A 72,089-nucleotide genomic window follows, 5' to 3' on the forward strand; every position below is an offset into this window, starting at 1 on the left:
GGAGAGGGAGAGAGAATCTGAAGCAGACTCCACACCGAGTGCAGAGCCCAACATGGGGCTTGATCCCATGACTGTGAGAACATGACCTGAGCCAAAACCAAGGGCCAGATGCTTAACCAACTGAGCCACCCGGATGCCCCCCTTCTTAACAATTTCTAAGCATATAGTTCAGTAGCAATAAGTATATTCACATGGTCATGAAACAACAGATCCCCATAACTTTTTCATTTTACAAATTTACAATCTCCCCATTGGCCAATAACTCCCCACCTCTCCCCACCCCACCCTCACTCCTGTCACTGCCATTCCATTCACTTCTATGGATTTGACTACTCTAACCACCTCACATACATGGACTCATACTATAATTACCTTTTTGTGACTGGCTTATATCATTTAACATCCTGTACTCAGGATCCATACATGTGGTAGCATGTGTCAGAATTTCTTGGCTTTTTAAGGCTGAATAATATTCCCTTATTAATATATACACCACATATCCTTTATGCCTTTATCTCTTGATGGATCTGGGGCTGCTTTTACCTCTTGGCTGTTATGAACAGTGCTGCTAGGAACATGGGTGGACAAATAAATCTTCAAGACCTTGCTTTCACTCCTTCTGGATGGATACCCAGAAATGGGATTACTGGATCACATGGCAGTTCCATTTTTAGTTTTTTGAGGAGCACGCATACTGTTTTCCACGGCAGCTGCTCCATTTCACATTCTCAACAGTGCACAAGGCACTGTTGCTCCACAACCTCGCCCACACTTGAGAGTTTCTGTTTATCGTTGTTGCTATTGTTCACAGCAGCCCTCCTAAATGGGCGCAAGGTGTTAACTCAGGGTGGTTTTGATGTGCTTTTCCCTAATGCCTCCTTTAAACAGGGTCTCTGCTCCCCACCTGCCCCAGATCCTGCTGCTGTGGATCCGCATCCCTTACAATGCTGACAAGCATCAGCAGCATTTTGTCATCACACCTGTCTTGCTGTTGTCTCAGGGTAGTAAGAGGAGCATGAAATCATTTTTGCACCCAAGTTTCTATCAAAAATTAGGGAATGGAAGATCAGAGGACAAGGTTGTGTATTTCATAAGAAATACGAGGTCACATTTCTTTCTGGGAGTGAAGAATATTCCTTTATCTTTAATAAGTAAATAAAGTGTCTCTGTATTTTAAGACTTCATTATCAAAGAGATCACAGTAAGAACTATGATGAGCATCTATAAAAGATGAGTGCTGGAGAATTAATGAAAATAAAGAGGATTAAAATTTTAGGGAAGCCTGGGTGGCTCAGTCGGTTAAGCATCTGCCTTAGGCTCAGGTTGTGATCCCGGGGTCCTGGGATTGAGTCCCGCATGGGGCTCCCTACTCAGCGGGGAGCCTGCTTCTCCCTCTCCCTCTGCCTGTACCCTCCCTCCCACTCATGCTTTCTTTTTCTCTCTCTCTCTAATAAATAAATAAAATCTAAAAAAAAAAAGAATAAAATTTCAGAAAGGTTTGTCTTTGAAAGCCTGTAAGTGATATTGCCACAGAACTGTGATCTAGCACATGCTACCCCAGGATTTCTGTGGGGACAGATCACTGCTTTTCAGTGAGTGCAGTTGTTCTTATTGTTGAAGAGACCTTACTAGACAACAGTCACTCATCAAACCTGCGATGACAATTCTTGGGCATAAAAGTTAAGTCTGAGACCTCGGCCAATGGAGTGGTCAAGTTTTCCTGGGTCAGAAGCAACAGAAACTGTGCCTGACTCTTAGGCAGTAGAGAGCCTTGCAGGAGGCACATGAGCTAGTGGACAGAAGAGCCCGGTCTCAGGGAGGACAGCACAGGAAGGAAGGGCCAGCATGACCTGCTGTTGGCCTGGCTTGGCGGCTCCAGCTGTTTTGGTTTCTCAGTCCCTTGGCTCAAGACTCAGATTCCAGGGGCGGGAGGACCTACAGGGCCTGGCTGAGGTTACAGATCCACCCCTGGGCCGGCAGGAATAGCAGGCCTGTGCAGTGTTAATAGCTCCAATTCACAAAACGAGGGGATAGTGAGGAGGTTCCGTGAAGTAGAAAGATACTGGTTAAAAATAGGAGCATAAATGCTGTAACTCAGACAGAGAGAGGCTAGGACTCAAATACGATTGACTCATTCTGGGATAAATGATTCTGAGTGAATGATGAGTTCAAGTAAGTAACCAAACAACAGCAACAAAACAATCCAAAGGTGAAATAGGAAGTACAACAAATGACTACCTGGAAATTATATTTTCCTCTACTGGGAATCTATTTGTCCGATCTCTAATGTGTGGTTTGTTGTAAAGCTCAGTCCCTTTTGGCTTTGAGCTGCAGACTAGGTGGTCTGAAGAGCCTTCTTGCTGAGAGACAGGGCAGAGGACACACCCTTTGAGTTATCTTTGCTCGTAATAAACTACAGGAGAAGATTCCGGGAAGAGTGGGCTGAGGCCAGAGCGCTAAGGGCTGGGAAAGGAAGGATGGGCTTAGGGCAGGGGCTTCAGTAGCACAGCTGTTTAAATTCTGAACTAGTGGAGAGGTTGAGAGACCTCTGGAACAACATCAAGTGTACCAGCATTCGTGTTATAGGAATCCCAGAAAGAGAAAAGAGAGAAAGAAAGGAACATAGGAGAACTACGAAAATGAGTGGAGAACAAATAACAAAATGGCAATAAGTACACACCTATCAGTAATTATTTTAAATGTGAATAGACTAAACACTCCAATCAAAAGACACAGCGTGACTGAATGGATTAAAAAAAACAAGATCCATCTGTGTGCTGCCTACAAGAAACTCACTTCACCTAAAAAGACACATATAGACAAAGTGAAGGAATGAAAAAACATATCCCATGCAAATGGAAGCAGAAAGAAAGTTGGGGTAACAATACTTGCATCAGACAAAATAGACTTTAAAGCAAAGATTAACAAGAGGAATCAATTCAATAAGAGGAATCAGTTCAATAAGAGGCTATAACAATTATAAACATATATGTGACCCAACATAGGGGCATCTAAATATATAAAGTAAATATGAATGACATAAAGGGAGAAATTGACAGTAATACGTTAACAGGAGACTTTAACGCACAACTTAACATCAATAGATAGATCATCCAGAGAGAAAATCAGCGAGAAAATGGTGGCTTGGAATGATACATTAGACCAGATAGCCCTGACATACACAGAACATTTTATCCAAAACCAGCAAGATATATATTCTTTTCAAGTGCACATGGAACATCATCCAGGAGAAGTCACATGTTAGACCACAAAACAAGTCTCAGTAAATCTGAGAAGACTAGGATCATAATAAGCATCTTTTTTGACACCAACAATGTGAAATTAGAAATCATTTACAAGAAAAAAAAAAAAAGAACAGACACATGGAGACTAAACCACATGCTCCTCAACAATGAATGCGTCAATGAAGAAATCAAAGAAGAAATAGAAAAATACCTGGGAGGGGATGTTATATGCAACTAGTGAATCGTTGAACAGTACCTCAAAAACTAATGATGTACTATATGTTGGCTAATTGAACATAATAAAAAAAATACCTGGGACAAATGAAATTGGAAACACAATGGTTCAAAATCTTTGGGATGCAGAAAAAATTGTTCTAAGAAAAAGATTATAGCAATACAAGCCTACATCAAGAAATAAGAAAAACCTCAAACAAGCAATTAACCTTATACCTAAAGAAACTAGAAGAAGAACAAACAAAACCCAAGGTTAATAGAAGGAAGGAAATAATGAAGATTAGAGTGGAAATAGACGAAATAAAAACTAAAAAAGCAAAAGAAAAGATCTATGAAACTAAAAGTTGATTCTTTGAAAAGATAAAAAAAAAATTGATAAATCTTTAGCCAAACTCATCAAGAAAAAAAGAAAGAAGACTCAAATAAACAAAATCAGATATGAAACCGAAGTTACAACTGACATCACAGAAATACAAAAAATTATGAAGAACTACTATGAAAAATTATACACCAACAGACTGGTCAACCTGGAAGAAATGGATACATTCCTAGAAACATAAAATCTTCTAAGACTGAATCAGAAAGAAATAGAAAATGTGAACATATCAAATACAATGAAATTGACACAGTAATCAAAAATTCCCAACAAACAAAAGTCAAGGACCAGATGGCTTCACTGGTGAATTCTGCCAAACTTTTAAAGAAGAGTTAATACCTGGCGGGGCGCCTGGGTGGCTCAGTGGGTTAAAGTCTCTGCCTTCGGCTCAGGTCACAATCCCAGGGTCCTGGAATCGAGCCCCACATAGGGCTCTCTGCTCAGCAGGGAGCCTGCTTCCTCCTCTCTCTCTGCCTGCTTCTCTGCCTACTTGTAGTCTCTGTCTGTCAAATAAATAAATAAATAAATCTTAAAAAAAAAAAAAAAAGTTAATACCTGGGATGCCTGGCTGGCTCAGTTGGTTAGGCATTTAACTCTTGGTTTCAGATCAGGTCATGATCTCAGGGTCCTGAAATTAGGCCCCACATTAGGCTCTGTACTGGGCATGAAGACTGCTTGAGATTATCTCTCCCTCTCCCTCTGTCCCTCCTACTTGTGCTCTCTGTCTCTCAAATAAATAAATAAAATTAAAAATAAACCAAAATAAAGAAGAGTTAATACCTATCCTTCTCAAACTATTCCAAAAATTTGAAAAGGCAGGAATACTTCCAAATTCATTCTATGAGGCCAGCATTACTTTGATACCAAAAGCAAACAAAAATACTACAAAAAAAATTACAGGCAAATATCCCTAATGAACATAGATGCAAAAATCCTCAACAAAATATTATCAAACTGAATCCAACAATACATTAGAAGGATCACTAACCATGATGAACTGGGATTTATTCCAGGGATGCAAGAGTTCAAGATCAACACATCAATCAATGGGATATACCACAATAACAAAATGAAGGATAAAAATCGTATGATTATCTCAATAGATGCAGAGAAGCATTTGACAAAGTTCAAAATCCATTCATGATAAAAACTCTCAACAAAGTGAGTATAGAGATAACATGCCTCAACACGATAAAGGTCATATACGACAAACCCACAACTGACATCATACTCAACGGTGAAAAGTTGAGAACTTTCACTCTAAAATCAGGAACAAGACAAGGATGTCCAGTCTTGCCACTTTTATTCAACATCGAACTGAAATTCCTGGCCACAGCAATCAGACAAGAGAAAAAAAATAAAGACATCCAAATCAGTAAGGAAGAAGTAAAACCATCACTATTTGCTTATGACATGACACTACATGCAGAAAACCCTAAAGACTCCAGGGACCCCTGCGTGGCTCAGTCAGTAAAGCATCTGACTCTTGGTTTCAACTCAGGCCATGATCTCAGGGTCATGAGATTGAGCCCAGCATCAGGCTCCATGCTCAGTGCAGAATCTGCTTAAGATTTTCTTTCTCCCTCTCTCCCCCACTGTTCCTCCCCTTGCTCATGCTCTCTCTCTCTTTCTAAAACAAACAAACAAACAAAATCTTAAAAAAAAAAAAAGCAAGCAAGCAAGCAAGAAAGCAAGCCCTGGGATGCCTGCGTGGCTCAGTTGGTTAAGCATGTGCCTTCAGCTCAGGTTATGATCACAGGGTTCTGGGATCAAGTCCCATATTGGACTCCCTGCTCAGTGGGGAGCCTGCTTCTCTCTCTGCCTGCCACTCCCTATGCTTGTGCTCTCTCTCACTGACAAGTAAATAAATAAAATCTTAAAAAAAGAAAACCCTAAAGACTCCACAAAAAAATTATTAGAACTAATAAATGAATTAAGTAAAGTTGCAGGATACAAAATTAATACACAGAAATTAGTTGCATTTCTATACATGAATAACAAGCTACCAGAAAGAAATGAACAAAATAACCCCATTTAAAATTACATCTAAAAGAACAAAATACCTTGGAATAAGCTTAACCAAGGAGGTGAAGGATTTGTACTTTAAAAACTATAAGACATTGATGAAGGAAATTGAAGATTATACAGATAAGTGGAAAGATAGAATCATGGACTGGAAGAGTTAATATTGTAAAAAATGTCCATATTATCCAAAGCAAGCTACAGATTAAATGCAATCCCCATCAAAATACCCATAGTATTTTTCACAGAACAAGAACAAATAATACTAAAATTTGCATGGAACTACAAAAGGCTCCAAAAAGCCAAAGCAATCCTGAGAAATAAGAACAAAGGTGAAGGTATCACAATCCCAGATTTCAAACTATACTACAAAGCTATAGTAATCAAAACAGTATGGTATTTGCACAAAAATGGACACATGGATCAATGGAAGAGAATACAGAATCCAGAAATAAACCCATGCTTATATGGTCAATTAATCTACAACAAAAGAGGCAAAAGTATACAATGAGAAAAAGATAGTCTCTTCAATAAATTGTGGTAGGAAAACTGGAAAGCTACATGCAAAAGCATGAAACTGGACTACATTCTTATACCATATACAAAACTAAAATCAGAATGAACCAAAGACCTAAAATGTAAGACCTGAAATAATAAAACTCCTAGAAGAAAAGATAGGCAGCAAAATCTTGGGCATTGGTCTCAGCAATATTTTTTTGGCTCTGTCTCATCTGGCAAGTGCAACAGAAGGAAAAATGAACAACTGGGACTACTTCAAACTTTTCAAGATTTGCAAAACAAAGGAGATCATCGGGGTACCTGGGTGGTTCAGTGGGTTGAACCTCTGCCTTCAGCTCAGGTCATGGTCTCAGTCCTGGGATCGAGCCCCACATCGGGCTCTTTCTTGGCAAGGAGCCTACTTTCCCCTCTCTCTCTGCCTGCCTTTCTGCCTACTTGTGATCTCTCTCACTCTGTCAAATAAATAAAATCTTCAAAAAAAAAACCAAACAAACAAAGGAGATCATCAACCAAATGAAAAGACAAATGAATGGGAGATGTTTGCAAATTATATATCTGATACATGAAGAACTGATGCAACTCAACACCAAAAAACCTTCAACAATCCAATTTAAAAATGGGCAATGGACCTAGGCATCTTTTCAAAGAAAACATACAGGTGGCCAAAAGACACATGAAAACATGCTCAACATCACTAATAATCAGGGAAATGCAAATCAAAACCACTGAGATATCACCCCACACCAGTCAGAAGGGCGGGATTCAAAAAGACAGGTGTTGGTGAGGATGTGGAGAAAAGGGAACACTTGGGCATTGTTGGTACATGGTAAAGTGGTGCAGCCACTGTGGAAAACAGTACAGAGTATGCTCAACTAACTAAAAATAGAAATACCATACAATCCAGTAATTCCACTGGTATTTCCCTGAAGAAATTGAAAAACATTAATTTAAAAAGGTATATGCACTGCTATGTTCATTGTAGCATCATTTACAATAGTCAATATACGGAAGCAACCTAAACCACTGGTAGATGAGTGGATAAAGAAGATACAGTATATATATAGGAATATACTTATTTATTTATTTATAATGGAATATTACTTAGCCATAAAAAAGAATGAAATCTTACCATTTGTGACAAATGAGTGGACTTAAAGGGTATTATGCTAAGTGAAATAAGTCAGATAAGACAAATACTATATGGTTTCACTTATATGTAGAATCTTAAAAACAAAATATATGAACAACAACAAAAAATACCCCAAACAGACTTAGGTGAAACAGGTAAAGGGGATTAAGAGTACACTTAGAGTGATGAGCACTAGGTAATGCACAGAATTGTTGAATCACTATGTTGCACACTGAAACTAATATAATATTGTATGTCAAATGTAATTTAATTTATTTAAATAAATAAAGTCTATGTTCAAGTAATGAAAAAAATGGAAGTGATAAAAAATGGAAGTGATAATAAGATATGAAAGATAGAATGAGAAAGTCTAACACATCTGTTTGGAATCCCAAAGATAAAGAATAAAGAGCCTGAAGAAGCAGCAACATTAGAAAAGATAATGTCTGAGAGAGTTCCAGAATTTAAGAAACTATAAATACACATAACCAAGGAGCATAACCTATCTTAAACAGAATAAATAAAAATAAATTCATACTTCAGTTCACTTTCATGAAACCACAGTACGCCAGAAACAAGACGGTCTTAAAAAGGCCGACAGAGGAAGAATCTCTTTCATAAAAAAATACAATTAGACTGAGAGTAGAGTTTTCCAAAACAACGGAATCCAGAAGACAGGGAAAGAACATTTTCAGAGAACTGAGAGGAAATGATTCCCAACCTAGAACTGTGTACCACAAAGCAACTTTTCAAGAAAAATGGTACCAGAGAAAGACATTTACAGGCTAGCAAAGACTGAGAACATTCACCATCAAGAAATCTGTACTAAAGACTCTTCTAAAGGGTTTTCTTTAAGGAAGAGATATAAGCCACAGATACAAGCTCTAGAATACAACTGGAATAGAAAACAAATGGCATGTAAATACTATTTAAAACCAAACATTGAATAAAATAATAATAGTATAATGTATGGGGTTAAAAAAAAGAGCTAAAATATGGGATGAGAATAGCATGTAATAGCATGACAGGTAGACTGGAGTTAAAGCATACCAAGGTTGTAGTTTTATCAAGGAGGAGTTAAGACAGTGATTGATGTTAGGGGTGATTAAATTACGTGTACGTGGTAAAATTTCAATGGTACCCTCTACAAGAATAGGAATAGAGTGTATGAATTCCAAAAGTGTAGCAAGAAAATTTGGAATAAGCAAAACAAAACAAAAACAAGAAAGGCAAGAAAGAATGGAGGGGGTTACAGAAAAAGCAAGAACAAATAATTTTTTAAAGGAAGATAATAAAGCAATTCCAAATATATCAATAATTCCCCTAAAATATAATCATATATTTGCCAGTTAAAAAGGCATATTGTCAATTTAACTTCTTTTTAAAAAATCTAGCTGTGTATTGTTTATAAGAGATTTATCTGAAGCATAAGGATACAGAAAGTTTGAAAGTAAAAAGGTAAAAGCATTTAAAAAGAAATAGCAACAGGTGCGCCTGGGTGGCTCAGTGGGTTAAAGCCTCTGCCTTCAGCTCAGGTCATGATCTCGGGGTCCTGGGATCAAGCCCCGCATTGGGCTCTTTGCTCGGCGGGGAGCCTGCTTCCTCCTCTCTCTCTCTCTGCCTGCCTCTCTGCCTACCTGTGATCTCTATCTGTCAAATAAATAAATAAAATCTTAAAAAAAAAGAAATAGCAACAAATAAAAAGCAGGCATAGTTATTTTCATATCAGATAAACTTTAAGAAAAAAGGTATTATTAAGGATAGAAATCAGGGATGCCTGTGGCTCAGCTGGACCAGCATCTGCCTTCAGTTCAGGTCATGATCCCAGGGTCCTGAGATCAAGCCCTACATCAGGCTTCTTGCTCAGTGGGGACCCTGCTTCTCCCTCTGCCTGCTGCTTCCCTTACTTGTGCACTTTCTCTCTCTCTGACAAATAAATAAATAAAATCTTTAAAAATAAAGTAAATAAGTCTTTAAAAGGGATAGAAATAATAAATATAGTTGGTCCAGATTATTCATGAATTCCATAATGCAAATTTGCCTACTCATTAAAATTTATTTTAACTCCAAAATCAATACTTGCAGAGCTTTGCAGTCATCTGTAGACAGGCACAGAGTGCCAAAAAATTTGAGTCACTCAATGCACACATTCACAGTTGAGGTTGAACAAGGTGACATTTTGCGTTCTTGTGGCAGCACATCCTGCAAACAAGTTTCCTTTTTGCATCTATATGATGACACATTTTGGGCATTTTTGTGTTTTTCATTGGTGATTTTGCAGTTCACAATGTCCCCCAAGCATATTGCTGAAGAGGGGTGTAGTGATCCCATGCACAAGAAGGCTGTGAGGTGCTTTATGGAGAAAATACAGACATGAATTATATAAGCTTCATTCAGGCATGAGTTACCGTGCTGTTGGCCATGAGTTCAATGTTCATGAATCAACAACACACATTAAATGAGATGCCTTTAGGGGTGCCTGGGTGGCTCAGTTGGTTAAGAGGCTGCCTTCGGCTTGGGTCATGATCCCAGGGTCCAGGGATCGAGCCCCACGTAGGGCTCACTGCTCCACAGGGAGCCTGCTTCTCCCCTGTTTGCCGTGCCCCCCGCTTGTGCATGTTCTCTGTCTCTCTACCTTGTTCTCTCTGTGTCAAATAAATAAACAAAATCTTAAAAAAAAATGAGATGCCTTTAGACAGAAGCACACATAAAACAAGGTTATGTATTGACTGACTGATGAAAATGTTACGACCAGACTCATAGAAACCTAACTCTATATTTTCCCTAAGAGCAATGGTTCAGTATTCATTAACTTTCTTTTTGCCACACTCTACAGAGCATAGTTACAGAGAATAATGAGAATCAATTGTAGTTCAATTCACAAAGATATGGCAATTCTTAATTTGTATATATAAAAAAACTCAAAACATATAAAGCAAAAATTGCTATAACTATAGAAAGACATTGCTAAATTCACCATCATAACAGGAGACACCTTTCTTTTGCTATTGCTAGGTTAAGCAGACAAAAAAAATCAAGAAAGATACAGAAGATTTGAAAAGAACATTAACAAACCTAAGGCTAATTGATGAGTATGGACATTACACGTTTTCCAGAAGCAAACATGGAACAGTTAGAAAATTTCTCATCACATCCTCAGCCACAAAGCAATTATCAGAGAATTTGAAAAATCAGTATTACACAGATGTTCTCCAACTAGTTGCGTTAGAAGGGGATATTGAAAGTTAAATAAAGCTAGCCACACATTTAGAAATTTGAAAACATATTTCTAAATAGTTCAAGAGTAACACATATAATGATATGCAAAAATACTTAGAACTGAATGATAAGGAAGGAGCAATGTATCAACACTTAAGAGATGCCAAGAAAGTGGGACTTCATAGGAATTAGATAACTTTAAAGGTTTATTTCAGAAGAAGGGAAAAATAATGAGCTAAATGTCCAGCTTGAATTTTAGAAAAAGAACACAAGATAGACTCAAAGAAAGCTAGAAGAAAAAGATAATAAATACAAAGGCAGAGAATAACAAACTAGAAAACAATGACCAAAGTAATAAAGCAGTACTGGTACTGGCAATAAAAAAGATACTACTAATAAGCTACAAGATAAAGGTACGGGATACAAAAAACAAACAAAAAACAAAACAAAGAAATGATCAACAAAGACAAAAGTTTATCCTGAAAATACAAACTGGAACTCTGGAGAAAATGATAAAGAATAGATTAGAGGCGTGAATGAATAATATTAGGAATGAAAAAAAAATATTAAATTTAAAAACGGAGATTTTCAAAGATAGTACTATAATCTTGGTGCCAATACATTTGAAAACAAAATGGAAAAGTTCCTAGAAAAACAACTTACCAAATCTGTCTCAAGATAAACAGCGGATAGTCTTAGAAACACTAAAAATAAAAATCAATTAAGCAGCTGCTAGAAATTGCCCCACAAAGTAAACACCAGGCCCTGATAGTTTTCAGATGCGTTCTGCAAACATTCAGATAACAGACCATTTCCATCTCCCCAACTAATTCCACAAGGCCAGTAAAACCAATAAGGAACATATAAAAAAGGAAAATTACAAGACAATCTAATTCAAAAACACTGATGCCAAAAACCCTATATAAAACATTGGTGACTAGCAGTATATAAGATGATAAAACATTAATCCTTGAAATTCAAGAAGCTTAACTTGAGAAAATCTTTAAGTTCATTAATCATATTAATAAAGTAAAGAAGAAAAACCATATGATTATCTTAATTCATGCCAAAAAATTACTTGACATAATTCAACACCAGATTTTGATTTAAAAAAAACCCCTAGAAATAAAAGAGTAGTTCCTTAACCTAAGGAGATCTATTTAGCAATCTATACCATATATTATGGATGCCCACTTTTACTGATCTTATTCAACTTTATACTGGAGGTCTTAGCCAGGGCTGTAAGACAAGAAAAAGAAATGAAATGCATAACAATTGTAAAAGAAGAAACAAACTGTCATTATTGGCAGGTGATATGATTCTTTACATGGAAAACCCCAAAGAATCTAACAATAAATTACTACAAATAACAACAGTTTAGTAAAAAATGGTTAAAAAGCATAATAAAAGAAGATATCATTGAACTGCAACCAAAAAGTATAAATACCTAGGAATAAATCCTATCAAAAGATGTACAAGACCATTATGAGGCAAGTCATAAAATTTTACTAAAAAATCTTCATTTGAGCTAATTAGTGATCTAAATTGAGTTAATTAATGACCTAATTAAATTGAGAGAGACAGTGTGCTTATGGATAAAAGGATTCGATATTATAAAGATGTTAACATAGACACAAATTGAACTGTTGATGCAATGCAATTCTAATCCAAATCTTAGAGGGTTTTGTTGGTAGGTTGGTTGGTTGGTGGCAATTGCCAAGTTGATTCTAAAACACATGAAAGCACAAATCAAAAATAGTTAAGACATTCCTCAAGAAAAAAAATTACAGCACTTGCCTTGCTGAATAGTAAGACGTTGCAAAGCTGTAATTCTTACGATCCTGTGGACTTGGTGTAAGGCTATGGGTAAAATGACCAGTGTAGCAGGAGAGAGAGCTCAGAAACAGTCCCAGCACGTACATCTGAGGTCACACTGGAGACCTGTGGAGAAATGAACAGTGCCATCACTGGGTAATCCATGTGGAAAAAGTGGGTCTATACCATGCAGAAAAAATATTCCAGACAGATTGAGAACTCACATGTGAAGAACAAAACTAAATATTTGAGAAGATGATACAGTAGAATAGATTGCTAATGTGGATCTAGGGAAAGATTTCTTAAACAAGACACAAAGAGACTTAACCTATAACACTAATACATTTCATTTCATTAAAACTAAAATTAAGACTTCTCTTTATTTGAAAACATAAAGAAATTAAAACAGAAATCACAGTCCAGAAATTGGTAGAAGATACAATACATATAGTGAACAATATTCAGAATGTATTAAGAATTCCTACACTTCAATTTAAAAAAAAAAAAGGCAAGCAACCCAATAGGAAAGAAGGACCAAAGACATAAGCATTAACTCATACAGACAATAAACACATGGGAAAATATCCTCAACCTTACTAGTATTGGGGAAATGCAACTTAGCAATGAGATATCGTTTTATACCCATTGGACTGGCCAAAAATTAAGGCTGACAGTAGTTAAGTATTGGAGAGGACATACATGGGTCAGTAGGATCACCTTACATTGCTGTATGAATGTAAACTGGTTCAACTATCTTGGAAAACAATTTAGCATTATCTTCTAGAACGAGGCATATCCTAACACATTCTCTGACCTAGCAATCCTATTCTTAAGTATATACACCTTAGAAAACCTCAGCACATAGTTTAGGCATACATACCTATGGATAAACTTGTTAAAGAGCAAGAAAATGAGAGAGAGGGCGGAACATGTCGGTAGGTACAAGATAATGGTAATGGTCTAGCTCTAGTGTTGTAAGTTAGATGACATAAAGAAATGCATTTCCTAAATGTTCCTTTTAAATGGAATAACTTAAAATGGAAATTTTGGGGGGGAATTTACATTAATAAACGTATTAGTACACGTGGTAGGAATGCTCTTTGTCAGCCAATCTCAAAGATTACTGATTGGGTAATTTGACTTGCAGGGGACAGTGGCTAATGAAATGCATTTCATTTAGATAAAAACTGAAAAACTGGGGGCCTGGGTGGCTCAGTGGGTTAAAACCTCTGCCTTCGGCTCAGGTCATGATCTCAGCGTCCTGGGATCGAGCCCCGCATCAGGCTCTCTGCTTAGCAGGGAGCCTGCTTCCTCCTCTCTCTGCCTCTCTGCCTACTTGTGATCTCTGTCTGTCAAATAAATAAATAAATAAAATCTTTTTAAAAATAAAAATAAAAACTGAAAAACTCTTGCACACAAGCTCTTTCTTTACTGGTTAAGAATATGATAAACATGACATTCTGTTTCAAAAACTTTGGGGAAAATAAAAATGTTCTATGAATGATCTATTTAACAAAAAACTGCAAATCCAACACAGATTATCTGAAAATAAAAGTGCCAAATAAGGGACGCCTGGGTGGCTCAGTTGGTTAAGCGGCTGCCTTTGGCTCAGGTCATGATCCCAGCGTCCTGGGATCAAGTCCCACATCAGGCTCCTTGCTCAGCGGGAAGCCTGCTTCTCCCTCTGCCTCTGCTGCCCCTCTGCCTCTGCTGCCACTCTGCCTCCTGTGCTCCCTCCCTCTCTCTCTCTCTGGCAAATAAATAAATAAAAATCTTTAAAAAAAAGTGCCAAATAATGGCAGGAAACTATTAAATACTTTTTATCATTTTCATTCATGCACAATGAGCTCTTTGGTGTATAAATTATAGACATATTTTTCCAGAATGAGGACATTATTACGCTTTCCAAGAAACTCTTGTACTTTTTTGCTCAACTTAGAAGATATTCAAATGACAAAAACCTAATTCAAACTTATACTCTTCAGCATAGACATCATAACGCTGCTAGGAAGCTTTCAGTGAGCATCTATAGTAATGAAAAATAATTCAAAGAAAATGCAGCATGAACTATTGATAAAATTCCTGTTCAGAAGACTTTGTGGGATGTTGCATCTGTATGAAGTCATACTATACAGTACGCAGTAACTAAGACATATTTGGGCTAGCAGGCATCTTGCTTAACAGTCCAACAAACCAAGGATCAGTAGCAGGCCACACTTGGAAAATGTGTGATATGTAAATGAACAAGTACTTGATTATTTTTGTTGTTCTGTTAATTTCACAAGAGAAGAGGTTTTGAAATGCAGTCAAGCTTCTTGGCATGTTTCTCCCCAAACTGCAACAGAACATCAAGACATACTTTCCAGATGGAAATGTAACCAAGTGATTTAGAAATCCAACCATCATTGTCTCCTAGGATGAAACTTGCAAACTACTCAGAAGAAGTTTTCAACACCCCAGGTTTTGAGCATCATGGGCAGGCCCATGAATAATTGGGGGCAATCATCAGCAGAGTGAAAAAACCTCTCTCTACGATTTTGGAGACCACAGTCAACCAGAGTATCCAGAGCTATCTGCCAGAGTTTCCAGAACTTGCTGCAACTTCAGATGTCTTTTAATTGAGAGTTATGATTTTCTAACTTCATAAAAATAAAGAGCAAAAATAGAAAGTGACCTGTTGAGAAACTACATGTTTCATGCTGTCACGATCCTGGATATGCAGTCCACAGCATAAGATTGCAAATTAATTTCCTCTCCAAGATATAAAACTATTATTACCATTATGATTATTAATCTTAAAGAATTAAATAGTTATTTACAAAATGGTGATGGGTCCTTTAAAAGTTCACCTAAAGTTGATGTGTCTGCATTAAGTGACCCCTCGGAGGCTAAAGATTTGAGGTCCTCTGTTCATACAGTCCGCTGGGCCCCCTCAAGATTCTGAGTCTTTATCATTATCAAGTTATGCTAGATAGCTCCTGTTAAGAGTGAATGTTTTTGGTGGCCTCCACATGGCTTCCTTTCATGCAGGAATTAAAGAGGAATTGGAGAGAGCCAGGGTCTTGTACACTGCCCTCAGCATCCCCACTCAAAGAGCAGACCCTGGAGTCCATAGTCTCTCATGGTTTGTCTCCCACTCTGATTTCTCCCCCTTCATTATTCCTTTCCTTCTCCTAATGTCTTCCATGCTATTCCACAAATAAGTGAAACTGAGGGTTTTTAGAAGGGAGGGGGTTGGGGAAGGGGTGAGCCTGGTGATAGGTGTTAAGGAGGGCACAGATTGCATGGAGCACTGGGTGTTCTATGCAAACAATGAATCATGGGACACTACATCAAAAACTAATGATGTACTATATGGTGATTAACATAACATATTAAAAAAAGAGAGAGAGAGGGAGTAGCTCCTGGCTTTGTCCTAATCACCACTTCTGCCTCAGTCCCCTATCAGACAGCACAAGATCCAGGCTGAGAAATGCAGACCTGGACACAGCTCACCATCCTGGAGTTGGAGGGATCTGGGTTGGAGTCCTGCCCCAGCCACTCTCTGGATGTGTGGCTGTAGGGAAGTGACTTTTCCACTCTGAGCCACCATGTTCCCATGGGGAAAGCTCATGTAATTCCTTCATCCTGGCGGGGTGATTGTAAATCGTGAATGAGAAAATACATGTGAAAGCATTTTGACACCGTGATGAGGAACAGACTTGAAGGGTCAACTTCCGTATCTTCCACTGCCCCAAATCTTTCCCATTCTGCTCTTCTCCAGCAGAAGCCAACCACTGCTCGGTATTAAAGGTGACAGATTATCATGAGGCACGAAGAACGTCAGGGGGAGTCTTGAGGGGAAGGAGATAGTGACTACTTTCTGAGTCAGACTTCACTTCTGTCCAGCTGTCTTTCTTTCTATTAGCCATTCACCTACCTGTCTAACAAACATCTTTCATGCAGCTGAGCTGGCAGCCCGGGATTCCGCGGAGTTACATGTTACCACAATGTTGTCAACACTTCTCTCAGGTTCTGGAATTTGTGCTGAAACCAAAGCTGCCCGTGAGGGCGGGAGTGCAGATCCCATCTGGCCCCGTGGTTTGGCACAGCCAGTCTGGTGGCTTAACTCAGACCTGCAAGCTGAAACACTAAGGGAAACTGAGCCACACTGAGAGTGTCAGAACGCTCGTGGGGGTCGGAAAAACCCAACCCAGCCTAGTCATGGGCTTCTTCCATCCAGTCTGACAAAGTCATGTAGACACAGGGCGGGTGCCTGAGCACCCGCTGAGGACGTAGACAGACCACGGCCACATGGACAGGGCTTTGTGATCCAGCAAAAGGGATGTCTTCTTCTTCTCCAGAAGAGCCCTGCCAAGTTTAGGAAACAGGCAGGCTTTTCATCCTGGCTCCTCCTAGGTCTCCATGTCTAGACGTTTGCTTGGTGACACCATGGTAACAATGATGCCACAATGGAACATTCTTCCCAAGTGGCAGAAGGAATCCCTCTGTTGAGCTCTGCTGTGTAAGGTCAGTGAGTTCATTTCTCCTTAGGCAGTAGCAGTTCACAGAAGACTCTGAGAGCCATCCAGACAACAAGAAACATCAGTGTCATGAGTGGAACATGGTGACTGAGAACGGCCACTGTGCATTGTTTGAGGCAAGGGTGGGCCTGGTGGTATGGTGGATAGTGAGACACGCGTGGGCTTTGAACTCAGACCCTAGTTCAAATTCCAGCTCCACCACTTGGCAGTTGTATGACCTTGGGCAGACTTCTCCGTGTCCGAATGTCAGTTTCTGGATCTGTAAAATGGGGACAGTGATACTGTCTACCTCACAGCGTTATTATACACATTAGTTGAGCTAAATGTTGGGCAGTTGCTATGTAAAATTACAAGCTGTCAGTGGTTAGAAGAAATCCCAGCATTACTGGAGCCCTCCAAGTGTAGGAGGACGGGCAAACCGGGAGTGGGCTTGCCCTAAACCCTGCTTTTTCTTTCAGCAGCATTTTATGGCTACAGAGTTAAGAAAAGGGTCGAGTTCCATGAGTCAAGAAACAACTCTTTTCTGAGCCCCAACTCTCTGGGAAGCCTGGGGACCCTGGCTGGATCGAGGAGAAAACTGACAAGCAAGGGCTGCCTCCTCTCCGTGGGCCACCTTTCCAATCCCAAGACTATCAGCGCTGGGCAGCTGGGCCCGGAGCTCTTCACTGCACGGAACCAAGCAATTGGGACGTGACAGGTCTGGTTTCCCACATCTTGGAAGCTTTGTCAGTGGAAAGGAAAGAGGCAGGGCATCAGACACCAGGGGTCGGGGGTGGAGGGGAAATCGCCGCTGTGGGGAGGAGAGGAAAAGCCTGTGCCTTTGGATGTTGTGTTTTCACAGCTGCCCATGGTGTCCGCTGCAGTTCGCTTTGGGGATGGCAGAGATGCGAGGGATGCTCCTAGTTCTGCTGTACGCCTCGCAGTCTTCTGCCAGTGAGTACGCTCCTCACAGTGAGTACACTCCTCACTGTGGGGACTTGAGCTGCTCGTGTCACACGGCAGGGGGAATGGGCCAGGGAAAGCCCCGGGATGTCCAGAGAGGGACCCAGGGGGAAGCTGACTCACAGGGCTCTGCTTGGATATCAGGCGTGGGTGGTGGGAATCAGGCAAAGAAGGGGAACTGGGGTGTGGATATAGGCAACTGGCTTCCGCAGTCTGATGTCAGAGCTGATCCTCCGGCGAGACTGCCATTAGGAAAGTAAGCCTCAGGCTACCGAAAGGCCTGTTCAGAAAGCCCACCCTACTCTTTCTGGGGCTCATCCCCCAGGCACCACGAGGTAGGGATGTCCTTCCCCCTGCCTGGGTGGGGGGCCTATGGGCAGCTGGTACCCTTGGGAACCACATCCTCCCTGTGTTTCTACTTCAGTATTGTTGTTCCCAATGAAACCTTTTCTCTGTAATCCAAAAGAGTGTATTGCCGAACAGACCCTCAATTGTAGGGCTGGACCCAGGAGCAAGGATGTACCTGGGAGCCTGCTGGGGCCTCAGTCTCTCCTTTGACCTCCTGGTTGTCCAGGACTAAGATTCCAGCTAGAAAGAAGCAGGTGGAGAGAGGGGGCACCTGACTCAAGCAAGCTCTGTGGCTCTGGCTGCCACCAGCTGGCTCTGTCCTAACTTCCCAGAGTTCTATGGGAGACATGACAGAGCATCCACTCTCCTCCACCCTACCCCACACACACCCCAACATCAAGGGTGAACCCCTTACCTTCCTAGCTTACTCCACTTCCTTGCAGCCCCCAAAAGACCAAGGGATGCCCATGAAACAGAAAGGGCCTCTCCTCCCTCTTAAAAAGCCTTAGCAAGTGACCCAGGGCAAACATTTCATTTCTGGGTCAGATTTCCTCATTGTATCCAAGGGTTTTATAATGTGAAATAAACTAGCCAACTAGAGCTTTCAGAGAGCAATAGTCATCACCCATCCGTACATTCTTGTTGGGCTGGGTGAGAGTCATAACCTTGTTCACTAGAGACTACCAGTGTCCCATGAATTGAATAACTGGCTAAAAACATAGCCACCAATGATCTGACCCATAGCTGGCTAGTGGTGCCCACCATGTCACACCTGTCACCCAGGGCCACCAATTTAGAAACAAGTACTGAGTACTTGTGGTCTGGGATTCATAAATAGCAACCAGAGTAGTGGTTTACATTAAAAAAAAAAAAAGGGGGAAACATCCTTTTTTTGGATGCCTTGGGTTTAGCATTATCAGTCATGAGGATAGAATTTGCAAAGCACCTTCCCATATCGTCTCCTCGTGTGATCTTTACAACTCCAAGAGGTGTGTCACCACACATTTCAAAAGAGGAAACTGAGGCCCAGAGAAATGAAGTGGCTTGTCCCAGGTCTCACGGCTTAGGGGCCAACTGTACCTGGGACATTGCCTCCGGGGCCCTCCCAAAACACTCATGGCTCTCAACCCTGAATAGGCATTAGAAACTACCTGGGGAGGCTGTATGAAATACCAGTGAGCCAACCCATCCCCAGGGGCCTGGGATGTGCTGGGCAGCGCAGGACTGCAACATGCAGCTGAGCTGAGAACTCCTGCACTCCACTCGCTTACCGAGGATGAGACAGACACCTCTAGGTCCAGTAAGGAGGCTGGGATTGGGGACGCTTGGGACAGGAAGAGTGGCATGGGAGTTAGGACACAGGGCGGGGAGGGAGTCAGCAGTCCACAAGAGCAAAACACCCCACGTGTACGCCATCCCATAATGGTGCCTGAAAAGTAGGAGTCTTGGCTCACCCAGTCTGGAACTTTGTGCTTCAAGCGTCCTTCCTGCTCTGTCACAGTTACACTCTCCATGATTCTATGTATATGGACTTCTTTTTTAATAGAGAGCAATACAACATCTTGGGTGAAACCAGGGCTGGCAGGAGGAGAATATTATTTAAAACTTTAGGCAACATTTAACTCTCATTTGAAACAGAATCCAGACTCCCCAAGAGACTGCCCAGTGGGAGGCAACTCATTTGAGGGCTTGAGAAGGCAAAGGCCAAGCTTGCCTGAATGGGCCAGGTACAGTCTCCATCTGGTGGGACCCTTTAGCCCCTTGATGACAAGACTTCAGGAAGTGCTTGATACGGCAAAATGCTCTTATTCATTCACCAGATGATTTACTGAGCACTTACTGTGGGCCAGGTGTATCTCTCTAGGGATACACGGGCAAGCAAAACAGACATGGGGGAGCCACGCATGCCAACTGCTGAGGTAGGGAACAGCAAGGACAAACCTGAGGATATGAAATGTTGGCTGGAACAGGGAGGGTGAGGGGTTGAAGGTGTATGGAGTATGAATTCTGGCCCTGTAGCCTACCAGCTGTGTAACTTGGACAGTGCTTACCAGCTCTAGAACCTGATGCTCTCCCCCACAAATGGAGAATGAGAGAGTCCACCTTCATTCTGTTGGAGGAATTATATGAAGTAGTATATATCAGCAGTGTTCAAACATTTTGGTCTTGGGACCCCTTTATATTCTTAAAAATTACTGAGGACCTCCCCCACAAATTTTGGTTATGATGCTGTATATTCCCATCTTTACCATATTAGAAATTAAAAACTGGGAAAATTGTAAAACAGAAGAACACACAGGTTCACATATGCTATTAGCCATCAGAGTGATGACATCATGTAGCCTCTGGAAAATTCCCCTGTACACTAGTGAGAAAATGAGGGTGAGAAAAACAAATACTGTCTTAGTGTTCTTATGGAAACATTTAAATCTTAAAGACCCTGGAAAGGGTCTTGAGTCCCAGAGGTCCCAGACCATGTTGAGAACCACTGATGTATGTAAAAGCTTTCAGATACTGTCTCGAGTGTGCTGCTAAGTGCCCAATGGATGAGAGAGATCATCGGTAGCCTAAGGTTATTTCTAGACTCAAAGATGCTATCAAGCATCTTTTATGGAGAAGAAGACCCACTAGGAAAAGAAACGAGGGGGCAGTGGCAGAGTTAGTGGTGACCAAGATGGAGGGCCAGGAGTGGGGAACCAGCAGGAGAGGGGGTCCTGAGGTCAGGTGCAGTGATGGTGGCCACAGGCCACTGACTCCTTGCCCTAATGGTGAGGTCCCCACACACCTTCCCCGCAGGCTGTGGCATCCAGAAAGCCAGCGTTATAGAAACTTCCGAGGAGGGTTTGGTCAACGACAAGGAATTCCCGTGGGTGGTGTCGCTGCAGGACTCCCAGTACGCCCACCTGACTTTTGGCAGCATCCTTAGTGAGTTCTGGATCATCAGCATCGCATCCGTCTTGCAGAACAGGCCAGTACCCCTGCCTTTGGGACTTACACAGCCCCCTGGGGGTGGGGGTGGAGGGACCTTTTTCTGTTCAGCTTAGGGAGGCCTGGATTCCTGGTAACAGGACAACAGGGCTTCTTACTGGCTTGGCACTTGCTCGCCAGGACTCTTGGGTTCCTAAAATCACCAGCTGTCAAAGTCATGCTGTCCAATGTGTTGGCTGCCATGGGGACTGCAAGGTGAAATGAAATCCTTCCAGCCTCCAAAGGAAGGATATCCATCCCCATGTTACCACCATCCCAGGCACTGACTCCTGATACTAGAGGTCCTGACTCTAGTCTTGTTAAATGAATTGATAGGAGCCCGCACCTAAAAAACTTAACCTCAAGCCTTAACAACGTGTCTGCCTCAAATATATGTACACAGAGAAAAGACTTGAAGGAAATGAGTGAACGTTTTAGGAGCACTTATCTCCTAAATGTTGAGAATGCACATGATTTCCATTTTCATCTTTGAACTTCTCTATTCCTCAAATTCTGTACAGTAAATATGCATTCTTGTAAACCAGGAAAAAGAAACCTCAAACAGTATTAAAGGAATAATTTTCTTGTAAAACATCTTACTTTTTGACCCCATGATTTCACTTTTGGGAATCAACATTAAGGAAATAACTTCAGCCACTGGAAAAGTTTTATACACAAAGTTCATAGGATGGTTTGTTACACATAAAACACTGGAAATGTAATGTCCAATTATCATGGATAAATAAATTATAGTTACTCTTTCATAGGTATAGCATATAACAAACAGTATATAAATAATATATAATTACATATCTATCTCTCTTTATACTATTTATATGCCTTATAGGTGTATATAAATGTATATACACATACAAAGTATGGGGAGAGAGATTATAATTACTATAATTGGCTAAACAAGTAATAGTGTAAACTCTTAATGGAATATTGTACAGCTGCTGAATTTTTCACACCTATGATTTATATTATTTGAAAACACATGCATTTTTTTAAAATACATGCATTCAAATGAAAATACGTATACATAGTATAATGTTCAGGAGGAACCAAAGGGTATACAAGGAAAAGCAGCTCCTCCTTTCCCCTGGCCTTCAGAGACTAACTCCTTCCCTTAAGCCATAGCCTGTCATCAGTTTCTTGAATATTCTTCCTTAATTAATGTATTTATGGTTATCTATATATCTATAGGTCTATCTGTATTGATTCTTACATCCATTGACAGAGAAAGAATTTTCCTTACCCCTGTATTAATCTGCTAGAACTGCCATAAGAAAATGCCACAGACAGAGTGGCTTAGACAAGAGAAATTTATCTCTCACCATTTTGGAGGCCGAAGTCCAAGTTCAAGTCCAAGATCAGCAGAACTGGTTCCTCTTGAAGATTCTCTTAGGCTTGCAGACCACTGCCTTCTCGCTGTGTCCTCACATGGCCTTTCCTCAATGCGAGTACTCCTGGTGTCTCTGTTCCCTCTTACAAGGACACCAGTCCTATCAGATTAGGGCCCCATACTTAGGAGCCCATTTGATCTTAATTACCTCCTTAAAGGCCCTCTGTCCAAATACAGTCACCTTTGGGGCTAGGACTTCACCTACAAATTTGGCAGGACACAGTCCAGTCTGTAACAACCTCCATACAGTTGGTAGCACACCAAAACAGTGTTACACTCGTAGTCCTTTTCATTCTACCAGGAATGTGGAGCCAACTTATCTTACCATTACATAGAGAGCGCCCACATTTATCAGCTGCGCAATATCCCAAGATGGATCTACTATAATTGCACAGTCCTCTATGAATGGAAATTGGGGTTGCCTCCGATCTTTTACTGGTACAAAAATGCTGCAGTAGATATACTTGTACATATGTTATTCCACACACATGCAATGTCCTGTAGCATAAATAACCCAGGAGTGGAAAGACTCAGCCAAAGAGTAGTAGCCATTGCCAACTAGCCTTCCAGAAAGGTTCTGCTTTCCGTGTTGTGTTTTCATTATTGCTATTTTCTATCTGGTCTGTTTCAGTTTTGATTTTCTCTTTGCCTTAGAGTTTTATTAAAGACAGAGTTTTTAAATACCCAGTTAGTGGGGTGTTTTGTCTCTTTTGTTTTCTGACATTATTGAATTTTGAGTTATACTTCATGGTGAACTGATCTATTTAGGAATTTGTTGGAGTTGTCCTTGTGGTCTACTATATGTGATCCATGTGAACATTTCCCGCAGTTAAAATTCAAATTTCATTCTGTCTTTGGTGTACAATTTAATATATAAAACTGGGGGAGGTAATCTCCTTGATCGTCCTAGGCTGCCAAAGGTAAATGAAAATCTATCACAAACAAGCTTCAGGCTTTTTCTGTTTCCTGAGTGTTCCCTTTGTGAACGTTATGTCATGGGCTGCAGATGTTTATGACTATGTTATCTTCACTGTAGACTGTAGACTGAATTCATTCTCATCATTAAGAGCCTCTCTTTGTTTTACTTCGTGCTCTTCTGCTCTGAATTGACGGTCAGAATGAAACTCCTGCTTCTTGCTTTATTTTAGGTTATGTTTTCTGCTTTTGTTGCTTCTTTTCTTTTCCCACTATTGCCTTTGTTTTGTTTTGTATGTCTCTTCTGACAAATTTGGGAAGTTTGAGTTTTTGTCTTGGTGTTCATTTTAGAGTTATAATTTCATGGAAGATGACTATATCCTCAGTTTCTTTCTGGACTGTCCTCTTAGACTCTGCTATAGTTCCTTGGGTGATTCCCAAGAGGAGAAAGGGAAAACACCCAGAATGAATTCCATCATTATTAAAATTGGAATTTCTCTGAACAGTATTTACAGAGTATATAATATGAAAAGATAAGATATTTATGTTAAAATGTTAAGTGCTAAAATCGAGTCAAGATTACATCTTGGCCCTAACAATGACCATGTAGAAAAACAAAAAATAAAACCATTGAAAAAGCATGAAAAAAAGATAATCAGCCACAACTTAACGATTATTTTGGAGTGGTAGGACAAATGATGTTCAGATGGAGGATTCCCAAGATGCTATGGGCTCACAAAGGAGGACACAAGCCTAGGGATTCAGAAAAGATTTCCTAGGGACTGGATCCAAAGGGGTCAGTAAAAATTAGCCCAGGAAAAATGAGTTGAATGAGTATTCCAAGCAAAACAAAAATGAAAACAAAAACAAAAAACCCAGTAAATATGAAAACAGGGAAGGGTGACTCTTTCATCATGCCTTGGCTTCTCAAGTTTCCCTTGCTCTCTCTCTAGGAAGGACGTCATCGTTATAGTTGGTATAGCTAAGATGGATGCCAAAGTGATTTCTCATGAAGAGTATCCAGTCAACACCATCATCATCCATGAGGATTTTGATAATGAAACCATGACGAATAACATAGCCCTCCTGAAGACAGACACGGCAATAGAGTTCAGCAGCCTGGTCCAGCCCATCTGCTTCCTCGGCAGAAAGCTGCATGTGTCCTCAGTCTTGCGGAATTGCTGGGTGGCAGGATGGAATCCCACGTCCGCAGTTAATGCCTTCCTTCTCCTAGAGGAGGCTGTGTGTGTGCTAGTGGTGGGGGTGACTTGGATGAACCATTCTGGGGCTTATCTGAATAATTCAGGCTGCTCAAGATTCTGGAGTTGGGCTGGAACCCTCATGTAATCAGTCAAGATTTGCAATGCTTGCCTTATCTGTGACCGTTCTTGCATTTGGTCCTTTTTCTTCTAGTCCTACACCAAAATTAGAAGTACATAGGCAGGGAACGACCTGAAGTGAGTGCCAAGTTAGGGAGGGGTCAGGGAATCTTACTGCCTGAACTGATTATCCTCTTGGGTAAGCCATCTTTGTTTCCTTGGACATGAACAAGGAAATGTATTCTCTGTAGATGTGGAAGAAGGGTGGAATATGTTCATTTTCAGATTCAAGTTCAAAGCAAAGGTAGTTTTCAGAAAAACTCAGACACATGTTCTGATTTCTATAAGGAAAAGGGGTTTATCAGAACATTTTCTACTCATTCCCATCTGGGTATGTGAGTTGTAGTTGAATTGACATAGGCAATGTCTTCTTGTTAATAATTCCTGGCTCTCTGTTGCATGGTCCAGACAGGAAATCACATGACGATGAGTATCCTGAGGAAAATCTCCGTGAAAGACATCGACCTGTGTCCTTTACACAGAATCAAGAAAACAGGATGTGGCAATCATGTAGAGCAGGAAACCGATGCTGTCTGCTTGGTAAGAACATGATGGAGCAAAAGCTAAAGTCTGAGATTAAGCAGTGGTCATTTCAAGGGAGCCTTGGGACTCTCCCTCGTTGCATGGTGGACTCCATGGGAACTGGCAGGGACTGGCACCTGGGATTCCTAGCTGTCTCCCAGTGGTTGGCAGACAGCAAATGCTCCATAAAAATCTACTGAATGGCCTAAACAGGCACCATTTTCAGTGTAACATGATTAAGCATGTCTAAGTCATAGACGTTTTCTCACTGGCTGGAAGTTTGGAAGTGTGAGCTCAAACCATGCACGCAGATATACTTGGAGCGTGTCCACAGGGTGGGGTCCTTGTCTGCAGCTTATATGGAGCCTAGACTCTGATGCTAGGGGCTCATCAGTTATCGAAGTTTTTTTCTGTAAGAAGCCCTGCCCTCCATCTTCATGCAGGCTGTATAGATGTGCTTCTACTGCCTCAGCAAAATGGCCAAAATTCACAAGCCCTTGGCCCAGGCTCCCTCATGTCCACACCCAGAGAAGGTGCAGTTTACAGAGGTCACACAGTTAATAAACGTTAGGGTAAGGACGAAAACATAAGTCCACCAGATTTCCAGGTACTTTTTCTCCTCTGTAAGTGCTGTTCATCCACTCAGGATTCCCTGGTGGGGAAATTTTTTTTCCAGATGATCTAGGGAAAGTATTTTAGAGAAAGAGGGGAAAATACCTATATCCAGACAATTCTTTCTAAAAGTAATTTTATTGCAAATGTTTGAAGGACTGCCTTTCACTGGGCAGTAAGTTTGACCTTCCAAAGTTGGTTCAACATTTATTGAGGGCCTACTTTTTTTAAAGATTTTATTTACTTATTTATTTGAGGAAGAGAGAGTGAGCAAGAGAAAGAGAATACAAGCCAGGGGTGGGGGAGGGGCAGAAGGAGAAGCAGACCCCCCACTGAGCAAGGAGCCTGACTCAGGGATGGATCCCAAGACTCTGTCTGGGATCTTAACACTTAACCCACTGAGCCACTGTGGTGCCCCGAGTGCCTACTTTGTATTGGACTCTCTACCAGGTGGAAGGCTAACAACTTTTTAAGGTAGATAATGTGTTACAATACAGTAGAAAATATAGCTATTTATCAAAATCCTGCTATTAGCCATTCCATCAATCCAGCACCTTATTTCATCAAATCTAAGATTCTAAGTTGTAGAATACACCATTTTTTCTATGGAATATCAAGTGAGAAAATGCTGCCAGTTGAACTCTGACATTAACCAATTAAGAGACACATTTCATTCCAAAGATGCTAATTTTTCAAGAGCATCTTAGATTCAATGGAATATGGTAAGCTGCGCATACTCTAAATGATTACCTCTTTAAATCTATCTGCAAAGTTCAAATTGGTTTTTACCTATTGGTTTTTAACTGGTGCACACCTGCAGTCAGTCCTTTGTTTTTGAACTGTGCTTGCAAATTGGCTCAAACAGTGACTTGTCTACCTAGGATCCTTTCCTCTCAGAAACATGTTCTAGCGTCCAGAGATCCTCAAAGTCATTCAAATATGTAGATGACGGTCCAATAAACCACCTAAATCCAGTATCTGCCTAATGGGTGCCCAGAAACCCAACCCAAAGTGGAATCACTCAGAATTCGCTGCCCCCCATTTCCCCACCGTTAGGGCTTTTGTTCACTGTCAAGGTTGAGGATCACGCAAGGAAAGAGCCCCTCTAAGCTGGGGCGGCTCCCCTGGGAGATGCGGTGGGACTGCTCCAGAGGATCCCCTGTCCTACTTCTCTCAGCTGCTTGGGCTTCAGAAGTCTGGTTCCACAGATTATGAGGAAGAGAAAAAGCGGTGTATTCTACCCTCACAAGACACAGCAACTTGCAAAACCATGCCACGGCCGGGAAGATCTACCCCACACTCATTCATCAAACCATTTGTCCTAAATTGTGTTGTATGAAACCACAGTTTAAGTAAACTGGGGGTGGGACTGGTGACAGGAGGGGAGACCACGCTATGCTTGGCCCGAGAGCCTCTGTGCCCCGGGTAGACATGAGCAGGTGCAGACAGGAGCCGACTCAACAGTACTACCACTGCCAGCCAGAACTCGGGATGAAACCTCTGTCCTCTGCTCCCTGGCAGCACGGGACAGCAAGAACAACGCGTGCTTGCCCTGTCCTCCTACAGAGGCAGCCACGCAGATCAAAGGGGCTGGCTAGCCTTTGAATGACAACCCCTCTTGGGCCAAGATGGACCACAGAGCAGGAATGGGGGTCAGGTATTCCCTGAAGGGGATACCTAGAAGTTGTCTTGTTGCTATTCCCATATTTCTCAGCTTTTCACAGAAAAGTGATGGCCTTTTCTAGACACCAGGATAATGGCAGCTGATTCTTTTTTGAGCGCAGTCTGTACACCAGGCATGGCGTTAGGAGTTCTGCCTGTGGTACAAACACTTTAACTCAGAGACCAGCAGGTGACTCACTGGGGACACGTATGTAGGGAAGCGTGCCGAGCGCCCACACGCTCCCTTGAAGGGAGATAAGGTCTGTGTGGCGGAGCACTTCCTGTGGGAGCATGGGCAGGGCTGAAGAGCAGGGGCGCGGACAGACAGACAGCTGCCCTGGGTGGACAGGCCGTGAACCTCCCTGGCCAGTGATCCTGGGGGTGTGTGACTCTGACCTCGGCAGGAGTGTGGGATGGAGGGAGCAGCTTAAATGAAGGACGGAAACAAAGCAGAGAGGAGAAGGAGAAATGTAAGCATTCTAGCCAGAAAGCAAGGCAGGGGGGTCAACATTTGAGGAATGAGAAACTAAAAGACAGAGAGGATTTAGTCAAAGGGCCATGAAAATGAAATGCGAACCAGAAAGCTAGAGCCAAACTGCAGAAGCCTACAAATAACTTGCATAATAAAAGAAAAAGTCATCGTGTTGGAATTTGTGGTAGTGGCCGCCTAGTTTGGAATTGGTAGCCTATAATTTACCCCATCTTCAGTGAGAACTAGCGTAAAGCATTTCTAGAACAAACAGTAAATTGCAGAAGGATATATATATATTTTTTTAAAATAAGTTTTTCTAAGACCTGAAGCCTTCTGTCTTTTGTCACAGGGGGACCCAGGAAACCCAATGATGTGCCAGCTCCAGAAACTGAACATGTGGGTGCTGACAGGAATCTTGTCCCATGGTGGTGAGAAATGCCCCGGCCTATTTCTGTACATCAAGGTGGAAGACTATAGCGACTGGATTATGTCCAAGACTAAGAAAACCAGCCGTCCCCTCTCTTCCTTCCACCACTGGGAGGAATCGTTTCCTTTCTCCAGCTACTCATCACATGTCATCATGACGCCGAAAAAACATTCCGGGCTGGGCCAGGGTGAATGGTCCCAAACATACATGCAAGGACATATAAAGGTCACCTCCCACACATTGCCAACATTGCCAACATTGCCAACATTGCCAACATTTCCAGCATTGCCAACAAACAGCTCTAGAAAGAGTCTAGACATGGGGGAGAAAGGGTTTGGGGAATTAGGCAAGTCTTCTGTTATGGCAGCACAACCCATGTACTATGACTATTACGGGGAGGCTGGGGACAGTGGTGGGTCTACTTCAGGTCAGAACAGGTTACATCAGCCCCAAGAAATTATCTTGTTTTTCTCTGTGCTGGTTTTCTTTTGCAACGGTATCTAGTCTAGGAGCTAACCCTCCCAACTGAAGAGTAAGCTCGGGATGCTGAGCGCCCGGCAGCCACCACGCCGTTTTGGTGTCTGTCTTTTTGAGTTGGCACACCCAGGCTGCCACGGACAGGCCCACGGCGCATTCTGGGCTGGCTGGCTCCTCTGCCCCGCTCCCGCATGCGAGATGGTCACTTTCCTTTGTGCTTGTGAACTAAATGTGGGCTAACAAGTGTAAAACCATTAGAGTGCCCTGTGGTTCTTTCAGTGTTAACGGCTCCAGAGTCGGGGACACCACACAGCACAGGGAACAGTGAGAGGACCCCTTGACTGGAAAGGAACTGATGATTTTAATGAATCCCGCTGGTCTGCAGCCGTGGCCTCCCTCAGGCTATTTCTCAGGGGGGCAAATTGCCTGCAACTGCTCATTGGTGGTTTTCATTTTATTCCACACCTTGCGGTAGCCTTTTAAGGACATCTGCAAAAAGGAAAAAGGGGGTGGGGTGGGGAGAAGGTCATTTGGGGAAAAGCAATTGTGATTTTTCCAGAACACAACCCGCATCTAGCCCTGCAAGGCTGCAGGGGGTGTGTGTGGGCAATTCGAGGCTGCAAGACTCTTCCAAGAGTTTGTTTCTGTTGGTGAAGGGAGAGGCTGCAGGTTCCTGTGGGGCTGCTTCTTGGCTCCAAATCTGATGGGCCCAAGTTTGGATCCTAATTCACTCCCTGCCACCAAGTGGCCATGGGAAGGGCAAGAGAAAGTCCTGGGAGAAAAGGAGCCTGGGTCTAGACAAGAAAAAGCCATGCTTCCAAAGTGACCTGCCTGGGTTTCTGAGCTACTCTGCTGATGTCTCCAGTGTCCTCTGTATGCAATCTGGCCTGTGGCCAGACCTGGTGCCTTCCCTTCCTTTTGTCTGACCCTTTGCACCTTTCTCATTTTTCTCTTCCACGCTCACAAGGGGCTAGGGTGCTCTGAGCACGCTGTACCATACAGAAAGGCTGTGGGGTTACTAAGGATGAAAGACCCATGGCAACTATGTAAATGCATGGAATCAGGTTCTGATATTAAAAATCCATTATTATCTCATTTTTTAAAAAACTGGCTTCTCCATGTATAAAGTAGCAATGACTAAATCACCAATGGTGGGGGAAGTGATACAGAAACTTCCAGAATTCATTAAGAAAACAAGCAACTAAAAACACGATTACTACCGAGTCTCCTCCTGATCACTTGAAAAGACCCTGTCCCTAACACGGAAAAGGCAACTTAAAAAAAAAAAGAAAAGAAAAAAAAGAAAGGGCATCCTTCATTTTCCTATAAGACTTGAAGGGACTGCTGAGATTTCTCATAGTCATTGTATGTCCAAACATTGGTATTCTTAGCTTAAAAGCAAAACCCTAGACAAGAATGTGAAGGACATGAAAGACTGCCTGCCTTGGAGGTTCTCTGGGACTTACCTCAGCAATCTCCACTTTCCTTTCCCACATCTTGATGGTCTTCTCCAGTTCCCCATTGAAGATCTTCTCCTGCACATACACCATCACCTGGGGCGAGCGGAACTCAGCCAGCTGTTTGCGGAGCTTTTTGTTCAAAGCCTCAGCCTTGGCCCGGTCCTGAGTTGGGAAGGACCGATTAAACCAGGGATCCTGGCGGTTCTGGCTTACTGGACTTACTGACCCTGACATCTCTCCCCACTTTCAGTGGAGTTCTCAAAATCATGTTGAAATTTTCAAGTAAGTGGAGAGAATCGTAAGATTCTGATGATGATTTTTTTTTTTTTTTACAAATGATGATTTCATTCAGTTCAGAAACACAAAGTACAGTCTAAAAGAGAATTTTTCCCTTCCATCTTTCCTTTATTGAGGAATTTGTTTTCCCTGTTGTGATTTCTTAGGTTTGATGGTTTCTGGGGGGAAAACTATGTACTTAAGCACACTTTGATTTGATCAATCTCAACTCACTTTTTATAAAATATATGTAACATAGAATTTCCCATTTTGACCACTTTTAAGTGTGTAGTTCTGTGGCATTCAGTACATTCATAGTATTGTATGAGCTTTACCACCATCCATCTCCACAATTTTCTTCATTTTGCAAAACTAAACCCCTGTACTCATGAAACACGGACTCCCCAGGACCCCTTCCCCTAAGCCCTGGCAACCACTCATCTACTTTCTGTCTCTTATCAATTTCATTCTTCAAGAATCTCATATAAGTGGAATCAGACAATACTTGTGCTTTTGTGACTGGCTTATTTCACTCAATATAATGTCATCAGTGTTTATCTGTGTTGTAGGATATGCAGAATTTCCTTCCTATTTAGGCTGAATTATATCCCCGTTGTACGTATATGCTACATTTTGCTTCTCCATTCAACTGCCAGTGAACACTTGGGTTCTACCCCTTGGCTATCATGAATAGTGCTGCTGGGAACATGGATGTATAAATATCTCTTCCAGTTCATGCTTTCAGTTCTCTTAGGTATGTACCTAGAAGTAGAATTGCCGGGTCAATAGTCAATTTTTTGAGGAATCTCTTTTTTAGTTTTTTTTTTAAAGATATTATTTATTTATTTGACAGAGATCACAAGTAGGCAGAGAGGTAGGCAGATAGAGAGGGGGAAGCAGGCTCCCTGCTGAGCAGAGAGCCCGATGCCAGGCTCAATCCCAGGACCCTCGGATCATGAACTGAGCCGAAGGCAGAAGCCTTAACTCACTGAGCCACCCAGATACCCTTTTAGTTTCTTTTTTTTAAAGATTTTATTTATTTATTTGACAGAGAGATACAGCAAGAGAGGGAACATAAACAGAAGGAGTGGAAGAGGGAGAAGCAGGCTTCCCACTGAGAAGAGAGCCCCACGCGGAGCTCAATTCCCGGACCCTGGGATCATGACCTGAGCTGAAGGCAGACACTTAATGACTGAGCCACCCAGACGTCCCTTAAGTTTTATTTTTAAAATTATCATACAGTAAATTAACTAGTCTTTTCCTTTGAGTAGATTTTTTTGAACTAGTAATGTCCTTCTCCCTTTCTTTTTGGTTTAAAAATTTATTTTTGGGAGAGAGAGAGAGTACTGGAACAGTAGGGGCAGAGGGAGAAAGAAAGACTCTTTAGCAGATTCCCCACTGAGCACAGAGCCTGTCACTGGGCACGCTCTCGAGACCCTGAGATCACAACCTGAGCTAAAACCAAGAGTGGGATGCTTAACTGACTCAGCCACCCAGGCACCCCTTATTTTTTTATTTTAACAATTGTTTTGAATAGGCAATACATGCAATTTAAATGGTATAAAAGTATACAGTGACAATCTTCCATCCCAACCTGTCTCTGGCCGCACAGTTCTTCCCAGAGGCATGCACTATTTGTAGGTTTTGCATATTCTTCTAGAAATCTACACTCATATAAACCTATTTATTTTACCTTTTTTGTCCAAAGCGTAGCCAATGCTTTCAGTTTTACCCCCTCCAACTTTTTTTTTCACTCCATAAATACCAGCAGAGCTGTATCCACACATTAAAAAACCCATTCTTTTTAACAGCTGCATCATTTTCCATTGTGTAGATGTACCCTGATTTAACACGTCCTCACAACAGTCACTCAGCTCCTCAATCCCCTGCTAGTACAATAAACAATGCTGTGATTACTAATCTTCTGGGTGGAGGTCACACTGTAAATGTGCAAGTACATCAGGAGGATGAACTACTGCAAGTGAAATTGCCTGCTTGAAGACACTGGTTCTCAACTGCGGGGTGAGGGAGGAGGCAGTTTTGCTCCCAGGAGACATGGCAATGTCTGGAGACATTCTCGGCTGTCACAACTAGGGGGGTGCCACTGACACCTAGTAGGTAGAGGCCATGGCTGCCACTAAACTTCCTAGAGGGCACAGGACAGTTCCCCACAACACAGAATTAGCTGACCCAAAATGCCAGTGGTGCCTAGGCCCTGCCACGAGCATATAGGTATGTTTGGTACAGAATACTAAAGTGCCTTCTCTGACCATAAGCCAATTCCACCTCTGCAGTGATGCCTGAGGCTGCCTGTGTTTTTGCCCATTCTCTCAACAGTCTTACCAAATTTTTTTACCATTCCTAATCTAGGAGAGGGGGAAGTGGTCTCTCGTTACAGTTTTATTCTCTATTACTTATCAGTGAGGTAAAATATTTTTCATAAGTTTGAGACTTTCTGGCTTTTCTGTAAACTGTATAAATCATTTACCCATTTTGTCTATTTTTTGGTTAGATTTTTCATTTATTGAATAATCCAGTTGTGCCCCACTGCAACTGGGTTGCATAAACTAAATGCACCCATATCAAAATTTTATCAGATACTTGATCATATACATGACATATACGCGATCTGTACTGGGGCTTATCATAGGACTTCTATTTTTTCTCTGAACTTCCAGTCTGTTCATGAGCTTGTTTTAAATACTGTAACTTTGTATCATGTTACAGTATCTGGTAGGGCTAGTCCACTCATCTACTTAAGAATTTGGGGGATATTTTTATTTTTCCAAAATAACTTTTGAGACAATTTAAGTCCTTAAAAAAACAACCTTGTTATTTTAATTGGAATACCATGATTTTGCACCTCAGCTTAAACAGACCTAACATTTTTATGCTGTTGAATCTTCCTGGCCTGGCACCGTCTTTTCATTCCTTGCTTCACAAGGTACAGTCTACGGTACTGGCATCACTTGGGAACTGGAGAAAATGACTCTTGTGCCCATCCAATCAGAAGCTGCATATTAACAAAATCCCCAGATGTCTGGTTTGCACCTTCTAGTCTGAGAAGCACTGCTTTAATTCACTCTGGAGAAAACCAATAAAATTATTTTTAATTAACTTATCAGAATGCAATAAAAACTTGTCAAGAAGGATTCAGTGAATATCTGCCATGTCTAGCAGAGATATATTCCTGTAGGGAGATCTAAACACGAACCTGGAACCTCACATCTTGTGAGGAAAAAGATGAAAGAATACTTAAGATAAAGATAATGAAGGAACAAGAAACCAAAGCATTAAAGAAAGGTTCCGCAGGGACACCTGGATGGCTCAGCCGGCTAAGCCATCTGCCTTCAGCTCAGATCGTGATCCCAGGGTCCCAGGATTGAGCCCCGCATAGGGCCCCTTGCTCAGTGGAGAATCTGCTTCTCTCTCTCTCTCTCTCTCTCTCTCCCTCACCCCCCCACCTCACTTGTGGTTTCTCTCTCTCAAATAAATAAATAAAATCTTTAAAAAAATAAGTTCTACAGCTTTGAGGGATGTGCTAATACCAGGAGCTGTGATCCCTACCCAGCACCCCACTTGTAGAATAGGCTGTTACAGCAAGACAGGCGGACCACTGTTCCCATCCTGAGATCCACTGCAACAGTACAGAAATTTTGCTCAAGGGGAGAGGCTATAAAACAGCTCTAGAATGCTGCCTGGAAGGACTGACTTTTTTTGGAACAAAGTGTGGGGAGTTCATGCCCAAGTAGTTTGTGGAAAACAATGGAGATCTTTGGGGTGAGCAATTAAGAGGCAGCTGGAAGCTCCATGATATTAGTAGCAACAAGCCAAACAGTAGACCAGCTAGATGTTTAACAGAACCAGAAAAGGAGACCATTAAGAGACCAAAACAACAGACCAGCTAGATGTTTAACAGACCAGAGAAAGAATCATTAAGAGATCATAATTCTACAATATCAGTAGCAACAAGCAAAACAGAGGACCAGCAAGATATTTAACAGAACTGGAGAAAGAGACCACTGGGGTTGGAGCAAACCCCGAAGACTGCCAAAAAGGTCCCTGAAAAGGGGCATGACTTTGATTAGATCAGAATGTGCCGCAGTTAATGTCCCAGGGTGTTGCTGAAAGCAACAGAGCAAACAGCTAGTAATTAATGAAGGCTAACAGCTGGGTATGATACCAATAGAACTAGACCAGCTAGAAGCTTCACAGGAAGATGAAGGAGAGTCGAAGAGAACTCAGCAGAAACGCCAATCATTCCGGGTTGTCAGGGACACTGTATCTATGACCAAGGCCACCCCCTCTAAGGAGCAACACCAGAGGCTACCAACAGCAGGAGAAAGAGACTTGACTAAATTAATCCAGCCAAATCACTAAATAAGCAAGTGGTGGGTGGAATTAGTATCCAGTATTGCTATATTTATCTAAAATGTCCAGTATTCAACAAAAATTATAAGATAGACAAAGCAACAGGAAAGTGTGACCCACACAGGAAAAAAAGGAAGCAACATAAACTACCTCTGAGGAGGTCCAGATGGTAGACTTAGCAAAGTTCAAAGCATTTATTATAAATATGTTCAAAGAACCAAGGTGACCATTTTTCAAGAATTAAAGGAGCATATGATGATAATGTTTCATCAAATAGAAAATATCTATAAAGAGAAATTATTTTAAAAAAACAAATGGAAAATGTGGAGTATTTTCAATACAATAACTGAAATGAAAATTTTGCAGAAGGAGATCAGAGATTTAAGTCAGCAGAACAATTAGTAAACTTGAAGGTAGACCGATAGAGATCATGCAATACGGAAAACACAAAGGAAAAAGAAGAAAAATTCAGTCTCAGAGAAATGTGTGGAACACTACTAAGTGTACCAACATTCATGTAATAAAAATAACAGGAGAGGAGAAAGACAAAGGAATTATATTCAAGGAAATAATGGTTGAAAACTTCCAAAATCTGATGAAAAATATTGTTTTGATGAAAAATATTAAACCTCATATTCAAGAAGCTCAAAAAACTCTGAGTAGGAAACTGGAAAGAAATCCACACCCAGACACATCAGACCCAAAATGCTGAATGACAGGCAAAGAGAAAACACTGAAAGCAGTGAGAAAACAATGCGTTACATTCAAGGGAAACCAAATAAGAGTAATAGCTGACTTCTCATCAGAAACAATGGAAGCCAGAAGCAGTGGGATGGCATATTCTAAGGGTTCAATGAAAAATAATAATAATAATAATAATAAAAATCTGTCAAACAAGAATCTTATATCCAGCAAAACTATCTTTCATAAATGAAAGCAAACAACGAGCACACTCAGATTTTGGCTTCCAATGCTATTCTCAAATAAAAGGAACCAGGACTCCTTGGAGAATGCTAATTCTAGGGCTGGAGCAGAAAATATAGGAAATGAGTTGCAAGTATTTTCTAGTGCCAGAAAAGAAAAAGTGTTCACACACACACACACATAAATGGCGATATGTCGAAGGAACACAGAAGCCAACTGAAAGAGCTTCCAATGCCCAAGGTAAAACAATGTCAGTAATAAAACAAATATTAGGTTATTATCCAACATATAAAATTAATATCCATGCTCACTTCAACAGCACATATACTAAAATTAATATCCATGAATTGATACTGATATAAATAAATGATTAAAAAATAAACAAACGGAGAATAGACAAATGTCCCAGACAGAAGAATTCCAAATAGTTTATAAGTTCCCAGTTCTTAAGTGTGGGCTGCACAGGGTAACATCCTTCCAAAGAGTTGAGCCAGAAAATTGAAGGAAAGAGTAACTGTACAGTGGAGAAACCCTTTTAATATTACATCAGGCAGGTGATCAAGGTTGACATCAGCAATGGTAAGTCATGTTGAGAGTATGCTCCCTTGATATAATATGAAAATGGCACTTCACCTCTACAGTCTTCCTCCTGAAAACCATTTAACCTCAGTCTAATCCCAAGAAAGACAGCAAATCCTGGACAAATACTTGACCACTTCACAAAACTGTCAAGGTCATCAACAACAAAAAGTAAAGCCTATTACAGCCAAGAAAAACCTAAGGAGATGTGAAACTGAATGTAGTGTGTTATCCTGGATGGGATCCTAGTACAGAAAAGGACATCAGGTAAAAACCAAGTCTATATGAATAATATTAATTATAAGTTATAAATATTTTTATATTTGTATGCTATAAACTATAAATATAACTATAAATTATAAATATTAATCATATATAAATATTAGTCATAAGACATCAATATTGGTTAGTCAATTTTAATAAATATTCCACTGTAAGGTGTTAATGATGGGGGAAAATGGGTGTGAGATTTGGAGGAACTCTGCACTCTCCACAATTTTCAAAAATGATTACAAAATAAACTTCATTTTTTAAAATGAAGAATAAAGACATTCCCAGATAAACACACACTGAGAGAATTCATTGCAAGCAGACCTGCCTTACAAGATGTACTAAAGGAAGACTTTCAGGCTGAAAACTAGTGAAAGTAGCTCAAGCTAAAGTAACTTAAAACCATGTGAAAACAAATAGCACAAGTAAAGATAATTAGGTAAGTAATTATAAAGGAAGTAAAATTTTATATTCTCCTCCTCAACTGATTTAAAAAGCAATTTATAAAGCAATATGTATATAATTCTATCGTGGACCTGTGACATATAAAAACAATATATTTGACAATTACAGCAAAAAGAAGGCAAGGTAAAACAAAGCTATATTTGAATGAGGAAATAACATCGGATGGTAACTCGAATCCAGAGGAAGAAATGGAGAACCACACAATGGTAAAGACAAAGGCTAATACAACAAACACTACGAACATACTTCATGTCTGACGCACCTGGGCAGCTCAGTCAGTTGAGCGTCCAACTCTTGATCTCTTGATCTCAGCTCAGGTCTTGATCTCAAGGTCATGAGTTCAAGCCCTGCGCTGGGCTCCACACTGAGTGTGGAGCCTACTTGAAAAGAAAAAAAAAAAAACCCACATACTTCACTTCCTTTCTTCTCTCAGCTTCTGGATCCCTTCCTCACATTCAAAAGATTAACTCAAAATGCATCATAAACCCTAACATAAAATCTGTAAAACTTGTAACCGAAGACATAGGACTGAATCTTCATGATATTAAGTAATGGTTACTTAGATACAACACCAAAAGCTCCAGTGCAAAAGAAAAAATAGATAAACTGGGGCTCACCAAAGTTAGAAACTAAAAATAGCATCTTAAAGTGAGAAGGAAACCCACAGAATGGGAGAAAATATTTGCAAATCATATATCCAAAAAGTATTTGAATCCAGAATACATAAAGAATTCTTACAACTCAATTATGAAAAGACAAACAACTCAATTAAAAACTTACTTGGGGGCTAAGGGTTTGAATAAACATAGTTTGAATAAACATTCAAACTAAGGGTTTGAATAAACATTTCTCAAAAAAAACCACACGTGGCCAATAAGCAAACGAAGGGATGTTCAATGTGATTAGTTATTTGGGAAATTCAGATCAAAACCACAGTGAGGTATGTCACTTCATACCCCCTAGGACAGCCATTAAAAAGCAAACAAAAAACCCCAAAATAACAAGTGTCAGTGAAGATGTGCAGAAATCAGAACCCTCACACGTTGGTGGGAATGTAGAATGCGCAGCCACTTTCAAACCTAATTCTGCAGTTTCTCTAAATGTTCACCACACCATCACCACATATGATCCACAGTTCCACTTTTAGCTGTATGTCCAAGAGAAAAGAAAACATACATTTACACAGAAACTTGTATGTGAATGTTCACAGCAGCTTTATTCATTAGATCCTGAAACAACCCATGGGAAACAACCCCCCTCAACTGATGAATGGCTAAAATGAGGTCTACCCGTACAAGGAAATACGATTCAGCCATGAAAAGAAACAAAGTCTTGACACATACTACAGCACAGATCTTGAAAATATTGTTAAAGAAGCCAGTGAAAGACCACATACTGTATGATCCCTTTTATTTATTTTTTTATTTTTTTAAGATTTATTTATTTGACAGACAGAGATCACAAGTAGGCAGAGGCAGGCAGAGAGAGAGGGGGAAGCAGGCTCCCTGCTGAGCAGAAAGCCCGATGCGGGGCTCAGTCCCAGGACCCTGAGATCATGATCTGAGCTGAAGGCAGAGACTTTAACCCACTGAGCCACCCAGGCGCCCTGTATGATCCCTTTTGAACAAAATGTCCAGAAAAGGCAAATTCACGGGGACAGAAAGTGAATTAGTGGTCATGGAGCTCAAGGGTGGGAGTAAGATGAGGTGGGGAACAGACAAGGATTTCTTGAAGGTACAGGGTTTCTTTCTAGGGTGACAAATATTTTCTAAAATACTGTTCTGATGGTTACATCATTCTGGGGATATACTAGAAATCATTAAAATGTGCACTTTAAATGGGAGAATAATATGGTATATGAGTTATAACCCAACAAAGCTGTTTAAAAAAAAAAGTTCACAAGAAAACTAAAATATACTAACAAGTGACTGCCAGGCTTTTAAAAACTGATGTTGTATTTTACTTGTAATCTACTAAGTGTCCACCCAAACAAATACCACAGAAAGCCTGCATGGGGAGAGCACACAGACATTTGCTTTACTTTTATTCCTGGCTACTCTGTACCAAGACCCACTTCTTTGCATCTGTCGGTTCTCCATCGAGGACAGGACTTGGATGCCATGACAAAACTGAGTCAGATGTAGTCATCCTGTGGCTTTTCAGTTATTGTGGACAGGTCTGGGGCCACGCACACTGCTGGGGACACTTACACTGATTCAAGACAAGGTCACTAACAGCTGTATTAATGGCTTGGCAGGCTGACAAAGCATCACCGTCCTGGTCCTCACAGGTCACCACAAGGCCTGTGACACCTCCTTCATACGTGCGGAAACCAAGGCCTATCTCATTAAAAGGCCTGTTCAAAGCCAGAACCTGGCAACACCAAAGCTTATGCTCTTGCCCTCATCTTTCTAAAAAAGTCCTCTTGAATCACATCTTTCATGTACTTAGCTTGGTGAAATTCCAAATGTATGTGCTCAGCAAAATACTGAGAGCACAAAATCACAATGGAGATGTAAGGAGCTCAGATAATGCCACCTGTCTGTCCACACAGTGACCGTAGGCCCTGGAGGGGGCTCAGGACAGAGGTCACAGGTCTGTCATCCCAGCATCCACTGTAATGAGTGAAAATTACATGTTTAAAGAAAACTCTCCCTCCTGTACATAGAACACTATATTTTGGCATGTGCACTTTTTCTCATACCAGTTAGATGATTATACTCATTACAGGCCTTTTTGTGATGCTGTATACATGACACTTTGAGTATGGTACTTTATGGGTCCCAAAGGGTTATAAGAAGGTTATTCTTGAGGGTTATTTGGGCTCTACATGATTTCTAAATGGTTTGGTCATTTCCACATGATTTCTGACTCTAGACCCTAACCCAGCAGTAAAATTCTACTGGACTATGAGTCTCCAGGTACCACTTCCTCTCCAGCGGCCCAGACATATTTTGCTTTTATGGTCTAGGCTTTTCTAGACAAAAACCAAGGTGGCTTGGGTCTTGGTGTACGTTGGCTCAAGTGTTTATAGACAGAAGGAGACAAACACCAGAAATAGCACATTTTACCCTCTCCTACCTGTTCTACTTGTAGGGTTTCTCTTTCAATTTTTTCAAGTAACTCATTTCTCAGCGAGATCTCCTTATCCAGACTGATGGACATTTCCATTGCCTGGTGTAACTTGCTCTGAAATATAACAACAAGCAAGTCTTGAGCAAAGATGATCACTCAGAACTACAGGAAAGATAGACAGTTCTTCATTAAGCAGGATGACAGCAAGGCCATCCAGGAACCCAAGCCTGCCCTTCTCAGAATCCTGGTGCCTACAGGGAAGTAAAGACCTGCAGAGTGGCTGGACACACCAGGACCCAAACTCTCCCCCACCATTTACTAAAAAAAACTTTGGGCCAGTCCAGAACCTCTCTAAACTTGGGCTGGTCACCTTACAGGGCTGTGGAGAGGCTCAAGGGAGAAAATCGTGGTAAAGTGCCGAGCACAGAGCCCCCCGCACATGGAGAACACTCATGCAAGTGACTGCCATTATGACATGAAGAAAGAGGAAACACTCCCCGTGAGCTAGGTGCTACTGGCATCCCACTTTACAGGCAAAAGAACTGACTCTTTGGTGAGTGAAAACAATTTGCCCAGGGTCATAGGGATAAGAGGTTAAGCAGGGCTTGAACCTGGGCAATCTGAGTCCAGGGCCCGCAGGCTCCACCACCACTGACCCTGGAGGGCTCCTGCCCGAACTGGCCCACACCTGCCCCCCACGTCACTTGCCACTGTCCTTCACCAGCTCCCCCCAGGCTCCTGTTTCTCAGATTTGCCCCCTTTGCTGCACCTTTGTCTCCCAGCAGGGAAGGGTGAGCCTGGGGGAGTTGGGACATGCTCTGCTGGGCTGAAGAGCCAGTGACAGAAGCCAGTGACTCCGGGGGGATCGCTCCACAGACTCTGAAACGCACTCACCCTACCCTAGGCACTGACCAGCACGACAGTCTGGGCCCTGCCAGCCAGAGGCCGGCTCACCGTCTAGACGGGGGTACCCTAGGCCATGTAAAGCCACCACTGTGCCTGGCACTGAGAATGTGAGGACAGCGGTGGGGATTTCCCTGGGGGAAAGGGTACTGGAAAGGTTGCTGAAAGGCTGTTGAACATGTCTAGTAAGAGGTGTGGAGGGGGGGAAGCCAAGCTAAGGAAAAGCCTGGGAAAGGGGGGTGCTGGCACAATATGTCCAGGATATCAAATCCTAGACCTAGCAGAAAAGCCTGGAGCCACCTTCCTAGGGACCTCAGGGCACTGAGGCCACCGCCCCCCCCCCATTCCTCTTCTCGCCAATCCTCCCTTCTTTAAGGCTCACTGCTGCTCCCCATTCTGTACGACATGGCTCTGCTTAGGAAAGTGCCCTGGGTTAAGAGACCAGAATGAGAGCGTGGGCTGCAGGGAAGGGGAGGCAGCATAGGACTCCACTACAAACCAGAAAGTCGGTGGGAGGAAAGGAGAGCAGAGGGACAATGCAGAGAGCAGGGACAGGAAAGAATGGATTTGCAAGGCCTACTGCAAGGCAGCTCCTGACTCTGAAGGTGTGAGGCGAGCTATTTGTGATTCTGAGCAGAATGTTGGCCACTTGAGGTGGCTACTTCCAAAAAGGCACTTTAGCTTTCTCTTGCTGTGTAACAAATTACCACAAATTTTGTGTCATAAAGCAACACCCATTGTTTTTCTCAGTTTCTACAGGTCAGAAGTCTGGCACAGTGTGGCTGGATTCTCTGCCCAGGTAGGGTCCCCTGGGGCTGCAATTAGGATGTTAGCCAGGCTGGCTTTCCTCTGGAGCTGGGGTCCTCTCCCAAGCTCACAGACTGTTGGCAGAAAGCATTTCCTCTAAGTTGTAAGCCTGATATCTCTGTTTCTTTCTAATTGTGAGCAGGAGGTGGCCCTCTGCTCTTTGATATCCCTTCAAACCAGTAGTGGAGAACTTCTCGCCTAGAGAATTCCCTCTGCGCTACAAATTCCTGACTTCCTCTTCCAGACAAAACTGTCTGTCTTCAAAGGGCTCATGTGATTAGGTCAGGCCCATCCAATAGTCTCCCTATTTTAACGTCAACTATGGCATATCATATTCATAATCACAGAATAGGACAGAACCTAATAGTAGAACCCATCATACCCATAGCCTTGCAGATTGTACTGGGTATATACAGTAGGTGGAGAGCCCTGGGAGACATCCTGGAATTCTACCTACAAGGCACTAGTTCACATGGGGATCACTAGTTTACAGTCAGTTAGGAATGACACATCATGGCTGTCATCACACGCTTACATTCTACCAGATTCCACCATGCAGGGCTCAACAGCATAAAGTTGGAGATAAAGGTGCTCCTTTGGCTGAAGCTCACGCACCAAATTCACAGAGGAGACCATGTTTGTCTCCTTCATACCTACACCCTCAGCACTTAGCCCGGTGTCTGGCACTCTACACCTCCTTGTATGTTTGGTAACAGGTATTCTATATGTGCATTGCTAAAGTGAACACATTGGTAATATTTATTCTGCAAGCTTTTCCAAGGTCTGAGATGTGGGTGCTGATATTTATATGAAATTGGTCTATCCTGCCACCCTCCCACACCCTAAATATACACCTCAAGTGCTAGCAGCTCATTTGACAATACTGGTTGAGGACTTGCTTTGGCTAGGCACTGTCCTCGGTACTAGGAACACAGCACAGACCAACCTGAGCTCTATCCTGGTGGCAAATCAGAAAAACCTGCCACTGACCCATGATCCCTACTGGAATTCCCTCTCAAGTCCAGGTGAGGCCTGACCCCAAACTCAACAGTGGTTCCACCTCCATTTCTCCCAGAAGACCTAAGAACTGACACATGGAAGAAATGAGTTTGCATCTCCCTCAAACCATCACTGCGTCCACCGTAGCACTCCCGTAGGCATCTCCTCCAAGCTCCACCATCCGATTATTATTATTTGAAACAGGCCTACAGGCATGATGACCCCTGGGATTCTGGCTGGAGAAGCTCCCATTCCACCCACTGTGGCCTGGGTTGCTGCTGCACGGGTATTGCAATCTGTCCTCTGCATTTAGATCTGCCCTAAAGAGCTGCCCTGGGCCTGGCAGTTTCATGTTATAAACCAGTAGCTCCACTCCAAAGCCCTGGCTTTTCTACACAAGACCAGACAGGCCCTGTGCTACTTAGGTTGATTCCACAGGATACGATCAAGATCCAGTGTGATGTCGCCATGTACTACCCAGCTCTCCAGCCTATGAAAGCTCAAGTCACGGGGATTGGCTTTATCTTGAATTAACAGCAATCAGATAAGCTAACTACTGATGAGTGGAGGATCTGTTGCAGAGAACTGACACATGAATTTCAAAACGCCAGCACAACATTGTCTATGTGCTTTATGCCAGAGAGAGGCAGTTGGCTTAGGTGGGACATGTACTGGACTAGGAGCCTGAGCCCTGTCACAAACTTGTTGCTGGAAGCTGGCAATTACTCTCTCCTTGGACTTCAGGTTTTTCATTTTTAAAAAGCAAAGTGCTGGACAAACATAATAATCTAACCTAAACACTTCCAAATTTACTTTTTTAAAATGATACTATGTGGGCCTAATGAAGACCACCTGTGAGTTACCTAAACCTGCAGCCACAACTGTCCTGCAGGCAGGAGGCCAGGGGTAAGCCACCTTGCTCGATAAAAGGCCAGAGTGCCAGTACTTGGGCTTTGCGGGCCAAGAGGCAAAATTGAGGATATTATGTAATTACTTACATTAACAAAAGAAAAAAACAAATTTCCACGTGTTTTATTGATGACATTCAAAATATAATCATTAAGTACATTTTGGAATACAGACCTACTAATGAGAAGAATGGATTTTTCTGGGGCAGAAAGCAATTTTGCTTAATTGGATTTCAAAGGTAGCATTCTCTATCAAATTGGTTACGAATACCCTTCTGGAAAAACCACAGCTCACAGGCCAGTGGCAGGATACACTGGCCCCAGTCAGCTGACTCCAACACTGCACAGTTTCTAGCAGGGTGGCTGGGGCATTCATGGCTATGGACCCTGCTTAGTTATTAACAATATCTCCCTCTCTCCCAAAAGGGTTCTGTGTAGATAAGGAATTATATACTAGTTTTCTGATTTTTAGCTAAGACAGTTTTCTTCTGGAGGGTTTTGAGCAGAGAAGTGCTTCTTACAGGCCTAAATTAAACAGGGCCCTAATGTGGTTAGTTCTCAAAATGTGCATAAAAATCATGAGGGCGTTAAAAAAAATAGATGCATGGCCCTCACCCCCTTATTCAACTGGCCAGGGCTAGACTAGGGTGTTTGTATATTAAAAAAAAAAAAAAAAAAGAAAAAGTTCTCTGGGCGGTTGCAGTGCACAGCTAGGGTTGTGGGAACATTCAGAGTATTTGAGAATGGCTTTGTCAAGAGAAATCGGGGAGCAACAGTAGACGGAAGGGCCCCAAGCCCTTGTGTAGCACCACAGTGGTGCATGGGAACTTCACTGTGGCTGGAAAGGTGGGTGTGGGAGGCCTCGGGGACCTGGGCATCAGGGCAGACCTTACTTTGTAAGTATTGAGGACTTGCAGGGTGTTTCCGGACGCCAGCTTTAGCTGGATCAGTTCTTGATTCTTTGCTTCAATTGTCTCTAAAAACTGAGCATTCTCGATCTTCAGCTGCTGAAAATCAACCTCATGGAGAGCCTCGCCCACCTCTTCCTTCTACAGCTCAGAAAGAAGAAAGAAATGATGTGAGGTTGTGACTTCAGAATCTGATTCACACCTTGCAGTTCTAGATGAGATTCTGAAAGTCAGTCATCATTCAGTCATTCAACAAACACGGGCTGGGGATCTGCTTGGTGCCAGGTGTGTTACAAGGCACTAGAGTGGAGATCTGAATAAATACAATGCTCCCTGGCCTCAAAGAGCACATATTCAACCAGGGTTCACAGACAGGTCGCAGTGTGGTGTAGTGGGAGGGGCAGAGGATACACAGAAGCTCCTCAGCCAGGCCAGAGAAGAATGGAAGACTGGGTCAGGGAAGGCTTCCCACAAGAGGCAGTGTCTAAACAGGGCTATGAAAGAAGAATAAGAAGGAGACCATATAAAAGTTATTTTGGGGGCGCCTGGGTGGCTCAGTGGGTTAAAGCCTCTGCCTTCGGCTCAGGTCATGATCTCAGGGTCCTGGGATCGAGCCCCATATCGGGCTCTCTGCTCAGCAGGGAGCCTGCTTCCTCCTCTCTCTGTCTCTGCCTGCCTCTCTGCCTACTTGTGATCTGTCTGTCAAATGAATAAATAAAATCTTTAAAAAAAAAAAAAAGTTATTTTTATCCTGGAAAACCCAGGACCAGCAGCCCATAATTCCCTTTCTGTGATCATGTGACATCTCTGTACTATGGCTGTGTCAGTGTATCGGGTCCCTTCCCTGGCCTGGCCCGCCTTACCTGCCCCACCAGGTCTAGGCCATCTCATATGGGTGGTAGGCCAAGAGCCAAACCTGGGAACTGTTCCTCAGCCCCATGCTCCACTCATGCAATACTGCCTCCAAGGAGGCTTCTTTCTTGTCCCCTAAACCAACACAACAATTTCCTTAAATCCCAGTAATGACCTATCCGGCAACTCAAACACTCCTAAACCATTTCCACACCAGGAGACTACCCCCCTGCGGCTCTGTGGTCCCTGCTGCCCATTGCCTTTGGCTAGCAGTTAGGGCATCCCGCTGTTTCCTACCATCCCCACTCACTGCTAGTCTGAGCTCCTGCGGGCAGGACCACCTCAGGGTCAGCTTTGTGCAGCAATGGCTTTTAGGTTAAAAGTCATTCATCTCCTCCCTCTCTCACACTCAAACCCCCGCCTCAGGAGGCCTTAGCATGCACAAAGCCTGGAGTACCAGGAACTCTCTATCTGGAGGCAGCTCCTATCTCCTTTCTTACACTAATCTCATAATCAAATCCTTCGATGACACAGCCCCTCCAGTTTTTGCTCTGCTGGGGACCTCCAGAGCAGCACGTTCTCTCCTCCCCACAGCCGCTGTGCACTTGGAGCCAGCAGCTGGTCCTCCTGAGTCCGCTTGGGCCCATCAATCCCAGATCGTCTGATAGGCTCTCCATTCCCCTTGGTCTTCAGCTCCCTCTCCTGTGTAAGCCCTACGTTCCCGATTCTTTCCAGAGAGCAGCTCTCCTGGAGACACGGTGCTCCAGGTAGGCCTACTCAGACCAAGAGGAGCAAGCCCACCCCTTTCTTGGTGGGGGGGGGGGGGCTGTGGTTCTCTGGGTGCACCCCAGGGCACAGCATCGCCTCCCACTGAGCTGACTTTATCAGGCACTCTACGGGTAAGCCACCTGGCACCTGTGCAGACATCCTGGGGCATCAAAGTGGGGGAGCTGACATCTGTCCTCAGTCACTTCGTGTTGTTGAAGCTGTCCCAGCCTGTCATCTTTCGGGACCCCAAGTCAATCAGGCAATAATTCCAAGTGTGTTCATTTGCACAACTCTGTGTCATTGGCAGTGGCCACCTCTAATGCACAAGCTGTCGGTGCCCATATTTGAGTTAATTCAAGGGATGGAGCCACGTAATCACATTCGAGAGGCCCTGTGCCCCATCTGCTTACTGCCTTCCATCAGGAAGCTTTAGTCTGATGCACAGGTGACCAAAGCACCCTCAAAGTGTGCCATCCAGGCCACACTCACCAAAAAGTGTCAACAAGTACGCCACGAGTGTCTTTTAAATTCAAGCCAACTCTGTCTGTGGCTGTGCCGGCACCGTAACAGTAGGAGCTTCCTATCACCGCTGTGGCAAATTACAACAAACTCGGTAGCTTACAACAAAAATCGATTATCTTACAGCTCACGAGGTCCGAAGTCCAAAATGGTTCTTGGGCCTAAAACTCAAGATGTTTTCGCAGAGATGCATTCCTTCTGGAGGCCCTGGAGGAGAATCTGTTTGCTTTCCTTTCCCAGCTTCTAGAGGCTGCCTGTTCTCTCTTGTTTATGATCCCTTCCTCTACCTTAAAGGTTCATCACTCTAATTTCTGTTTCCAGTATTCCACCTCTGTCTCCTGCCTCCTTTGGGATTATATTGGGCCCACGCAGATAATCCAAAATAATCTCCTTTTGAGTCAAGGGAGATTATTTTTAAGATAATCTCAAGATCCTTGACTTAATCACCTTTGCAAAATCCTTTTGCCATGTGAAGCCATAGATTCACAGACTCCAGAGATTAGGACATGGACATCTTTGGGAATGCATTGTTCTACCTTCCATGGTAACCTTAGGAAGGAAGAAAGAGAGAGAGAGAGAGAGAGAAAGGAAGAAAGAGCCACATACCTGCCTCAATTGTAAAAGCATCTTTTTCCTCTGCACTTTGAGAGAAACATTTTTCAAACGTAATTTATCCTTCATATTATCCTAAAAAATACAAGTAAATTTTAATCCACTCCTCTTCATCTTCCCTGTTGGTTTGAAAAGTTGGTAGGGCTGGGGCTATAAACCAGACCTTGCGTCCTAGCATTCAGTCACTTATTTTCAGGTCTTCTTGCATTTACTGGAACTGGTATACACTTCACTCATGGGTGAGCACCTGGGTGGCTCAGTCAGTTACAAATCTGCCTGGGCTCAGGTCATGATCCCGGGGTCCTGGGGCAGAGCACCCTGTTGGGCTCCCTGCTCAGCAGGGAGTCTGCTTCTCCCTCTCCCTCTGCCCTCTCCCCCAACTTGTGTGGGCTCTCTCTCGCAAATATATCTTAAAAAGAAAAAAAAAAAAAGAAAAAAAACCCAAAAAAACAAAAACACTTCACTCATGACCAAGAAGCAGAAGTAACTTGGTCGGCTTTGTGCAAATTTTCTACTATTTTTAAATTCGAGATTATTGGGGTGTATAATTTGGATATAGGGGTCATTCCTGACAAAACAAACTTATGACTCTCCAGTCTTTTATTCTCTTGGTAGTTTATATAATTTTTCATCACTTATACATTGTTAGGGCTAGTAACCCTTCCTATGTCCAGGATCCAAAGCTCGACATGCTACAAAATCTTTGAAAGTGAAGGAACATTTTATGTCTCATTGTTATAATAATGGAACTTAAAGAGCTTGAGATTTACCTGTCCCCCTCCCTGCAGTCACCTGATTAGATAGACTTGCCTCACTTTTCTCTAGGAAACATATCAGATCTTGAAATAAATAGCAATAATAAAAAAGAAAAAAAAATCAGTCTGAGATACTATTAATATTCACCCAGCCTGATTGGTTTCAGCCTTGATAAATGTGCCTTTTAAGACATACACCTCGGGGGATGCAATAAATCTGCATGTGGGGAGAGCATTTACGGCGGACCAAATGGAGTGGGGCTGCTTCACGTGGATCATTTTTATGTCTTCATCCTCTGAATCTGTTCTCCCTTTCTAAGCTCCGGCCTCCTGCCAACTCACCCTCCGGCGGTTCATGTCCTCAATGTACTTCATCACTTTCTGAGTGGCCAAAATACTCCCTTTCTTCTTGGATATGGTTTTTAGGATATCTTTTTTAAAATCATACGCTGCTCTCTGAACTTCAGCCCATCGAATTTCAGCTTCCTCAATGATAGCCTGCAGGAGTCAGCACAAAGAAAGAACAGTTTCCAAAAATCCTCAGGGACAGCTCCCTCTGAGGAAACCTAAATTCTCAGGCCTCTTTGTGTCTAATACATAATGTTTCTTCTTAGCCTTAGAAATATATTGATAAGATACAAATTTGACTACGGGAATGTTACCATTAAAAAGCAGGCCTCGGGTCGCCTGGGTGGCTCAGTCAGTTGAATGTCTGCTTTTGCCTCGGGTCATGATCTCCAGATGCTGGGACCGAGCCCCATGGCATCAGGCTCCCTGCTTGTCAGGCAGTCTGCTTCTCCCTCTCCCTCTGCCCCTCCCCCACTGCTGGTACACTCTCTCTCTTTCAAACAAATAAACCAAAATTTTTAAAAGAAGCAGGCCTCAAAAAAAGGGGGGCATCCATAAGAAGGTGGTAAACAAATAAAAACAGGGCCTCAGGTATCTCTATACATACACATTTCCATATCTGAAATAATACTTATCCACTAAAAATTGTAACATTAATATATTATATAACACTATATAATATTATATGTTATATATGTTATTATATGTTATATAATAATATTATATATTATATATTATATATTATATATAATAAAGACTATACATAATACGTTATATAATATGTTATATATATAACATTAATAATATTATAATATATAATATAATAGGATAGGATAGGATATAAAAAATATCTGGGGGGGCACCTGGTGGCTCGGTGGGTTAAGCCTCTGCCCTCGGCTCGGGTCATGATCCCGGGATCCTGGGATCGAGCCCCGCATTGGGCTCTCTGCTCACTGGGGAGCCTGCTTCCCCCTCTCTCTCTGCCTGCCTCTCTGCCTACTTGTGGTCTCTGTCTGTCGAGTAAATAGGTGAAATCTTAGAAAAAAAAATATCTGGGGGCGCCTGGGTGGCTCAGTGGGCTAAAGCCTCTGCTTTCGGCTCAGGTCATGATCCCCGGACCCTGGGATCAAGCCCTGCATCGGGCTCTCTGCTCAGCAGGGAGCCTGCTTTTCCCTCTCTCTCTGCCTGCTTTCCCTACCTACTTGTGATTTCTCTCTCTCCCTGTCAAATAAATAAATAAAATCTTAAAAAAAAAATCTGGAAACATTACAACAAAACATTAGCCACATCCGGAGAGACGGGATTACTAGGGAGACCAACAGACTTAATATATATATATACTTCAGCAATTTGAAAGTGGTATAAATGAATATATGTATTGACATGGAAAGACAGTAAGTGCAAAATACAATTTACAAAATAATAGAATACGGGCGCCTGGGTGGCTCAGTGGGTTGAGCCGCTGCCTTCGGCTCAGGTCGTGATCTCAGGGTCCTGGGATCGAGTCCTGCAGCGGGCTCTTTGCTCAGCAGGGAGCCTGCTTCCCTCTCTCTCTCTCTCTCTCTGCCTGCCTCTCCGTCTGCTTGTGATCTCTCTCTGTCAAATAAATAAATAAAATCTTTTAAAAAAAAATAAATAATAAAAAATAAAAAAATAATATAATACTTTTTATAAATAAATTCATATATGTCCAGAAAATAATCTAAACTCTAGGAGATAAACACAAGTGTCAACACTAATTATCTCTAGGCGGATTCTGGATGTTTACAAATGCTCCTTTAGCTTACTTCTACATTCAAATTTTGCTACAACATAGAGATTGTCTTTAAATAAGGAAACACACATGCACACACACACACACACACACACACACACACACATGCTATTTGAAAGAATAAAATGAAAAGCTAGCTGAGGCTGCAGAGCAAATCATCTCAGTCCCGACCTTGTCCCTGGGCACCAAGAAGCAAAAGCATCTTCCTTCACTGGCCAGCCTCTCCCCTCTCCCCGTGGCTTCCACCTGCAGGAACTTCAATCCACCCTAACTGCCACTTTCAGCATGTCACTGCTCTCCTGCTCAGCCGTCATTATCAGGGTCCTGCTTTCTAAGGCATCAAAGATAAACTCCCCTGCCTGGCTCTCAAGGTCTCACAGTCCCCAGTTTCCTCGTATAGGCCCTAAAGCACACATTCATTCCCACTTCTACTTCTTGCTCATGTCATTCACCCGACCTAGGGTGCCCTTCTTTTCTTAAGCCTCTACTTTATTCCTCATCATTCTTCAAGACCATGCCAAGCCCTATGTATAGCCCCACCTCTTCAAAAAAGACTTTTTGGCCACTCTAGCCCACATTAACATGTTATAATTCAACAATGCATGTCTGGCAAGAGAGAGAAGGAGGGGGTAGGGCAAAAAGAAAGGAGAGAGGGAGGAAAGGTTAGGTTTAAGTGGTACAGGTAATTACATCAATAAAGACATGAGTCTACTGATCTGTCCCTCTGGAGGCAATGAGTGTGAGTCTGTGTGCTCATGTTTAGAAACAGAAAAATTTAGAAACAGAACAGAAATATCTGTTCCTCATACAATAATGCTCCCTAATGCAAGCCAATAACTACATCCCATGGGAAACTGAACTAACACTGATGTTTCTTCTCTGCAGGAAAACTGACCTTTGTTGGTCTCCAAAAAGACACGGACCATGGTCATGCATGCTGCACACAGAAGGCAATTTAAAGGATTTCTCACCCAATTCACTGACTTACGCCCCAGATTCCTTATATTATTAGGAATTACCAAACATTTTTAAAGCACTTATGGTTATTATAGTTTTTTTCTTTTAAGAATCCATATCTTAGGGACACCTGGGTGGCTCAGTCGGTTAGGCATCTGCCTTTGGCTCAGGTCATGATCCCAGGGTCCCAGAATTGAGGCTCTCTGCTCAGTGGAGAGCCCGCTTCTCCCTCTGCCCCCTCACTCACACCCAGCTCGAGTACTCTCTCTCGAATAAATAAAATCTTAAAAAAAGAGAATCCATATCTTAGAGACATATACTAAAATATTTATAGATGGATGATATATTGAGGTGTCACTTCATAATAGCCCAGTGGCCTATCATGAGGGAGAAGTTGGGATATGGAGAAAACAAGGGTAGCCATATGCTCATGACTGTTGCATGTGGCTGTTTAGTACAAATGGGTCCATTGTGCTAGCCTCTCTACATGTGTGCATTTTTGAAATTTTCCATTTAAAAAAGTTTAGGGGTACCTATGTGGCACGGTCGGTTAAATGTCTGACTCTTGGTTTCAGCTTAGGTCATGATCTCAGGGTCGTGAGATCGAGCCCTGTATCAGACTCTGCACTTGGCACAGAGTCTGCTTGAGATTCTCTCTCTCCCTCTCCCTCTGACCTTCCTCACTGTTCTCCCTCCCTCTCTCAAATAAATAAATAAATAAAAGTTTAAAATTTGTTGTCTCCTCAAGCAGGTGGGAAGTTCCTTAAAAGCAGTCCTTGTATTTGTCTTCTCCTACTTATATTTCTTTCAAAATAACAAAATATTAACATACTCCAGGTACTTCTCAATGAGGTGGAAGTGGGGAGCCCAGGTGGGATGGGCTATAGAGAAAACGGTATACCTCATGATGCTGCAGATCTCGTTCAGCATTTGCTCTCATGTGCCTTATTTCATCCTTCATGTCTTCCAGCTCCTTTTGTACAAGCTCACATTTTTGGTCACAACTGAGGCCTATCACACGGTCCATACCCATGCGGGACTTGGACCTACGCCTGCCTCGTAACTGCAATACAAGAAGAACCAAGTCATTGTCAAGTAGGAATTGCTGCTCAAGCTGGGTGAAAAATGACCACTCAGACCTGCTAGAAATTACTCTGAGTGACCGCCAGGGAGAACAAACTCAAAGTGAAAGGATTCAGGATATTAGGCCCAAGGTGATGTTTATTTCACCAGTCAGCCTAAGTCCTGTGTTAAAGAATTCAAAGGCCTATACTGGATAATGAACTGAAAATAAATAAGGGAATGTGTCTTGAGGGTGTGGAAGGACTATGAACCTGCTAAAGACTAGCATTCAGGTCAATGTCAGGGGAAGCCCAGAGCTCAATGCTTCCTAAACTGAAAACAGAAGAGAAATTGCATCTGGGGGCACAGTGATCAGCAAAAAAAACAGACATGATTCCCTACATATTTAAGCCAAAGGTCACCAGCAGATGGTCCTAAGGAACATATGGGCCTGAAGAGATTGACCCCCAAAAGACAGAACTACATCCAGTTTTAAATTTTCAAAAATTAATTACCCACATTTGAAAATCAGGAGATACCACCAAATAATCGAGATTTCCAGCTTCTCTCGAAAAATCAGCTGCTCAGGCAATACCAGTCCACCTGGTGCGACTTTCAGATGAGCGAGGAACTTTCCCATGCCCACAGCAGACCTACCTCACTCCTATATGTGGTTAGCTGGGCCTTGTAAACATTGGAGTCCCCCAATTTAAGGGAATTATTTCAAGTAAACTCAGATATTTTGGGTGAGTCAGTCCACTAATAATTGAACCTGATTCCCGTCACACTCACTTGAAAGAGAACCTTAGAAGGAAAGGAAGAATTAAAAGTAGAACAGGGAGGAGGTGCGTGGGTGGCTCAGTGGGTTAAAGTCTCTGCCTTCAGCTCAGTTCAGGACCCCAGGGTCCTGGGATCGAGCCCCCGAGTTGGGCTCTCTGCTCAGCAGGGAGCCTGCTTCCTCCTCTCTCTCTCTCTGCCTGCCTCTCTGCCTACTTGTGATCTCTGTCTGTCAAATAAGTAAATAAAATCTTAAAAAAAAAAGTAGAACAGGTTGAAAATCATATGCCACTCAGCCACGGAGGGCATACCAAAGGCAGATACACAAAAACCACTTGCATCTAAAGGAACAAACAGAATAAAAGAATTCTTAGGTCACTACAGTGTACCTGTGCAAATTCTGCTCCTGATATTTTAATTTCTGATAATCGTGGATGTCGCTGATCTCTGGGCTCCAGCTTATTATAATATTTCTCAAACATCTCCGTCTCAGTTTTGAGAGCAGAGTTTCCATAGCTGCAAGACAGAGGGTACCTGAGTAAGTTCTATTAATATGACTTTAAACCCCAAATAACTAGTGTTTAACACTTAATAGCAATTACATACCTTCTGCAAAACATGTAACCTCTTGGTGCCTCAATTTCCTCTTTTGTAAAATGGGAATAATAATAGTACCTATTATTCAGGGTTGCAATAAGGAATGCAAAGCCTTTAGATCAGTGCTATTTAAATATTTGATTTTTTTAAATGTCTAATGAGCCACAAAGTTGAAAGAACTAGGATTATATTGAAAATTGTTGCTGAGATGAAGCTACAAGTTCCACCTTCCAGTATCCTCTAAACCATTTGTGAAATTCCTTCTGAATTACTACATGCTTGAAGTTACTACCTAGCCACAATCTTCAGATGTTTCCTTTGGTTTATGTTTCTCAGCTGTTCTTTCCAGCACCCGAGAGACAAAGAATCCACAAGAAGTTTATTATAAAGAGTATTATAAATGGTGGAAAAACTTGGAACAGTTTTTAAACAACTAGAGGTGACAACTAGAATTCATCCTGTATATGCTTGCCAAGATTTTGACCTTTTTAGCTTTTTCATATATATAACATACAGGTTATGCGTGTGTCTACTTATATATATGAACACCTTGGATATTTTCATATGTTCCTGAGTGAATTCCTGTAGCCTGAATTTTAAGATTAATGGACACAGGTTCAATGGAAAACCTGAGAAATCAAAACACCTTTTTAAATTTTATTCATTCATTCATTCATTCATTCATTTATTTATTTATACCCAGCCTGTCGACACTCCCAGTGTCGGCTGTGGAGTCGCACCTGAGTTTAAATCCTGGCACCACCACTGGCTAGGAAAGTGAGTTAACCTGTGTCTTGGTTCCTCACCCACTTTCTGGGGCTCCCGTGCTATTATAGAAGGTACTACGTGCAAAATAACTGGCACAAAACAAGTTTTCAAGAAATTGTGGCTATTAGGAATATCACGTCAGTTCTGCCCTAAACTAGGTATAGACGTACAGAAGTTACATCTATTCAGCTGCTAAAAGGGGGTGGTTCGCCGTGAGCCCAAGAAGTTGTACAATGGACCTCTGGGCCTCCGGAAGCCGGCCGGCGTACCTGAGCTCTTCCACCAGCCCACACAGCTGGATAACAGGCAGCTCGTTTTCCTCCCCGCTCTGCAACTCGCTGACAGTGGTCTCAGAGTCCTCATCAGTCATCGCTCTGCCCAAGTGGCCCTTGCCAATGCTCACCGAGGCCAAGAGCGCGCTGTGCTAGCGGCCAAGCGTCACTCGCGCTGCGACCTAGCTCTGCGTTGCCTGAGCGACCGGACGCGTGCGTGAGGGGCGGGGCTCCCAGAGGCTCCGCCCGACGCCGCTCCGCCCAGCCCCGTGCTCACCAGAGCACAGACACCTACACCCACTGGACCATCATTCTTTACATGCTAATACTAGCAACTATTGCTTGCAGGGCACTTACTACGCCCTTGGCGCCGTGTTAAGCGTAGTTTATGCAAATCCTTGCGACAACCTTGTAATATTATCTACTATTCTGTGTACTCTCCAAATAGAGGAAACAGATAAGGGAAGTTAATTCCATTTGTTGCAGTGTCTTCCCCTACCTCATCGTGAGGCCTCTACTCCGTTCTCCCTCTGGTTCTTCACACATTCTAAGTGTAGTTTCTCTCATCAGATACCGATGTCCTGCATTCCTAGAAGAAAAAAACCTGGCTCATTATTAAATGGTATAAATTCAAGAGACATCCCTATATAGGGATTATATCCTGGGGGAACATACCGAACAGACAATTCCGGCTCTTGCTTCCAGTTAAATGAGGAGAAGAGCCCCTAAACCCGCTGTTGAAAGTGGAGTGAGGATGGCAAGCACTGTCGCGCCTCACACTTTTTCATAGTCATCATTTCATTTAAGCCCCAAAACGGTCTTATAAAATTGGTATTTCAGTCTTCATTTCACAGATCACGAACTGAGCAATAGGGCAGCTTAGGTGAGTGGTCCGTTGTCACACAGGAAAGGAATCAAGCTCTGGCAGCAACCAAAATCCATGCTGTTAACTTCTACACTGATGTGCGTGATGGCAAAGATAGGCAAGGCGGCAGGACAGCTTTCTGTCTGCTCCCACCGGGATGGAAGAGAGCAAAGGGCAGAAGGGGCGATCTTCTCTGAGGTGGAGGTGGGCGCTGGATGTGGTTTGAAACCAAGCTCTGATAAACCACTTGGAGTGGAGGTCAGCCACCTTCTCCCACCAAGGGACATACCTTAGTGTCAACATATAGTCACTAAACTCCAAAGAAAAACTTCTGTTTTTTTGCATAGGGTGCACAGATTTGAGGCCAGAGTGGAATTACTGGAGATGACAGCAGAGAGGCTGAGTCGTGCCATCACCTTTTCTCTACTGGTAGGTCTCTCCAGGAACAATACAGACCACTTTTAGAAATATTAATATGCTTGTATACCAGGTGATACAAATAGATGCCATCCCCAAGAGGGCCTGGGGCAAGAAAGGACTCTGCCACAGGTCCAGGCTATGGCGCAAATAGCCCTGTCAATTGCGCTATATGATAGAGCAGGCCCTACGGTATTGGAGGTATCCGTGGAGAGGAAAGAGGCAGTGTGAAGCTTAAAGCAAGATGCAGTGGAAAGATCACAATGCAGGACTTGGAATTTTGGAAAAAAATCATGCCGTCCACAGGAGGAAATTTCATGCCTTTTGAAAAAGATCTCCTGGCCTGTTTCTAGACTCTGGTAGAGATGGAATGCTCAAACATGCATCCAATCCCGCTCATCGAGACCCAGGTTCTGCTGGACCCACCGAGGCATAAAGTTGGACAGGCACAACTTCAGTCCACTGTAAAATGGAAATGTTCTATCCAGGGTCGAGTCCCAGGGGGTCCAAAGAGCTTGAGAAAGCTGCATGAGCGGGAAGTCCAGACCAACTTGTCCTCCACCACACTTGCCCTATCTTACACCCAGGACCACATTCAGGGAAGGGACAGGGTCACGACCAGCTAAAAAGGAGGGAAAAGCCTGAGCTTGGTTTAGACATGGGTAGGTTTAGAATGCGGGTACAAGACAAACGTGGAGGGTGGCTGCATCACAACTACATTTGTGGGAGGCCCTGAAAGACAGGAGAGCGGGAAAATCTTTCCAAGGGGCGAAGCTGTGAGTGGTGCATCTGGTCACCTATTTTGTGTGGAAGAAGTGATCTCAGGTAAGAATGGTTACAGGGACTTATCTAATGGGCAACTTTGGCTTAGGGACTCCCCATCAGCCTGGCTGAAATGCTGTTAGATGCTGTCGTCTGAGAAATTTCCTCTCCAATCCTCCCTCTTTTCTTTCCCAACCGTGTGACCTGTACTGTGGTCTGAACACTCTCTCAGGCTACTTCAGCTTCATTTCCTTTGCCCACCACAGGCATTTCCCCCATTAAGTAAATCTCTTTGTGTCTAATTTCATCTTAGCTTAGAGGACCTGAACTAATACAAATCATAAATTTCAATCACAAAGATATTATTCGAATTGAGCTAACAACATAGTACATGTACAAGCTGAAGTCTGCAGTTACCAGACAAAAATGCCTTGCTGTTTGCACTGTTTCACAGCATTACACTCTTTAAATTGTGGTAAAAAACACATAACATAGGGCGCCTTGATGGCTCAGGTCGTGAACCCAGGGTCCTGGGATCAAGCCCCGCATCCGGCTCCCTACTTGGCAGGAAGCCTGCTTCTCCCTCTCCTGCTCCCCCGCTTGTGTTCCCTCTCTTGCTATGTCTCTCTGTGTCAAATAAATTAAAAAAAAAATCTTAAAAAAAACACACATAACATAAAATTTAACATCTTAACCATCTCTAAGTGCACAATTCAGTAGCATTTAGTTTCTCCGTATTGTTGTGCAACAATTGCCAGAGATTTTTTATGTTGCAAAGCTGAAACTCTGTATCCATTAAACAATAATTCTCCATTCCCCCTTTCCTCTGCCCCAGCCTCTGCCAACCACCATTCTACTTTCTGTCTCCAAGCCCTTTGTGACTGCTTTAAATTCCTCATATAAACTAAATCAGAAAGTATCTTTTTGCGACTGGCTTTTTCACTTAGTGTCGTATTCTCATGGTTCATTCATATGTAGCACGTGTGAGAGTTTCCTTCCTATTAAAGGCCAAATAATATTCCATTGTATGTACCTGCCACATTTTGCTTCTTCACCCATCTGTCAATGAACATTTGGGTTGTATTTGTCAGTGCTTTAAATTTTAAACACAAATAACCACAAAATTCCGAAACTTAATTAATAGTATGCTGTTCAATATTTAAATATGTGCTGTGTATTATATGTCAATTATACCTTAGTAAAGCTGTAAAGCACACAAGCGAGCAAACATGCTCTCTTCTCTACCCCAGCCTCATACATCAAACCGTCTACCCAGTAGCCGCACTCAGATGTGTAGTGGGCGAGTCAAACTTGACATATAGCCACCAAAGTTATCATTTTTTCTTCTCCCTCCAGATCTGCTTTTCACCCATTCTTCTCCATCTCAGTAACTGGCAACTCCATTCTCCCAGGGACTCAGCCCAGAAAATGGGGAGTAATCCCTGACTAACCCTTTTTTTCTTGTCCCTACATCAGATCTGTGAGCAGATCTCACTGGCTGTGCATTCAGAATAAATCTAGAACTCTGCTCATTACTACGATCACCCTAGTCTGACCTACTTTCGTCTTTTGCCTGAATTATTGTAGATGACCCCTCACTGTGCAATTTGTTACATGTCAGTTATACCCCCAATAAAACCTAGGGTGAGGAGGAGAAAACACTGCCTATTTGCCAAATTTTCTCCCCTTTTGTACTTCACCTCCTTCGGGTCTTTGCTTAAATTAGTATCTTTGCAATGAGCCTTTCTTCATCACCCTAGGAAAAATTAAGCCCCCTTCCTATCTGCTTCTCCACCCTAACTTTGGTATTGTCTACCCTCAATTTTCCCCGTAAGGCTTACCATAAATAAATTATTTTATTTACTCATTTTTAAAAACACATTATTTATTTATTTTGAGAGAGAGAGAGAGAGAGAGCATGCAAGCCAGGGGAAGGGCAAAAAGAGAGAGAGAATCTGAAGCAGACTCCCTACTGAGCACGGAGCCCAACTCGGGTCTCAATCCCACAACCATGAAATCATGACCCGAGCTGAAATCAAGAGGCAAATCCTTAACCAACTGATCCTCCCAGGTGCCATTTACCTATTATTTTTTTCTAAGATTTTATTATTTATTTATTTGAGAGAGAGAGAGAGAGCATGAGCATAACCGGGGGTGGGGGAAAGGGAGAGGAAGAGGAAAGGAACCCCAAGCAGACTCCATGCTGAGCATGGAGCCCAATGCAGCTCACAATGAGATCATGACATGACCCAAAACCAAGAGTCAGACCACTTCACCGACTGAGCCATGCAATGCAAGCGCCCTGCTTATTCATTTGTTTATCTGTCTTTCCTCCCCAGTCCCACCCTACCCCTAGCAGCTAAAATATGAGCTCCATGAGGGCAAGGAATTCTGTTTGTTTTGCACACAACTTTATCTCCAGTACCTAAAACAGCATCTGGCATATAATAGATGCCCCATAGATATTTGTTAAATAAATACAAGAATGTGAAGGCAGGACTGTGAGGGGTTTAAGAGCTCAGGTTCTGGGATCAAACAGACTCGGGTTGGAATCTGGGCACTGTCACTCTTTCGTTGTATGAGTCACTCTGGACAAGTCCTTCATTATCTCTGTCCCAAGATCTCTTCCTTCAGAGAAAGATGAATAAATGGGTTAAATACCTAGCTCGTGGGCAGCCAGGAAGATTCACTAAGGCAAAGGGGAGGTATAGAAGAGAGGTGACAGGAGATGTCATTCTTGGTCTAGTTCTAACACTGCATTGCCATTGTCTTCACTCCCACCTGGGAGGGGACAATAAACCTTGGAGGCCAGAAAGGAGGCCATTGAGCTAGCACCAAGCTGAGAATTTCCAGACACTAGGGAGGAAAGCTAAGTCAAGTGGGCAGGCCTCCCTCTTCTGGGCTTAAATCGGATGTTGTATCCTTCCCTGAAGTAAGCTGTTAAGGAAGGAAAGGTACAGACTGTTCCTAAAGACAAACATGCACTGCCCCTTCTACCTCCCTCCATTTGTAATCCAGAATCCAGCCTTGCCTGGTAGATGACAGTAGGTTCCTCTCCCTAGAATGTGTGGGTGTCGCTGGTCTCAGAACGCATTTGCTTCTTCACAAGAGCACAGCCAGACTTAGCCATCTGACTGCTAGCTTCACTGACTCTCCCTGCACACCCACGCCCACACCCCCAATATCTATGCCCTTCAAAAAGCCAATTTAAGGCACAGAATCTCTGCTCTCCTCACACCCTTGTGAGCACCAGTTAGCTGGACAGCTTGCTTTCAGAGGACATAAATTACTAGATTCAGTTATCTTTCAAGGATATCTCCTTCGTCTTACCCCCTATAGAGTCCAGGCAACTTAGCAGGCAAAATTAGTTGGTTTTTGAAATAAGCATTTAGGATACAAAAGACAGAGTCAATACATTCAGGATTCCTGAGCATGGCCAAAGGGTTCACATGGATATAGCCCACTCACATCAATTCCTCGCCTGTGCTGCTTGCTGATTCTACCTCTGCCCTCTTCACATCACCACCCCTCCATCTTTGTGCTGGTGTATCTCCTACTCCTGCAACTCTCTCCTTCCATCCCCTATGCCCTGGGATACTAGTTCCTGTGGACTCCATTTCCCAACCTCCCTTGCTGACTGACTTCCTGGTGGCTTCAGCCAATGAGAGGCACCCACAGGAGACAGGAGGTTGGGAAGAGAGAGAATCTGTGGGATTTCTTCCCTGCTGCTTCCCTGCTTGGGCACCACAGTCTTAGTGGGGCATATAACCCAACCCCCGGAACAACCTTCTGTCTGGTGTCCCCTCACTCACAGTACCAGCCATGGAAAGACACTGGTTTCACCATCCCTCCCCATCCCTCCATACTTAGAATGTTGCTGGTTCCTGGATTACCTCACCATCCTTGTTGGTTCCTTAGCTCTGCCCATGTGAGTGTAAATAGTCCGTTCACGGGACGCCTGGGTGGCTAAGTTGGTTAAGCGGCTGCTTTTGGCTCAGGTCATGATCCCGGGGTCTGCTTCTCTCTCTCCCTCTGCCTGCTTGTGTCCTCTCTCTGACTCTGTCAAATAAATAATGCCTTTAAAAAAAAAATAGTCCGGGGGCACCTGGGTGGCTCAGGGTCAGACCTGAGCCTCTGTCTTTAGCTCAGGTCATGATCTCAGGGTCCTGGGATCGAGCCTCGCATTGGGCTCTCTGCTCAGCGGGGAGTCTGCTTCCCCCACCCCCCTCTCTCTACCTGCCTCTCTGCCTAGTTGTGATATCTCTCTCTGTCAAATAAATAAATAATATCTTAAAAAAAAAAAAGTCCGTTCACTAAGATCTATTCAACTGAACTGAGTGGAATTCTGTTTCCCACAGGACCCTGACTCTTAAATATAACTGGACTCCACCTATCTGAAGAGTTCATCTCAGCTCCGAAAACTATCTGCCCAGTAGCCACAGATGTTTGCTGAGCAGATACCAATAGGAGAGACAACCATTAAATATGAAGACACTCAAAACTGTAGGCCATCAGTTCCTTTACTAAAAGTCAAGCTTTGTTAGGGAGGAAGGATTTGATATCTAAAAAAGTGAGAAAGGTAGTAACTTAGAGGTGGAGGAGGTAGGGACAGAGTGGTTTAGTGGTCTAGGGTTCCGGGCTGGCCACTGAACTTGGACAAGTCACTCAGTGTTTTTGTCCCTCAATTTCCCCTCAATTTCCACCTCTGTAAAATGAAGGTGACCTATTTTAAGTGACTACCCTATGCATCTTACAAGTTTATTTTCAGGCTGAAATGAGATGGAGGAAGAAAAGATAGTAGTTTGGAAATTACGACGCTAAGATGGGGACCCAGTACCTCCTCCCTCTGGAAGGAACCAGTTGCCACCCCAGTCTGGCAACCATCTGTGATAGATTAAGTGAAAAATTGACTCAGCTTGCAGGCCTCGAATAATAGTGATTATAGTTGCCATTATGATTTCTTAAGATATTTATTATCAATTAGGTAATATTATTATTGCTTAATGAAAACACAACAATTATTGTTCCAGTGGCTATTTATTAACTGTCAGCTCTGTGTCGAACATCGGGCTAAGCACGTTCTACACATTGTCATTGCATCAGTGTGATGGTTCTGCAAGATACGGGTACCTTCTGAACTCCCATTTTGCCTGTGAGGAAACTCATGTTCAGAGAAGTTAAGCAACTTTCCCCAAATTACGTGGCTGTCCTGGGGCTGAAATTCAAACGTAGGTTCATCCTACTATGTTCTGTTCCCTCATGATATCCACTTGGTAGAGTGGTGGTTCTGGGGGAGGGGGGGAATGGCACCCCCCCAGGGGACATTTGGCAAAGTCTGGAGATACTTTTGTTTGTTTTAACTGAGGGGGTTCGCTATTGGCCTCTAGAGGACAGAAGGCTGTGGTGGGGCTTGCATCCGTTCCCCCAGGTGCTGTAACAAAGTATCAAGCCCAGGCAGCTATGACAACAAGAATTTATTGTCTCGTGGTTCTGGAGGCTAGAAGTCCAAAATCAAGAAGAGGTCACACTCCTTCTGAAGGCTCTAGGCAGGAATCCTTCTTAGATTCTAGTGGCTCCCAGCAATCCTTGATCTTCCTTGGCTTATAGCTCTAGGGTGCCCCTCTCTGCTTCCATCTTCGCATGACCTTCTTCCTTGTGTCTTACTGTATCCTCTCCTTTTCTTATGAGAACAACAGTCGTGAGATTCGTGGCCAACCCGGAATCGACGATGATTTCATCTCACCATCCTTAACTAATTACATCTGCAAAGATCCTTACTTCAAACAAAGTCACACTCTGAAATTCTATGTGGACATGAATCTGGGGTGGTGGAACACTATTCAATCCATTAACCTTCAAAGCACAGGACAGCCCCCCACAACAAAGAATTATCTGGTTCAAGATGTCAATAGTGCTGAGGTTAAGAAACCCACTTCAGAGGGAGGTATTTCTTCTCTGGGAAGCAAGGAGAATGTGGCTCTGTTAATCCACACAGCTACAAACGGACAAGGTCTCAGAGCGCCTTAAAGTCCAGAGGTCACCTACTCCTTCCACTTTTCAGGAACCACAGACTCTTCCGACAGCCTTGATCTCGATGCTGCTCCCTGCCTGGCATTTTTACAGCACTTTGTATTTTGACTTGAGAATGATTTGGTCAGGGGGCTGGGTGGCTCAGTGGGTTAAAGCCTCTGCCTTCGGCTCAGGTCATGATCCCGGGGTCCTGAGATCGAGTCCCGCATCAGGTTCTCTGCTCAGCGGGGAGCCTGCTTCCCCGTCTCTCTCTGCCTGCCTCTCTACCTGCTTGTGATCTCTGTCTGTCAAATAAATAAATAAAATCTTAAAAAAAAAAAAAGAATGATATGGTCAGGGGTGCCTGGGTGGCTCTGTCTGTTAAGCGTCTGCCTTTGGCTTAGGTCATGATCCCAGGGTCCTGGGATCTAGCCCCACACTGGGTTCCCAGCTCAGTGGGGAGCCTGCCTCTCTCTCTCTCTCATCCACTTCCCCTGCTTGTTCTCTCCTTGTCAAATAAATTAATAAAAATTAAAATTAAAAAAAGAAAGATTCGGTCAGATCCATCCAAAGGATTAAGTGTCCATCATAAATAAGAAATGTCTGGCTTCTTTCCCAAAAGGGAAGATACTCAAAAACCAAAGAAAGAAACTCAAGCTTGTGGACAAATGACTATTTGCAGGTTACAGGAGAGGGACCAGCCCTGCCAGGTGGACCATCATTGGATGACTAACAGGGCACTTTCCTCCATCCATTCAACAAATATATGTTGAGCACCTACTATGTGCTTAGCCCCAGGGATGCAGTAGTGAGCAGCAAGGCTGTTGTGCTTGCTCACATAACCTTCCAGTCTGACATAAACACTTACAATCCAGTGTGGTAAATGCTATAGGAGGGAACTCCAAGATGCTCAGATTTCAAGGGGTCATAAAGGGTTTTCTGGAGCAAGTGAGCTCTAAAGTGAGATTTGAAAACTGAATAAGATTAAAATGCAAGTGGGTCAGGCTCATTAGTCCAGAGTCAACACAGCTTTGGCCCCCAAGCAAAGACTAAAGCAAGAGTAGGATTGGGAGAAGAGAGAGAGCTTGTGAAAAGGCCCAGAGGGGAGAAGACCCATTTGGGGAATTGAAGAAAGTTCAGTCCAGGCTTACCACCACAGAAGAAGAAAGCAGAGAAGGTCATTGCTAAGGTCCACATTCTGTTTTCCTCTTTGTTCTCCAGGAGCTCCCTTTGACCTTCCTTTCCAATTTGAGCTGCTACTGGATGCTTTCTCTTGCTGTCCATGTTGAACTCAACTCCCTTCTCAGTTTCAGGGACCCCCATCTAAGTCTGATCTCCAGGTCAGGACAAAGGCCTTTGACCTCACCCAGAAGCAGAAGGGAACATCAGGCATGACCAGATATCTCTGGTGTCTTATAAAATATGTAGAAACTGCTTTGTCCCAGCCAGACTAAGGCAGAGGCAGAAAGTCCTGGGTAAGCATCAGAGCTGGGGCTAGTTCACTCACAAAGTAGCCCCGACTTTGAAAATCATCTAAGGACCAGGACCCACAGTCAACGTCACTGTGTCTCTTGCTTTCTCTGGATCTTGGAGGAACAAAGATGTTAAGAGCCTGGGTTCTGCAGCCAATGACCTGAGTTCAAATCCAGTCCCAGATCATTCCTAGCTGCAGGACTTGAAACAAGTCACCACATTCTCATTATCGTAGTGCTGCCCCCTAGAGGAACATGTGTGTATCCAATTGAGGGAGTCACAAAACCACTCCAGTTAAGAGACCAGGTGTTCACTTTTTATAAAACAGTCTATGACACAGGGCTCTATGCCCTCCTTCCCCACAATCAATCATTTCTTCACACACATCTCTGAAGCCTGGATCTGTGTGCCAGGCACTGAAAGAGCTCTGAGAAGGCCACAGGGGAAGTGCCATGTGTTAGTCTGGTCCTGTGTGCCCTGAGATCTTTCTCCTCCTCATTCCCCTCTCTTTTCTTCTTTCCCTTGAACGTGTATGTGAGGGCAGGGAAGGAGTAGCCCAGAGAGCCCATCAAGCTGCATGTCTCAGACTCCTGGGTCAGCCAGTGGGTACTGGCTATTGCTCAGCAGACAGGAGAAAGGAGAAGGCTAGGGTAAGAGGTTTCCTCCTTCTCTCAGCCTGAGGCAATGTTTCTGGTCGTGGCTACACATCTTCCATGGCTCCAGCTCCCAAAGACAGGCCTGTGATGGTTCTGGCCTCCTCAGGTGACCCTGACCCTTGGGCTCCAGTGACCTTTCCCTTGCCCCTCTGGCTAATGGGGAGCAGTGGCTTTTTACACTTGGTGTCTCTTAGGCTTCTCCCCTCTTCCACCACCTGCACATCCAATCAATTCCCTGTCATTTACCCTCTTCAGTTAGAATGATTTCTCTTTTCCAGGTTGGAAAAGTAACTGATAATTCAGTCGCAGTTTGCTGATGAAAATAGTATCATTAATGAGTGTAGCAGAGTACTTAAAAATGCTGGCTTTGGAATTCCAAAGACGATGGTTTGGGGGAGCCCTGGGTGGTTCACTCGGTTAAGTGTTCAGCTTTGGGTTGCAGCTCAGGTCATGATCTCAGAGTCATGAGAACAAGCCCCCGCGTGAGGCTCTGTGCTCAATGGGGAATCCGCTTGGGATTCTCTGCCTCTCCCTCTGCTCCTTTCCCCGCTCATGCATGAGCGTGCTCTCTCTCTCATTCTCTCTCAAATAAATAAATAAAATCTCTAAAGAAAAATAAAATAAAGGGGTGCCTGGGTGGCTCAGTCATTAAGCATCTGCCTTTGGCTCTGGTCATGATCCCAGGGTCCTGGGATCAAGCCCTGCATCAGGCTCCCTGCTTCTCCCTCTCCTGCTCCCCCTGCTTGTGCTGTCTCTGTCTCTCTCAAATGAATAAATGAAATCTTTTTAAAAAATAAATTAATTAAATAAATTTTAATAAATAAATAAATAAAATTCAAAAGACGATGCTTTGAATCTGGATCCTGCCCCTTGCTTATGGATGGTTTTCCTCAGTTTCTTTTCTTTCTTTCCTTTTTTTTTAAATTACTCTTTTAAGTTTTTTTTAACATTTTATTTATTTATTTGACAGAGAGAGATCACAAGTAGGCAGAGAGGCAGGCAGAGAGAGAGGAGGAAGCAGGCTCTCCACGGAGCAGAGAGCCCGATGCGGGGCTCAATCCCAGGACCCTGGGATCATGACCTGAGCTGAAGGCAGAGGCTTTAGCCCACTGAGTCACCCAGGCGCCCCTCAGTTTCTTTTCTGTAAAATAAGGTTAATGATGTCCACCTCCCCTGATTCCTGAGCAGATTAAGTAATGGGTGAGCATCAATGGTAGTAGAGCTTGCAAAATTTAAACATGTATGTTTATATATATAATATATATATATATATATTATATATATATAATATATAGTGCAAAATTACTCTTTACTGCATATGTGTTACAATTCAGAGTTTTGCAATCATATACTTATGGCCTAAAAATAATTTATGACGTTCAGATTTAACAAGTCGTTAATTAACTTATTTTATCTGATAAAATAATATATAGAATGAATTCGCCTATGTTATTCCAAATATGAGCCTTAGGTTATAAATGACCACTTTGGGGTTCACTTTAATAATTCCAATCCAAGAGGTGTATTTTTAATACTGCACTATAATTTTAGTTGAAAAATATAATAAAGAGTTGCCATACACCTTTTACACAGATTTTCCACATTACCCATAGGTTAACATTTTACTAGATTTATCATTCTCTCTCTTTTATTTATATATTTATATTTATACATTATTTGTATATATTTCTATATATACAAATATAGTATATTTATTTTATATATCATTTTATTTTTAACATTTTATTTATATAAAAATATATAATATATAAAGTATGACAAAATGTTATATTATATATAATATATTATTGTATTTATAATTAAATATATAACATATTTGTATATATAGGTATGTAAATATAAATTTATATATATGTGTGAGAGAGAGAGATATAAAAAACATAAATCTAGATGTTGGTGTATATCCCTTATTCAAATGTTTCCTTTTTTCTGAAACATTTGAGACTAGTTTCAGACCTGATGTGTCCTCTTTATCCCTAAATATCTCAGTGTGTATTTCATAAAAGCAAGAACATTTTCTTACAAGATTCTAAAAATCAAGATATAAACATCGATTTGATATTGTTACCTAACATAGAGATCTTACCTAAGTTTTCTCAATTGTGCCACTACTGCCTTTTACAGCAAAATAACATGAATTTTTCTGGTCTAGAATTGTGTTACATGGTCATGTGTCTTTAGTTTCCTTTGATCTGAAACAGTCTCTTAGTCTTTGTCTTTTGTGACCTTGACATTTGTGAAGAGTAAAAGCTGGTATTTTGAACAGTGCTCTGCAATTTGGACTTGTCCTATGTTACCTCGTGATTATGTTCAGGTTCTGCATCTTGGGCAGGACTATCACAGAAGTGATGTGTCATTCTCAGGGCAAAGTGTCAGGAGGCATGTGATATCATGTGGTTTTAACTTTGATCACTTGGTTAAGGTGGTGCCTGCCAGATTTCTCTGCTGTAAAGTTACTGTTTTTCTCTTTGTTGTCCGTAAGTATCTTGTAGGGAGATACTTTAAGTTTATGTAAATATCCTGTTTTCCATGATACCTTCACCTACCAGTTTTATTATTCATTGTTGACACTTGCCTGAGTAAATTGTTACTATGACAGCTGCTGAACAGCAATTTTTCTAATTCTACCACTCCTTTTATGTTTCTTAAGTTGGGATTCTACTTATTTGCTTGTATCAATATGGACTCATCGATTCTTATTTGATCCTATGCGTTGTGATCCCTTACTATCATTATTTAATTTGATGTTCAGTTTATACCAAATTTGGTCCCTTAAAGCTGGTTCCTTTGTCCTTTTGACATGCTTCCACGATTGTTTGTGTGTTTGCTTAATTTCTGGAAACTAGATGTGCATTTATATTTCCCTTATGCAAATCTGGAATCAGCCATTTCTTCAAACAGCCCTAGTTTCTTTTAGTGGATAATTTATACCTCAACTCTTAAAAAACAATGAAGGAGAAGAAGAAAAAGGAGGAAGAGGAGGAGAAATACCTGAAAAGGGGGCAGGGAGGTTTACAAATATTACAGTACGTGTTTTAATAAATCAGTTTTTTTTAAGATTTTTATTTAGTTAGTTGAATGATAGAGCATCCACACACATGCAAGCAGGGAGAGGGGAGAGGGACAGAGATAATCCCTAGCAGACACCCCTCAGTGGGGAGCCTGACTTGGGGCTCGATCTCACAACTCTGAGACCACGACCCGAACTGAAATCAAGAGTCAGATGCCCAACTGACTCAGCCACCCAGGTGCCCCAACAAATCAATGGTTTTATAACTAAAGGTATGGGGTGCCTGGGTGGCTCAGTGGGTTGAGCCTCTGCTTTCAGTTCAGGGCATGGTCTCAGGGTCCTGGGATCGAGCCCCGCATCCGGCTCTCTGCTCGGCAGGGAGTCTGCTCCCCGCCCCCCCGCGCTCTGCCTGCCTCTCTGCCTACTTGTGATCTTTCTCTCCATCAAATAAATAAATAAAAATCTTTAAAAACAATTTAAAACAAAAGTTATGACGCAAATATAATGGTGCTTCTCATAAGACAGTTACACCAAGTCTGCATTTGAGGTTCTTCTGAATATGAGTCCAAATCACCTCCCTGTCTCCCCAGAACACTCCATAATGGCCCTATGCCAGCAGTGCTTAAACGTGGGGGGAAGGGAAACCCACAGTGCGATGGTAAATCTCAGGGAGCTCAGGTCTTTCTTCTCTGAACCCTGACCTTGACCTCCTCACCCCCAGAACAGATGTGACTAATAGTTGTCTTATATATTGATAGATTGGGATTTTACTCAGTTTTATTTGGGGGCATTTTAGGGCAGTGGGGTAGGGAAGGTGGGGTAAGGAAGAGCCAGGCTACTTGATTCCAAATCCTGGTTCTGGGGTCTCCTGGGTGGCTCAGTCGATTGACATCCAACTCGCTGTTTTTGGCTCAGGGGGTTGTCCCAGGATTGTGGGATCAACCCCGCATCCAACTCCACGCTCAGTGTGGGGTCTGCTTGAGATTCTCTCCCTCTCCTTCCTCCTCTGCCCTGCTCTCTAAAATAAATAAAATCTTTTTTAAAAGGTGGCTCTGGCAAGTGACTTAACCTCTCTGTCTTAATTTCCTCATCTGTAAAATGGGGAAGTATTGCCCCCAGAGGACTTTGAAGAGGGTGACACTGTCAGATGTATGTCAAGTACAAGAAGCAGCAGCTGGCTCGCAAGAGTTTTATGTTGGTGTCACGACTTCTCATGAAGACTGCTGCCTTTAGAGACATCTTCCCATTCTAGATTTATCACTTCAATTTGGCGTTGGAATTTCCCCTGCCCTCAAGGACTGGAGCTCACAAATCAGAAGTCATGACCCACTGCAGCCTATCTTCAGCCCTGGTCACCTGCATGCACCTGTGCCTCAGATGCCCACATTTGTCAGGACCCTTTCCAGGGTAAGTGACAGAATCCCAGATCCTACCAGGTGACATAAAGTAAGGATGCCACTGGCTCCCAGGGTGCTTTGTCCACCTTCAGGCATGGCTGGATCCAGGGACACAATTATACCACCAATGCCCTCCGTCTTTTCTGGACTCAGTTTTCCTCTGTGTTGGCCTCATTTTGAAACTTCACTTTCATGTGGCAGCAAGATGATCGATGGCCGCAGCCTCATGTTCTACCAGCTGAGGGACTTCGGAAAAGAGAGAGAATGTGTCTCTCCTAGTAACCTTAACAAAGGTCCTAAGGCTGATGCCTATTGATCTGTTTGGGTCATGTGATGCTAGACCTCTCCCATTTGCCCCACCATGGCCACTCTCTATTCCTTTCCACCCTCCTCTGTGCCTTGGAAGATTGACCCACACAGACTACAAAAGAGACTCCCTTGCCTTCTGGGTTGGGGTTGGGCTTAATGAATGGGAGGCACATGCAAGAGCTTGGAGGATAGAAAGGAGGTTACAGTTAGGGTGTGGATTTTCTAGGTCTTTCCCTTCGAGGTTGCTTTGAGCTGGCTGTGTGTTTCCACTAAAGGTCCCAGCTCCTGCCAAGGAACCTTCTCCACCCAACACCATTCCCTCTCCTTACCTCTCTAGGCTATGAGGATGATGGCTCCTAAAACCTGGATGCCCCAGGGTACTACCAGCTCTTGTAGGTTTCCCTGGATCCTGCCTTCACACTTATAAAAGACCCTTGACTATACTTTCCTCAGTGACCCAGTTGAGCCTACCATCTGTGTCCTGCTGATGTCCATACTCATTTCAGGAGCACAGGGCAGGTCTTCAGTGATCACAGAAGGAACAGACAATGCAACAAAGATGTGAATGTCAGAGTGCTTTGTCAGTCTCAAAACACGAGACCGTGGTGATGGTATCAGTCTGGAAAGCCAGGGTCCCTCTTGGTCTTACTTTTTTAACCTCCTTCTTCTAAGTTCCAGAGTGGCAGGGTGAGAAACGGAACTGGATTTGGAGTCCAAGGCCAACCACCCCCTCTTTTGTATATCTCCCACTGATCGTGTGACCTGAATAAGGGACTCAGGTTCTCTGAGCCTCCCTTAAGCAAAGAAACCTTGCCTGCCTCCCTCAAAGGGCTGCTAGCAGAATTGGATAAAATTGGCTATGGGGAGGGATAGCTGATGTCTGGCATTCTCCATCTACTGTGTATTATGGGGCTTCAGGATTTCTGGGGTGTCCATAAGTACCACTGGGCTGTAAGTACCATTTCCCATAAGTACCATTTTGATTCCATTTGTTTCCATTTGACCACAGAAGATTCCAGTCCTCTGTCAGACACTTTCTACATGACCTTAGAGATAATCTCCTTCACCCCCTTCCCCCCGTCACCAGCTATGAAGATCAAGAGCAATAACGTCTGTTTATGGTCTCTCTGGGCCACCCCCCACCAGCACGAGACTGTAATCTCGTTGAAGGCGGGAACATCATACTTTGTCCCTTGTCATATGCCCATGTCTGGGAGAAACCAGCACAGATCAAGTGCTTAGGAAGCATGTGCTAAATAAACACAGGCACACAGGCATCAAGAAAGATCAACTCTTATTGTTTGACTCCTGGATGTTAAAAAGCAAAATGAAGGAGCACAGAAATGGGGTTATAAAAATTGCCCTCATGGCCAGACTGGCTATGGGAACACCTGTATTGTAGGCTCATTGTGAGACTGACATGAGATTGTGCACGGAGGGTGCTTGGCGCCATGCCCAGCCCAGAGCAAGGATTCCGTCAACCCTGGGTGGATGCAGAAGCAATGACCCATCCAGAGACCAGTGCTTGTCTGAGGGTCCTTCTGCTCCTGCTAGCCTGGCGCCAGCTACTTAGCTAACACTGGATCCAAAGGACAGAAACCAATGTCTTGGGACAGAAGTAGCTTTCCTGTGTCTTAAGGAGAGACTCTGTGGCAGATAAAAAAGCAAAGAGGGCCTATGGACCTCGCTCAGAGGACAGGGCACCAACTATGAACTTGCCCTTCAGACAAGCCGTCTAATCTTTCAAGGTCTCAGCCTCCTCATCTGGAAAACGGTGATGTTTATACTCAGTTCCATTTACCTCACAGGTGGTCCTGGGGACCAAATAAGAAATGGTTATACCTGGGGCTCCTGGGTGGCTCAGATGGTTAAGTGACTGCCTTCGGCTCAGGTTATGATCCCAGAGTCCTGGGATCAAGTCCCACATCAGGCTCCCAGCATCATGGGGAGTCTG

At 42.8% G+C, this 72,089-nt stretch overlaps 2 protein-coding genes across 3 annotated transcripts; one reads left to right on the forward strand and one right to left on the reverse strand.

The window, feature by feature from the left end:
- The first annotated feature begins 17,926 nt into the window (after positions 1-17,926).
- On the forward strand, positions 17,927-29,555 carry PRSS54 (serine protease 54). Its single transcript, XM_032854340.1, is given in 6 exon segments — positions 17,927-17,965; positions 17,967-18,015; positions 21,169-21,340; positions 24,613-24,871; positions 25,447-25,578; positions 28,656-29,555. Coding segments are annotated over 6 exon segments (1,230 nt in total). The 5' UTR covers positions 17,927-17,929; the 3' UTR covers positions 29,238-29,555.
- On the reverse strand, positions 29,553-55,389 carry CCDC113 (coiled-coil domain containing 113). Of its 2 annotated transcripts, XM_032854338.1 has the most exons (9): positions 55,214-55,389; positions 53,969-54,095; positions 52,642-52,803; positions 49,004-49,159; positions 47,901-47,981; positions 45,141-45,296; positions 40,637-40,744; positions 30,677-30,832; positions 29,553-29,699 (listed from the first exon to the last, which is right to left on the reverse strand). In XM_032854338.1, exons 1-9 carry the CDS (start codon positions 55,312-55,314, stop codon positions 29,613-29,615), a joined length of 1,134 nt encoding a protein of 377 aa, XP_032710229.1. In that variant the 5' UTR covers positions 55,315-55,389; the 3' UTR covers positions 29,553-29,612. The 2 variants fall into 2 exon arrangements, with proteins under 2 accessions (XP_032710229.1, XP_032710230.1); XM_032854339.1 differs by lacking the exon at positions 40,637-40,744.
- Positions 55,390-72,089: the final 16,700 nt, after the last annotated feature.

This window comes from Lontra canadensis, unplaced genomic scaffold, assembly GCF_010015895.1.
Source record: "Lontra canadensis isolate GAN:19392208 unplaced genomic scaffold, GSC_riverotter_1.0 scaffold8, whole genome shotgun sequence".
In the NCBI taxonomy this organism is placed as follows: Eukaryota; Metazoa; Chordata; class Mammalia; order Carnivora; family Mustelidae; genus Lontra; species Lontra canadensis.

Bases quoted from the DNA above. Each gene is read 5' to 3' on its own strand.
- CCDC113 (XM_032854338.1), bottom strand. From the start codon at position 55,314: ATGACTGATGAGGACTCTGAGACCACTGTCAGCGAGTTGCAGAGCGGG. The intron at 49,160-52,641 runs GTATACCGTTTT...TGACTCCTGCAG, and splicing joins GAGATCTGCAGCATCATGAG to GCTATCATTGAGGAAGCTGA. The intron at 47,982-49,003 runs GTGAGTTGGCAG...TGTATTTTTTAG, and splicing joins AGGACATGAACCGCCGGAGG to GATAATATGAAGGATAAATT.